Source organism: Atractosteus spatula, chromosome 11 (assembly GCF_055471065.1).
Source record: "Atractosteus spatula isolate fAtrSpa1 chromosome 11, fAtrSpa1.hap1, whole genome shotgun sequence".
In the NCBI taxonomy this organism is placed as follows: domain Eukaryota; kingdom Metazoa; phylum Chordata; class Actinopteri; order Semionotiformes; family Lepisosteidae; genus Atractosteus; species Atractosteus spatula.
Window position 1 is genome coordinate 26,323,716 of NC_142716.1, and position 72,089 is coordinate 26,395,804.

General features: G+C 38.7%; 1 pseudogene; it reads right to left on the reverse strand.

Moving 5' to 3' along the window:
- Window positions 1-38,849: 38,849 nt before the first annotated feature.
- Window positions 38,850-43,440, reverse strand: LOC148823744 (deoxyribonuclease-2-beta-like; annotated as a pseudogene).
- Between the last annotated feature and the right edge of the window lie 28,649 nt (window positions 43,441-72,089).

The following is a 72,089-nucleotide window of genomic DNA, read 5'->3' on the forward strand; positions in this document are numbered from 1 at the left end:
ATGCTAAAGCCTTCCTCCCTTGCTCACTGTAGAGAGTCCCTGGTGTCCAAACCCTCTCCTGGGTGCTGTGGTACAAATTGGTTATTCCTGTTTCTTCTGTTTCTGTGTGCTCTGTCACTGGGGTTATTAAAGCCTCCCTACCTTTCTTGGGGGAGGTGGGGGTTGATAATTTTGGGTGTAAGCAGAGCTAACTTCTTGGGGCTCATTGATCAAATGGCTATATACAGATGGCCAAGTGTAACATTGCTCTAGAACATTCTAGATTTTCTAGAATTGTTATGTTCTAGACCCACCTCCTCAGTCTGAGGCTCAGCTAGGCCAGTTTTGACATTCCATGTGTCTTCTCTGAACTGTGTGGTAATTAACAAGCATCTTTGATCATTAGGAAGCCCCAGAACAAAGAAAGACACATATTACCACCCTCATCGAAGTCACTGGTCATTCTATGCAAACTTCAAGTCAACATTGTCCTTGATACCTGCTGTTGCCCCCACAGCCATTTTATTTCACTCTGTGACAGATGAAATAATTTCTGCCATCAGCTCTGCTTGTTTTTTCTGGCGTTTTGGCTGTGGTTCTGTGAAGTACGATAGCTATGTTCTGTGTTTCAGGGCTGCTACACCATGCTGTATGCACTGCGGGGAGAGCAGCAGCTGTCGGAGAGACCCGTCGGCACTAAACTGCCGTTAATCCCAGGGTCTAAACCTCAATTTTGCAGGACTGCTCTTTCGGAGAAAGTAAGTGTAACCTAAAATGAAAAGCATGAATACATTTATTCTCATTTAATTCTAAACATTTAAATTGTAAAAAATGACATGTTTATTCATGGTTTTCTTTCTTTTTAGGGGTAAACCAACATGTAAAATGTTATAATATGAAATGATACCTGGGACACATTAACACATTTCTGTGTGTGTTAGTATAATGTGGTTGCTGTAATGATTAAACTGTAAGCAAGCTGTCCTCCCTTGGCATCTTTGTGCATATAACATCAGAAGTAAGGTTATATATTTTTCTAGACGCAGTATATTGATCACATTATTGAAATTCAGCTGTACTGTATGCCTTAAAGCTTATTGTGCTTATTGTCTTTTTGAAATTCAGTCATTTTTAGTTGGCTACAATGACTGAGAAATTGGAATTTGATGTTGAAGAACGTAGGAAAAATGGTAACAGTGATTCTGGAGTAGTCTTCCAAGAAACTGGCGACAGCCTTCAGAGGGGGGAGAAAAAAAACATTCTCATTTTTATGTTCAGAAACATAGGGGGATACATATCTGTGTTTACCTATACATATCATGTTTTAATAAAATACTTACCTTCTATTTCAGCTGCACCAGCCATCTCCTGACTTCACTCTGACTGATCCCCGCGGTTTCCTTTTGGATTCGAAGTACAACAGCCTCCATGACCCCCACCTGCGCACCTATTACCATCGCAAGGGCATGCAGGAGTCTCTGCAGAACAGAGGCTTAATCAATGAGCAGAAGAAAGTAAGGCTGTTTGGAGTTTGTGCAAAGAATGAGGCTTTTTTGGTATGGTGAAGGAGTGAGGTGTTGTCAAAAAAAAAAAACATAGACCAGGTTCTAGCTCATTTAGCTGTAATAGTTTCCAGTAGTGTGATTTAACTCATGTCTGCACTACAGCATAGATGTATTCGGTGTGCAGGCCTATGGTTGTAATCAAAGCATGTAATAATAGATGTAATCAAAGCAGGCCTATGGTTTGTGCTAAAGTCCTTATGCTCAATAAGTACTTGACTGTGCTCTAGATTTGTAAAATAAAAATAAAAACATTTTCTTTAACCTCCTAGACAGTACTTGAAACATGTTTTGTCTGTTTTCAGGTCCTCTGCTCTTTGAAAGAATACAATCAATATCATAACTACCTAAGCAATGTGAAGTTGCAGTATGACAAAAATTATGCGACTAAACAGGTAAGTGTGATGTTTTTAAACAACCATCCATCTGATTCTGACTCTTCATCATAGACTTCTGCCTTTATCCAGCCCTCAATCAGTAACGTTTCTGGATGAAGGCTTCCATAAGATCTCTCCATTATGCACCTTTGAATATATTGCTGTCATCATGTCTTCTTCAAGGAGGTCTCTACCTTGACTGTGTTTGTATTCTAAGGATCAATTTCAGTTTTTTCTTTCAGTTTCTTCTCTAATTGCTATAAAGCTCATTTCTGTTTTAGTGTTTTGACGCTGATGATGTTGTTGCTTATGTTTGTCACTGCTCTAGCCTATTTTAGCTTCTTCTTGTTAGTTCAACCATACTGTACATCTTTTCATGCTACTTTGTGTTGTTTATAGCCCATATAGTCCTTTCTGCATGCAGGATATGGGTTTCATATCATAAGAATAGTTACGAATGAGAGGAAGCTCCTTAGCCTGTTTGGTAATTACTTGCTAATTGGTCTGTGAGTCTCATCCAGCTGTTTCTTGAAAGAAGTCAGCGTTCAACAAGCAGACTTGTCTGTGAGGATTTTGAATATTTGAAACAGGTCTCCTTGTAGTCGTCTCTGTTCAAGATAACAGAGTTAAAAAAAAGAGAGTTTTTTTTATTCATTGAGGCTGGGCAATATATCTGGATGTCTTTCTTTGTGGTAAACCACTAATTGTACCACCCCAATCGGAGCATTCAGTGCTTATCTGTACTGCTCTGTAGAGTTTAATCCCTTTTCAGTGCAAACAAACATATTTTTCCAAACACGTTAATACAGGCAGCTTTTGTGTGTAGTCCAAAACAGAATTTATAAGTCTTCTTTGCCAGACAAGGCTGAAAAACGACTTGAACTTCCATCCATCCCTTTCCATCCACGTCATCTAATCTAACTGCCTCATCTAAGGGCTGCAGGGAGCCGGGGCCTATCCCAGAAAGCAACGGGCTTAAGGCGATATACACCCTTGACCAGAATTTAGTCCATTGCACGGCACACACAGACACAAATTCACACTAGAACCAATTTTCCTAGAAACCTTTTTTTCTACCAGTATAGTATGGCTTTGGACTGTGGGAGCAAACCAGAGCAAACCGTGAAAAACCCATGTGAATATGGGGAGACCATACAAACTCCACACAGATAACAACACCTCAGGCCCAGAATAGAGCCCCTGGCCCCAGTGTTGCGAGATAACAAGGTTAACCACTGTATCCAAGATGTACATCTTAAATCGAAATGTTTAGATCAACAAACTACAGTAGCTCAGCCTTCACTCTTATACATATACAAACACATTCTATCGGTGTGAGTTCAAATGAAAAATCTAATGGAAAAAGTCAGTGTTGGTTTTGAAGTGCACACTCGGCTATAATAGTGCTTAGGAGAACTCTGCAATGAAGGGAGTGTGGCGCTCTAGTAAAAGGCTGTGCTGGCTTTCAGAAAACAATAGTGAAGAAGTTCTTGGAGCTCCAGGAGCAGAACAAGATTCCCAGGGATATCAGCTTCACCGATGTGAGGGAATGGCTCCTGGAGGAAGGATCCAAGAATATTTCAGACCAGATTATGGCTAACAGAGACAGGTAATAACATACGGAAGCTCCTCACTCTTTAACAGCAAGTTCCTGCCTTTTAGATTCCCTGATTTGTTATATTTGTATCACTTTTTTTTTTGTTTCGCTGTAAATATTACTGTTATGTGGAAACATTGGATGTCAAGAATACAACTGTAAGTAAAGGTTTGCCTTAAGTGAATTAATTGTGCAAGCAAGTGGAAGTCTTGACTGAGTCAAAGTTTTCCAAAAGATGAACATTTGCTCTACGGAAATACCACATTCACAAATTCCTCTGCTGCTGTCTGACATTTTGACCTTGCCTTGTGGATTAAGCTTTCTTTGCTGTTGTTGTTTATGAAGGCACCAGGCAGGAGCTCCGAAAACCGAGGAGATATGCAGTGGTGAAATACAGCGTATGAAAGGTCTGCAGTACACCGGACAGGATGAGGTATGAGAATACAGTTTGATTTATTTTGACCAAGGGCTGCTCCTGGTCATCACCTGGATGGGAGATCTTTAATAGCTGGTTTCCTTCTGCATCTTAAACTGATTAGAGACATTTATATCTACTCTGGCAAGTGACCTTGTGACACCTCTGTAAATACAGCTTGATTGGGGAGCAAGCAAAAGAAAACAGGATCTCTAGCATAACTATTTTAAAAGATGTTGTCTTTCTGACAAGTAATTAAGCATTAATGTTGCAAAATGCTAATTAAAAAAATTCTCTCACCTTATTCTGTATATGCCTCTTCCAGCCGAACAGATTTCTGCAGAGTAGATACCCTTAGTAAATCATGTTACTTTATTGTCACACTTAGACTTCAGACACTTTTCATATGCTTTTATGAATCTTACATTTCACACTGTAGCTTAACTCACTTTTAAAACACATAGTTTATTCACCCCTTTCATTGATTTATCAGCTTTCAAATCACCAGCATTATCTATATACAGTATTTAGCCTCATCGGTTTTCTACATCAGCTTAATCATGTTTCTTAATCATGTTTTTTTTTTCACATTCTCACTGTACATTACTGTATGGTATGTTATTTTCCCAGTTATTTTGTCTTTGGGCTTCCCAGACCACATTCAGCTGCTGAATGCTCCTAATATGCTGACAAATACCCAAAGGCCTCATTTGCTAGATTGTAAAAAGGGGAGAGATTCAGCTCCACATGATCTAACAGAATCCTCAATATTTAATGTACCACCTATAAGCAGGTGACATATATAAATATAAAAGTCTGGTAGCGTAGCTGTTTTGTGCTTAACACAATCTAGCTTTCTGCTGTTTCTCATCGGCTTTGCCTTTTCACTGACGGCTCTACAGATGTGGAAAATCAGAGAGAGAGCTTTTCAGATGAGGATAGAGGAAGATGCCCGGAGGGAGGTGCGACAGGCCCAGCAGAAGAAAGAGATCAGAGCTAGAAGGCACAAAAAGGTACTGGAGTAATGGATGTTTGGATTCATCCTCTTAAGGTGTACTTTTCTTTATGCAAATTCCGGACTTGACACTGAGCTTGCAGCTATATTTTGTTGTATTTCCAAGATGACCACCTATAGGTTGAAATTAATAACCTAAACTAATACTTTTTGGATCCTCAGTGTCCACAATGAGCGTGGTATGTTGGCACCTCTTATATTGTGCATCTTCTCTAGGGTGGTCATGCCAAGATATGCTACAGAGGTGCCAAAGCACCATATTCTGGTAGTGTTTGGTGCCTCCAATTCATGGTTATAGCACTGCATCTCCAAAGCCCATGGTTTATCTCCAGCCTTGGGCACCTGCCTGTGTGGCATTTATTCTGCGTGTAGTGGGTTTTAATTCCAAGTACCATCCCAGAGACATGCTGCTTTGCATAATTGGCTGTTCTAACGTATCCCTCAGGGGTATCTCCAAGAGGGTGGTTGATGATCTCTCCTCTTCATTACCTAAGCATTAGAGGAGAGATGTTGCTGCTTCAGCCTCTTATACCCAGCCTGCAAGGTTCTGAACTACCCACAGAGTCTTTCATCCAAGTAATGTCGGACCCAGCCTTTCTTCTTCTGAGCTCTGACCAGACCCAGCTTCCCAGCTTCAGGGTGCTGTAGATTGATATGAGATTGGAGTCTCCTGTAGTTTTTACTTGAGCTGGAATTTCGGTGGTGCCCAACAGCTTCTGTCTGATACTAAATTAAAATGTGACCTTATGGACGGGAAGTTTTCTACTAGCAACATGTTGGGTTGCAAGCTAGTTCATTTGTCATTAAATACTAGAGTAATGGAAAAACATGTGCTTTTTAATACAAGATGTTCAACAATGAGATGGACCTTTTCATCTTTTGTTGAGAAGCTTTCCTTTTTCTTTAAAGAATAGCCACTTGTGAAAGGTTTTCTGTCATTCCCAGGCATTTGAACTCTATGAAAGGAAGGTTGCTCTCCAGCAGCAAAAGCTAAATGAGAGTTTACAGGAAAGGAAGGATTTTGAGAGAGAAATGCAAGACAGTATTAAAAGGCAATATTTTAATGAAATACTTCAGTCTGGAAAACAGGGTAAGCTTCTAGATCCAATAATTTGCAGTGGTACAACTGTGATTTAGTTCACAATTTAATGTGTTTTAGTTTGTTGGCCAGAAGGAATGATGCAGGTTGACAACATCTTCAGGTTTACTACTGATTACAGAACTGTAGAATTTGTTTAATAAACACCTACAATTACAAAATTCCAAAGCTTTTCAATCATATGGCTGTTTGAAAAGAATAATATGTATGTACTGAGATCAAAACTTTTTAAAGGGAAACACGCAATAAGTTGCAGGCATCATAAAATAATACATTAAGAAGGAATCCTTCATTATCTTCAGATTGTTTAATTTCCAGCCACAACATGTAAATACATTATATTCAACATTTCTGTAATCCATATTTTGTATTTTGTGATAAAAACATTTACAGTATCTATTGATCTAAACTATCTGAAAGGACTGTTCAACTAAAATGATGTTTTCTTTGTGGCACAGCTTCAACTGAGATCATTAGCAAGGAGAATAGAGATGTTACCATTGCTAATGAGAAGAGTTCTAAAATCACCAAAGGTCAGTATTTTAATTTGTTTCTAGAAAAAATAAAGGTTTTGAAAAAAGTTATGTTTTGACAAATTTTCCAATGCAGCTGCAGAGAAATTCAGTGGGTGCTGATATACTGAAAGATATTGTGAAAGACAATGGAACATATAATCCCAAAAATCCGTTTAATTCAATTCAGTTTTATTTGTATAGCTTATTCAGATAAAAACATGTCAATTGTTTTGTGTCATTTAATCAATATTAAATGATTAATGCACAAGTGTTGGGTTTTGAAAGCTTGGTAACATCTACTGTTAAGGTTGAAGAAGGTTCCAATTAAGTCTGGGGATCTCTGGGCAGCCATTGTGCCACAGTCTGGTGCAGTAAAATTGTTGTGAGCTAAGGTGTGAAAATGATTGAAATTATATGGGTAAACAGAGAAATAAATCCTAATCGGCATCCTATTTTTTCTATGAATAAATCCATGTTTTCTGCCTTTTTTGGATGTTAATTGGATTGATCACTTTTTTATGCATGTCATGAGAATTCTAATGCGACAATAATTCTTTTCTCTTGGGTCAGTTCATATTTCACCTGACTCCACTGAAGAGGTGACTACTGATTCCAAATGGTTTCATGAAGTCCCTCTGATCAGTCAGCTGTCTGATGGGTAAGTCCTACATTCTGCAGTTGTGGTATGTTAAGCATCAGTGCGTACATAAAGTTTTTATTTTAATCATTTTAGTATGGTGATATGTAAATGTTTAAAGAGCAACTGTTTTCTGTTTTGAGCTCACTTCTCCAGCTGAGTTTGTGAAATTGCTTTTTCTCTCTTTGCGAATGCGTGAATCAGTCTGTTAACAGTACAGTACATGTGCACATCTTTGTGTTAGCTCATGTGCATTTTTTCCAAATCCTAGATATAGTTTACCATAAACTGGCTTTGTAGTAATGACTAGAACATTGACATTGAATATTGATATTGACGATGACTAGAGCAGCAGTCAAAATACACTAACTGAACCTTCGCAAAAATAAACTGTTGTATTGTACTTATGTATAACTCTGATCATACTGCATTACAACAATAATATATTAGTCATATTAAAACAAATTTCTATCATAATAACTAACAATATGTTGTGGCACCGGTATAAAATGTGAAGTTTTGCTGAAGTATTGACAGTGGGAGAAATGTCTGGTCGTGTTTGAATGGATGTTATGTTTCAATCAACAACCACCAGAGGGCAGTAACAACTAAGTAACACTAAGTCATGAAATGTGTTGAAAACGCATTTTGGGCTTTGTCCTGAATGATGCAGCAGCAACATACAGTTGTATGCAAAAGTTTGGGCACCTCTGGTCAAACGGCATGTTTCACAGAATCTCTAAATTCTCTAAGGTCTAATCTCTACGAAGTTAACACAATGTCTGCAGGGTACAAACATAAACATGACATATTTCTGCACATTTCAATGCAGAATTACTATTTATTTTCTGAATTTAACTGTATTTGTCATGTGTCAATTATGAAGTACCCAGTATGAAACTGGTTAGATACATTGCGCCTGACCAAGTAGTTGTTGTTGAAAACACAATGATGTAAATTAGCAGTGATCTTGCTTCACATAGGAACACAATTGTACCATACTTGCTAAAGTGTTATGGAACAGTTGCAGTTTGAAGTTTAAGATTTATCATTTCCAATGTGCTATTTTGTTGTGGTGATTTTTATTTTATAAGCCTCTCATATTAAAGTGAAAAACCTAAGCAAGTTTTAGACATTCAGTAGGTAAATTGAAAAAGTACGAACATAATCATGGTTAGGAGGCCATCTTTTTTACACAGAAATGTGCTTTAAAATAGATTAATTGTTCTGCCACTAGAAAAGATGCCTATATATTGTTAATTAGTCACCATTTTTTAAGATTGCAAAATATAGTTAGCATTTTGTCCATGTAGTAGCAATGTCACACTAATTAATTTTTATGATAATGTTTTTTAGTGAAAGAAAGGTGATTGAGAACAGTTTATATGGACAGGTAAGGTACACTGCTTGTCTGAATGTAATGGATGCATTTTATTTTTCCAGATAGCTCCTTGAGGTTAAAATGCACAGTGTCATAACTAAAGAAGAAATGTAAAGAAATATGTTAATGTGTTCCTTCAGTACAGTAAATCCTGAAATTTAGTCCACCTAGCTGTTGCTTAGTGGTTCCTTCCCTGACATGTTCAGCTCAGCTCCCACTAGGTTTTGATTGTGGCTGCCCTGGCGTCAGAGCCACATAGCCACTCCCCAGAGCAGAGATATTCCACTATGCCAAAGGTCTGCGCCTCTTTGCCAGAGAATATTAAGCTGTCCAGGTTCCAAGGGGGTGACTTCACTTTCTACCATAGACTCGATGCCAAAAGAACCCTTTGACACTGCCTCCTCTGGAATGAAACAGGGGTCTGCACATTTAATTATTTATAAATTAAGGGATCCACTTAAAATATGCAATACTGACCATTCTATTTCTTTGGTTAGACTGGTATTCTGTTGTTCTTGCTTCATTTATATATTAGAAATACTGTACTGTATATATTTTTCTATACATACAACAGTATATCTATAATAGATTTTTACTATACTGTATAGACAACAGTATATTTGTATTAGTTGCATCTGTGCTGGCATTCAAAATTTGGTTGCAAATTTCTAAATGTTAACATGGGAAACAATGAACCCTGACAAGTAAGTAAAAGTAGGTCTTATATTGATAGGTGTACTGTATATTGAACATTTTAGTGCTCTGTGGTTACTTTTGTACCATTGCTTTAAAACAGATAACAACAGAAGAACTTAATGGCATGGCGGAGAATATAGTGGTGTGGGTGGCAGCATCCATTATCAGAGTGCTGCTCCCCGCCATCTCCCTTTACAACGAAGAGAGGAGCAGGAGCGTGTCTCACTGCTCCTTTGAGTCCCCGGTTTACTTCAGCAGTAGTGAGGAGACACTACAGGCCACCCTGAGTTCTCATTCTCTGCTTGGTACTGAGTCGGGGTCCACATGGCAGTCCCAGAGTAGGAGCAGTAGCTTCATGTCAACGAGATGCAGGATCTCCACTCCCTTCCCTTCACCCCTCTCGTCCTCGGGTAGTTCAGGAGAAGAAACGGGGAAAAATACACCCTGCAGATTAAAATCCAGAACACCCTCGAAGGAGATTGTGGTTGCTGATGGAGGAGAAGATGCTGGAAAGCCCCTCTCGGAACCTTTGAAGGACCTTTTTGGAATCACTAAGTCTAGTATAATTACAAAAGCAGAACGTATAGTACAGGATGTCCTTAGCAGAGCCTTCATTGAAGCACAGCTTCCTGCTCAGCTGATGGAACCCCAGTGTTGTGCGTTAGGTGTCTTGATTACCCACTACAGATCCAATAACCTTGCCACTGAACTTGTGGATGGTGTTATTGGACGTGTCAAGTCTGCCTTGTCAGAAAATAAGCAAAGAATTCCCACCCCAAAGACTGTGCGTGTTAATCTAGAAGCACAGACAGAATCTGTAGCCTCAGAGGTTGCCAGTGAGATTATACAAGTTGTCTCTGGAAGACTCCAGCCTTTTTTCACGAGCGCTGTTGAGTCAGGGTCAACCTGTAGACTCCTGGGTGGCCATGGTGGTGACCTACATGCCTTAGGACAATCCCAGAGACTCCACTCAGAAGAATATGATGAGGCGGAGTTAGCGGTTACGGCAACAGAAATAATCAGTACTGTCTTACAAGAAGTCAAGAGTGAATTCTGCAAAGCAAATACTGAAAATGAGATGAGTGACGTGAAGGAAACATATTCAGGCGATAACCAGTCAATGAGTGACTTTGTGTCAGCAATTCTGAAAAATTTAGAAACGATTTCACCCTCCTCCAGCTTATCTGTGGAGAAGAACTACCTTCTTCAGAGTCCTGATGCCCAGCAGAATGAGAGAGATGAGGCAAAAGTGACTAAGAAAAGAACAAATGGCAGTAGGCCCCCATCTGTCAAATTAAAGTCTCACGCCTCGGAATCAAGTGTGGGAATGAAAAGAGCAAACAGTGATATTGCTTTTGGGATCTCTAAAGCCAAAATCATTGAAATTGCTGATCAGATAGTATCTCAGATCATTGAAAAAACAAAGCGGGATTTCACCCCTGTGGGTAACAATTTACATGAGAGTAACTCAAAAGAGTCATTATTGCTCCCAGAAGCTGCAGAAATCTCCATTTTGGAAAAAATAAGTCCAAAATCTCAGATTCCCAACAATAGGGTCACTGTTATTGCCAAGGACATTGTAAATTCTGTTTTTGAAAATGTTTCGTTTGCACTGAATTGTATTGAAACAAATACATATCTGCAAGAATCCAATAAAAATGTTGCTGCTGCTCCGCAAACTTCTAGAGGCAGCACAGAAACAGGATCCATTGATGATACTTTTGACTTTAGTTCAGTTGCAAAAGGCATTGTAAGGACTATATTTGGAAAGCTCAAATCTTTACTCACCCAGACTGAAGAAGATGTATCTAGTTCCAGTTCTCCTGCTCAAAGCAATGCAAAGAGCTCAAGTGTCAGCTCTTCACCAAAAAATTCAGTGTTTTCTGATTCTGTGTCAGATATTTCAGATTTGTGCACCTATACAGTAGAAACTGCTGGAGCCATTTGTGAAGCAATGAAAAAAGAGTTAGACCAGGAGATTTATTGCACAACAGTGGCAAAGAAGGCTTCAGATGAAAGCCTTCTGGCTAGAGAGGTTGTTACTTCAGTTTTGGAGTACCTTGAAGAGCAATATATTTTTGACACCATTAAAAGCCCTTCACCATATCCTAAAGACTGGGAGAGAGATGCTTCTACATTTATAAGAGAGGAGAGTAATCCAGATCAATCAAAATCCCAGATATGTCCTGTTGAAGAAATCATATTATCTGATATTGATAAGGCAACAGGACAAGTCCCTAATCAAATTACAATGGAGATTTGTAGATATCCTCCAAAGATGGTGTCATCTGAGAACATTTCTTCAAAACAGCAAATTGGGCAAATGGACATGAACTTGGTTGAGGACAATTTAAGTGTTTCCTCTTCTGGAGAGAGCATCATATCAGATGCAGAAAGTGAAGGATCAGAGAAGATGCCGAGGACCTCCAGCTCTGTATTCCATAGTACAGCAACAAGGATAATAAGTGAAATTATTGAAAAAGCAGCTGCAAAATGTATATCTTCTGGACTTGCCCATCTCCCAGAGCAACCAAACAGTACAGCTGATGATGTATGTAAAACACCAGATGCAACAAAACATGCTCAAGAAGCAATGTCCTCAGACTCTTTTTCTCATATGCAAACCACTGAACTGGCTTCGGAGATTGTTGTTGATGTTTTAGAAAAACTACATTACGCTACATGCTTTGAGAAGATTTCTTTCTCAACAGACTACAAAAATAAATTCGAAAGTTGTGATACAGCCCTGTTACCAGGAACATCAGGAATTAAAACTGAGACTAGAACAGCTGAGCACCTTAGGACAATGACTGTGGAACTCTTCAAAACTGTGAAGAACAAACTGAAACACTTTTGGAATCAGAAGAGCCTGTCTTTGTTCAAAGCAAGGAAAGTTTTATCTGCTAAAGAGCAGAGATCAGCAGATTCACTTGAGATGTTTCCTTCTTCAGTCCAAGTTTCACACCTGAGCTTTAGTGAACCACACTTGACTAAGAAAAGCATGTCAGTATCAAACTCAGCACCCCGTAAGCATCTTAGTGAAGATTCAGAACCTTTAGGTGTGTTAATGAACGTTGATTTCTCAAGGCAAAGCAGGACTAATCAGGAAAATCAGGCAAATTTAATCATCTGTGCCAAGGATGTTGGCAGTCAGATATTGCAAACAATCAGGAGTGAAATAAATAGGGGTGATGACAAAGGATGTTGCTCAGGAGCAAGAGCAAAACCCTCAGAAGAAACCCTTCAAGCAAGTGAACTGGTGGATTCTGTTTTATCTACATTTGAAAATCTTAAAGTTTCAGATGTGGTCTTAAAGCCAGATTATGAAACAATGCACCTCTCTGGTGAACAATATGGGAAAGACAGGATGTCTAGTGCAGAAGACACTGTCCATAAAGAGTACACTAAAAGTAACCGTAGAGAATATTCTGCTCAACGTTTCCCACCCGTAAATGTGCCTGGGATGGTGATTGATTCTTATACAGATGACACAGAAGTCATGAGTCGGGACAGTCCCTATAGAGCCCTGACTGATGCTTCATCAAAGCTTCAGCATCAACCTACACCTACAGCAGAACAAGAAAATGAATTGACATGTAAAAGCAATCGAGTTCCCCGGTCCCGGGTTTGGAAGAAACCCTCTACTTCAAATGACATGGGACTGGGTGAACAAGAGTTCATGGAACTTCCTTGCAGAAGCAATGTGATAGAAGATTCATTTACAGATCAAAACAGCTTAAATACCGCAGAACAAAAGAGAGGCTCAGAGAAAACAACACTTGACAATGTTGAAGAAGGAGACCAGCCAAGCCCTCTCATTTCACCAAAGCTTGACTTCTCAGCAGAACACATAGCCCGTGCAGAGCCTGCAGTGTCTGACATTGAAATTGTTGCCATGAGTATTGTCGACATTATTATGGGCGAACTTGGTGTAACGGAGGCCTCAGATACAAAAAGCAAGTCTAGAGCAAGCCAAAAGAAATCAGAGTGTGCTGCTGGTCTCGTCACTGAGAATATAGCATTTCAAACCCACTCCAATAATGTTAACTTGAACATTGAAAAGCTTTCAGCTGAAGAGGCATCCTGTGCATCTCAAGTACCAGGAGCCACAGCAAAGCACAATCTCCCCCCACTACAGACAAGGGTTTCAGAAGAGCCTAAGGACCACGTCAGGACCTCCACAGAGAGTTCTACAATGAGTCCTATTGAAAGGAAAGTGGAACAACTTGTCTCGAGTGGATCTCTGCGTGTATTTTCAGAAGAACTTGTCAAAAATGTTTTCCATTTAATTTTGAAATCGGGAATTGCAGTACAATTGGGCACAGCTCACAAATCTAATTCAGATCCAACTTTAAAGAGCCGTCTAGTTGTTCAGGATTTATCCCATCCAAAGTCCTCAGAGCTTTCTATGCAGTTGTTGTATTCATTTACTGAGAAATCAGTGAAAAAGCTGTTGAAGCAGTGCCTCAGTTTTCCCGATTCTCCAACTTTTGACGAAAATGAGAAAGATGTTTCACTTTTTCAAGATTGTGATACAAATCCGGAATTTAAGTCTTCCCAAAGGATTTCAGAGAAAGTGTCTCTGACTGCCAAGGATCACAAACCACAGAAAAGTACTGAACCATCAGTGCCCAGTTCACAGATGTACCATGATGCAATTAATCAGCTTTCCAGCTTGCTTGTAAAGTCTGTCATGGATGTTTTGTCTGCTGTGTGTGATTTATCAATGAAGCCTGAAGACAGTGAAAATCAAGGTAAGAAGGAAATCAAATCAAATCATTTAATAGTGTATTAACCTTTTAGTTGCTATGAAGTACAAGTTAAAAAATGTAGTGACTGCACTTTAACTTGTTTCTTGAATATACTGCGTTTCTATACTGTAAATTGGAACAATTACAGAAATGGACACTTAAAAATTGTGTTTATACACATAAGATTATTAAAATATAGCTCCCAATATTTTATATGTGTTATTTCAAAGATATGTGTAATATTGAGCAATTTCTCATAGAAAGATGTGAAAACAGAACTGAAACTATGAACGATAGAAAAAAATACAAATGTATTGATTGCTACAGTATATTGTAAGATGTTAACACAATATAAGTTGGGGGTAATTCTTGTGTTGTATTGTAAATATACAGTACCTTGATTTTTTATCTCTTGTATCTTTTAAAAGTTTTTGATGTATTTAGACTAAGATAGTGTAGGCCATGACTATGAATGAGAGAATGAGTGAATATAGCCATATATTCAGTAGCCATATATACAGTATCTGTGAATATGGCTGCTTGTTTGTATGTAGTTACCTGAGCTCCAAGATGTAATAGTTTTACAGGAACATGAAGCTTTATACTCAAATATTTTGTGATGCCTGTCATTCGTTACTTCTCAATATAATTTAGTTTTTGTTTCAATTCTACATACTTTCTGATATTTTGTTTTACTATCATTAAATGAAAAGCTCTTTGTTACCATAGGTAATATACCAGCAGCCAGGGTGACATCAGAAATTGAGAAGAGTTCTTCTGAGGAACTGAAAAGAGACTCCCACCTTGAAAACAGTTCTGAAATCAAACCACTCAGTGTCCCTGTAGAACCGTTGAATATTGAACCGGTTTCCTCAGTTGGGCTCCAGGAAAGTTCTATGGCTAAATCAACAGAATCACTTAATATGACTTTAGTGTGTACTGAGACTGTGGAAAACATCATAACACAGCTGCTATTACAGATATACCCTACTTTGATAAAAGAGGAAACTTCTACAGAAATCCCAGGGAAGATGTCTGTGTCTTTGCTGAGTCAGATAGCTGTGGACCTCTTTGACAGTGTGTTGCAGGACTTGTCCGAAAACCAGGAGATAACAGTTGTGAAACAGGATAATGATGTGTTTCATGAACCACACAAGATTCAGCAGGTTGCCAGCTCTGTTCACAATGAATTGCTGTGTCAAACTGGATCCCAAGAAGTTCTACAGAAAGCTGTAGCCTCCAGAAATGAGACAGTGGTCAAAACCATAATCAGCTCTATGGTGACCAACATTTCCAAGCTGACACATTCAGCTTCCCAATGTTCATCCCTTTCACCAGAAACCAGTATTAGCAGAGAAGCAAGTGAGATCGTTGATGAGGTGATGGGTGATATTAGAATCACTAGTGAGCACAACAAAGAGGCAACACCCAGTGCTCAGTCTTCTGAAGTTTCTCTTGTTTCTTCTGAAATAGTACATGGAGTCACAAATAATCTGCTAAAGGAAATTCAGCTAAACTGTTCCAGCCCTGAGTCCAGTACTCCTCAAGCTGCCATTGATATGGAAACCCGGAGCACTGAGCAGCTCATGTGTACCAAAACGGACCAGTTAGAACCTTCACCTGTTATTGGTCGAACAGTCAGAAGTAAAAAACTGCAGTCTTCTATGACAAAGTCTCCAAAAGGCTTTTCTCCAACAGTCCCAAGTGGTTTTGAAAACAGTTTCCAGCCAGAAGACACTATGGATAAGCCCTGCTCATCACGTTCCCTAGGAGAAGCTGTTGGTGTGACACCTTGTTCTAATAAGAAAAAAGATTGCTTAGCTTCTGAGACCCCAGAGAAGCCTGGAGATTATCTGGTTCAAAGAGTCCAGGATCTAGAAGGAGTACAGCAGTGTAAGGCTTCAGAGAAGACAGTTAAGAAGACTAAGAAGAGCTCCTCGAGGCCAGACTGTATGAAAACACAACCTCTGGAGTCCTCTTCGCATGATGTGAAGGTTGATGAGGTGATGAGTGATATTAGAATCACTAGTGAGCACAACAAAGAGGCAACACCCAGTGCTCAGTCTTCTGAAATTTCTCTTGTTTCTTCTGAAATAGTACATGGAGTCACAGATAATCTGCTAAAGGAAATTCAACTAAACTGTTCCAGCCCTGAGTCCAGTACTCCTCAAGCTGCCATTGATATGGAAACCCGGAGCACTGAGCAGCTCATGTGCACCAAAACGAACCAGTTAGAACCTTCACCTGTTATTGGTCGAATAGATGTATTGAAAGATATCATTGCAAAACTGCTTTTGAAAATTCGCCCTGGATTCCCCAAACCAGAAGATTATTCAGGGGAAGTGGAAGAGCTGTCTGAGTCTCAGGTCAGGGACCTGGCACTGAAACTCACCAAAGATGCGCTGAAGGAATTGTCAAAGGTTTCCACTCTAACCATCAGTGAACCAAAGGCTGAAGGACATTTTCCATCACAGCAAGCCATCAAGAAAACTGTTAGCTCTGTTTACAGCAAACTGATGGAATCCAATGGCAACAAGAAAGTGTTACAAGTAGGAATTGCCTCAGAGAATCCAGAAATTATAAAGGAAATGGCCTGTCGTGTGGCTAAAGAAACAATTGCAATTCCAGGTTTAAGAAGTGGGCGTTCAATTCCATCTTCACAATCTCTCATTTCTCAGAAAACCAGTGAGTCCACACAGGACAAAATTGTTGATACAAACGTAACTACAGTCAGAAGTAAAAAACTACAGTCTTCTATGACAAAGTCTCCAAAAGGCTCTTCTCCAACAGTCCCAAGTGGTTTTGAAAACAGTTTCCAGCCAGAAGACACTATGGATAAGCCCTGCTCATCAAGTTCCCTAGGAAAAGCTGTTGGTGTGACACCTTCTTCTAATAAGAAAAAAGATTGCTTAGCTTCTGAGACCCCAGAGAAGCCTGGAGATTATCTGGTTCAAAGAGTCCAGGATCTGGAAGGAGTACAGCAGTGTAAGGCTTCAGGGAAGACAGTTAAGAAGACTAAGAAGAGCTCCTCGAGGCCAGACTGTATGAAAACACAACCTCTGGAGTCCTCTTTGCATGATGTGAAGGTTGATGAGCTGATGAGTGATATTAGAATCCCTAGTGAGCACAACAAAGAGGCAACACCCAGTGCTCAGTCTTCTGAAGTTTCTCTTGTTTCTTCCGAAATAGTACATGGAGTCACAGATAATCTGCTAAAGGAAATTCAGCTAAACTGTTCCAGCCCTGAGTCCAGTACTCCTCAAGGTGCCATTGATATGGAAACCCGGAGCACTGAGCAGCTCATGTGTACCAAAACGGACCAGTTAGAACCTTCACCTGTTATTGGTCGAACAGTCAGAAGTAAAAAAGTACAGTCTTCTATGAAAAAGTCTCCAAAGGGCTTTTCTCCAACAGTCCAAAGTGTTTTTGAAAACAGTTTCCAGCCAGAAGACACTATGGATAAGCCCTGCTCATCGCGTTCCCTAGGAGAAGCTGTTGGTGTGACACCTTGTTCTAATAAGAAAAAAGGTTGCTCTGCTTCTGAGACCCCAGAGAAGCCTGGAGATTATTTGGCTCAAAGAGTCCAGGATCAAGAAGTAGTACAGCAGTGTAAGGCTTCAGGGAACAAAGTTAAGAAGACTAGGAAGAGCTCCTCGAGGCCAGACAGTATGAAAACACGACTTCTGGAGTCCTCTTCGCATGATGTGGTTGATGAGGTATGACCAACAGTTCCAAACCTGTAAAAATTTCTCTTATCAAAGTAGGATGGACCTGTTCTGTACCTAATTAGCAGACATTTGTGTAGAAAGTACTGGAAGATGGAACTCATTTTGTAAATATGATTATAGTTATGTTGTGCATTTTCCTTTACAATGCAATAAAACTACAAATCCAGATTTGTTTTCCCTAATATTGTATAACATCTCAGAAATATCCCTATTGTCAGTCCATAGCGTACGTACAGTACCAAACTCACCTGTCTGTGGATTTCAGCTTCATCACTTTCTTATTAAATTAGTACAAAAGCAATCAGGTGAGTTATTGCTACTATAGAGAGACTTGCTCACAGTATTGTCTACATTTCCAAACTGATGTCTGCATCATAAAAAAAATTGAGATGCATTATTTTCTATACATGCAATTGTAAACATTCACATTGCTTTATTATTTTATATTTCATTGTTTGCCTTTATTCTAGTGTTAACGTCAGTGCTAAAATCATATACACACCCCATAATCCTTATCTTTTTTTCCGTAAGAGAAGTGTTACTTGTTTTGATTTACTTCTAAAACTGAAACAACAATCACTGAACTGTAACTTTTTGTTTTTTTGTGACAGGAGTTGCCTGGACACTCATCTTGGTATGTGTACAATCCCAGCCTTAATAAGGACAAAAATGTCAGTCCAGCCCAAAGCAAGAGTGGTCTGCACATTGACATAGCAAAACATTACATGACCCCAAGGCAACTGACCAAAACGTCTGAGAGCGAAGGGCTTCTCTCGCTCAGCAACATCCCCTTTGCAGTTAATAAGCCGGATGAAGATGTGAATGTGAGCCAGAAAGTCAAGAAACATCCTTTGAAAAAGTTTGGCTCCATGATAAAGCATAAGATCATGGGTAATAGGTCAAAAGACTTCAGAATTCAGAATGAAACAAATCCATCTTTGGAAAACTTAAGAGCCCAGGGAACATCCAGTGGACGCGGGAGCTGTGAAAGCTTTGGACCTTTTAAAGTGCCTGATGAGTACAACAAGCCTCAAAAACACAAGGTATGGATTAGTTACCCAAACTTTAATTATTAATTAATTTGGGCATTATTGTATTTTTAATATTAGCACTACAGAAATTATTGGAATAGAATGCTCATTTGTACATCAAATAATATTCTTAAGACATTTCTATTAATTGCAATCAACAAGAATAGCAACTGCTATGGTGGCCAATGCTGAATATTCTGTATGAATAATGACTACAAATTTATCAAGATCAATACAGTACGTAACAGTTCAATTATAATACCTGTGGAAGAAATATTCCTTAATTGTTTTCTTTGTGTGCTCATAGTTCTTCAAAAAAGAAGTTTTTAGTTTGGACAGATTCAGTAGGAACAAGCCTCAGAACACTCCAGATGGTGAGTATTTAGTTTGTGACTGTGATTTTATTTTGTGTAGCACATTAGTGACCAGTGTGGTTCAGAATTAGACATTGGATGGAATTTATGTAGAATGGGGGAATTCATCCTAAATTTAGAATCCTTTAAAAACAAACTGATTTTTACACAAATTGGCCTTAGTCTTCTGCAAACATCACTTTTTATTGACACTGCTACCTCCATGGGAATGGTGAGGCAGAACTCTAAACTCCACTCTGATCAAGTGGTTAACTGTGCAGCTCTACTCTTACCTGATCTCTCTTCTTCTAAATAGTCCATTGTCCAGTGCATCGATCTTTGGCAGTCCTCTTCAACAGTACTCTGTTTTCTCCATTTTCAGTGCCCTCCCTCATTCCCTTCTACAGTATCTCTCGGTATAGTAAATATGACTAAATGTGACTTATATGACAAGATATAAGCTAATACGTCTTACTTCTTTTACAAGTAAAGTTATGAAAACCACTTTAGAACTAAACAACAGGATCGCTCATATGAAAATAAGACCCTAGCAGTAGTCAATATGGTTTTAGAAAAGGTCATTCTTCCTTTACCAACTTGTTAAAATTCTTCAAACAAGTCACAGCAGTAAACACACAGAACATACAAAATGATATGATTAGATTTTAAAGATGTTTTTGATAGTGTTCTTCTTAAATTAAAGGCAATAGGCATTTAGGGAAATTCATGTATTGAACTGGTTAAGGGACAGGTAATAGTACAGATCAGGGGTGAATAGTCCAATAGAAGATGAGAGGAATTAGAGTTATGAATGTGATTGAAATGACTGAAAAACAGTTGTCTAATAGCCAAATTACCACACACCTTTAATCAAATAGCTTCTTATTGAATAAACCTGACATTAAGATGCCGCTGGGAAGAACTGTATCCAAAGTCTATCTGACCCGCTGCCATGGAATAAAGAAACTCGAACAGTGACATGTCAAACCACTCTGTGTTTCCAGGGATCCCTGTAATTCCAAACTCCAGGAAGATGCCAAAAAAACCATCTTTGCTGTCGAAGATGTCGACCGCTTTATCCAGAGCCTTCCTGTAAGAATCAAAAAAGGAGTTCTATTGATGGGAACCTCATTTGCCTAGCTGATCTACTGTTTCTGAAATAAAAATAATTGCATTCATGTTTTTGTATAATGTTGTGTTATTCAAATAGGTGAGCACACTACCACATCCATGACCAGACACTTTTCAACTAAATCACAAAATGGTTTGTTAGTTTTAATGTTGTCTGTAAATATCTTATTGGTGTACTACACCATTAAAAAAATAAAACAGTCTTAGCCTTCATAATTCTATTCATAGTTATAGCAAGTAACTATTCAAACTATTCAAAATCCTCAAAGCTACTGACCTACAGTAGTGCACTTCATAAGATTGAGTAGTGAAACACGAACTAGGGGAAACTATTTGAATTTTTTTTAAATATAAGAGGTTTAAATAATCTACCAAACAGGGAAATGCATATTTTTATTCAAAGGGTTTGGGGCCTGGAACAAACTACCCAACTATGATGTGGACGCCGATATCCTGATGTCCTTGAAGAAAGGGTTAGACGAGTTACGTGAATGACTTAGCCACTGAATTAGCTACTGAAAAACCAAGCAAGCCAGATGAACTATCAACGTTCTACTGTGCAACAACAAGTGCACCTAATGAACTTTTGTGTGATTGGCAAGTTGCAATGCCTCACTGCACAAGCTGTATTGCTGGTCAGAGGGCTTAAAACAAATTGACAACTTTTTGTGAAAGTACATAAGCTATAACTATAATATTCTCATTCCAGAAAATGTTGCGTTTCTTTTTTCCATCTATACTGTATATATAGAACTAGGAACTTATGTACTCTGCGTCTTTGGTTTCCCTTCGGACCGCTTAGGGGAGCGAACGGTAAACGGACCGCGGTGAGCAACAAGTTTTTTTTTTTGCTTTTCTTTTAAATTTTTTTAAATTTTTATTTATGCTTAACAAAAGAACAAACATTACAATACAAACAAGAGTACATATAACAATTCAAAACAAAAATATCGTCAGGGGTACATACTACTACATCAATTCAAGTTATGAAAAAAGATTAAACAAATTAAATAAAAATAATGTCCGCACCGCTTTCATATTTTTGCATTTCGAAATAGTCTCCAAATACCCCTTTACTTCCATTTTAAAATACTCAAACACAGGGTACCTCCCAGACCACTTCATTTTATGTATGTGATAACGTGCCAGTATAATAATTAAATTTATTACAAACGAAATTTTTCTATTGTTTTCATTGGGGCTGAAACTTAACATAATATCTTTTTCAACAAAACAAATATCAATATTGGTCTCTTTTTTAATATAATTCTGCAACTTAGTCCAGAACATTTTTACCCTGGGACATAACCAAAACAAATGCTGAATAGTTTCAGGGCTATTGTCACAAAAAACACATTTGTCATCTATATTAATTTTAAATCGTTGGGTAAGAAGAGTTTTAACTGGGTAAATTTGATTAATTATTTTGTATGAAACCTCCTTAATTTTACTGGTTATACAATATTTATTGGGCATCATCCAAATTTTTCTCCAATCAATGCGTTTTCCAAATGCAGAATTCCAATATATTGAAGTCGCAAGTAAATTATCATTTTTTAACAGGGATCTCAAAAATTGGTTATTACATCCACAATTCGCAATATCCTTTCCTTGTAGTCTAATATGAGCTGTAAATTCTTCCAATGTTTCTAAAGGACTACTATTACAACTCCTTAAAAGAGTTCATATTTCCCCAGAAATCGCATTAATTACAGTAAAATACTGATCCAAAGTAATAGAAATATTGTATCTATTAACAAACTCGGTGTAACTATATATTTTACCATCAGCCTTGATTAATTGTTTAATCCAAATTATATCATTCTTGACCCAGTTTTCAAAAAATAAGGTTTTATTTCTAATTTTTATATATTTGTTGTTCCAGATAGTAAATCTATGTGGGGAAAAGTTGTTTATACATAAGTGACCACGTCAGAAGTACTTGTTTATGAAAACTGGCAAGTTTCAAGGGGATTTTTCCAATGTCAAAGTTACACTTTAGTAAAAACTCTAGACCCCCTACTTCTTGAAATATCAGATTGGAGATTATATGCCATATACTTTGCTTATTTTCTAAATAGTTTTGTATCCATTTAATCTTAAAAATAGCATTAGATGTCCTAAAGTCTAAAGCATTTAAGCCCCCTTCTGCCTGTGGACAACAAATCATTTCTCTTTTAAGATAATGGGGTTTATTCCTCCAGATAAATTTGAAAAGTTTGGAGTCAATTTTCCTAATAGTTGCAGGTGGTACGTCCAGAACCAGTGAAGCATAAACTAATCTAGATAAACCCTCAGATTTAGACAAAAGTATTCGAACATTTAAGGAAAGGTCTCTTAACAACCATAAGTCAAGTTTTTTTTCAAATGAATGCATAATTGGAGAAAAGTTTAGATCATTTCTAATTTTTGGATTTTTGGAAATCTTCATACCTAGATATTTAACTACATCTTTTACAGGAATATTACATATAGATGAAACATCACAGTTCCCAAGAGCCATCAGTTCACATTTTTTTAAATTAAGAGAAAGACCAGAAACAGAGGAAAAAACATTTATACACTTAATTGCCTTCTCAATCTCTGCATGGTTTCTTAAAAATAGCGTTGTGTCATCAGCTAATTGGGAACACTTAATCTCTCTATCCTGTATTTGAATACCCTGAAACACATCTTGTTTTATATGAATAGCCATAACTTGTGTGACCAGCAGGAATAAGAATGGGCTTATGGGACATCCTTGTCGAATTCCCCTACCAATTCTAAATCTATGAGAAGTTCCATGAGCCAATTTAACAGAGCTGTTACCTTGATTGTACAAAGTTCTAATTACCTTTTGAAAATACTCACCAAAGCCAAAAAAATTGAGAGTTTCAAAAATAAAAGAATGTTCAATTGTGTCAAAAGCCTTATAAAAGTCCACAAATAGAACAAAGCTATCCTGACTAATAAGTTCACCATAGTCTACAAGGTCCAACACCAAACGAATATTATTACATATATGTCTTCCTTTCATGAAACCCGACTGTGACTCATCAATAATTGAGTCAAGGCCTGTTTTCAGTCTCTCTGCAAAAACAGAAGCAGGAATCTTTCCATCATTATTAATCAAAGTGATAGGCCGCCAATTATCTATCAACAAATGATCTTTATCTGGTTTTGGAGTTATGGTTATTAAGCCCTGAGTCATCGAGGTTGGTAAGACTCCCTTGTCAATTGACTCCTTAAACACCAGAAGAAGAAATTCAGCCAAATCATCTCGAAAGGTCTTATAAAATCCAGTGGTAAGGCCATCATTACCAGGAGATTTGTTAACCTTGAGCTTATTAATAACTTTCTTAATTTCAAAGATGGATATCTCTTTATCACAGATGGCTTTAAACCCTTCGTCTATAGTTTTAAAGTCTTCTTTTAATGAGTTCAGAAAATCACACATTTTTTCTGTAGAACATGCCTTACTAGTATATAACTTACCATACAAATCTGATACATATCTTGAAATTTCTACAGGATTTTGAGTTTCACAGCCATCTATGTTAAGTTTACTAAGAGATGTATAATCTCCATTCTTTTTTTCCAAATTATAGAAGTATTTTGAGTTTTTTTCGCCTTCCTCCAACCATCGTCTCCTGGATCTAACAAAAGCTCCTTTTGCTTTTTCTATGTATAGTTCATCCAGTTCAGCTTGCAGTCCAATTAATTTACAAACATCTGTTTGATCAGTATTGCTGTCATCAGTAAGATCACAAATTGCCTTAATAACTTCCTCTTCCTTTATTTTATTAGAGCGGACAGCTTCTTTACTTCTTTTTATAGCAATCAATCTTATCTTATACTTCATAAATTCCCAGTTTTGGCTATATGAATTTGTTAATTGAGCTCGCCTCCAATATGTTTGTATAATTTCCTTCATTTCCATTTTAAAGCTGTCATTTTCCAAAATCATATTATTGAGTTTCCAATAAGTCTTAGGGACTTTAGAATCCTCATTGTTACTCAAGTTAACAGAAAGATAAATTGCTTTATGGTCAGATAGTACTGATGGTTCAATAGAAACCTTGTTAATCTGTCCTTCTAATGCATTTGAACTTAACCAAAAATCTATTCTTGATTGTTTAGATCTGTCCTTGTTACACCACGTGAACTCCTTTAGTCCTGGATGTTTACATCTCCATATATCACTAATTCCTAAGCCTTGACATAACCTGTGCAACTCCATATCAGGAGGGGGAGATCTAGCAGGTACAGGGTATCTATCCAACTTAACATCAAAGACTGTGTTAAAATCACCCCCTAAAATAATTTCAATATCCTGGAACTTGTCCTTCACCTTATTCACTTCTTCTTCAACTTCAAGAAACAAGTCTCTGCTATATTGTTCATTATTAAAAGCATATATATTCCCCAGCAAAAACATTTTCCCATTAAGAGCCACTACAAGAATTATCCATCTGCCCAAATGATGAACTCTACTACTAATAAATTTACCTTTAAATTTACCCTTTAATATTGCAACCCCCGCAGATTGATTACTACCAAATGATAACCAGACATCACTCCCCCATTGACTCTTCCAAAAATTCAAATCCGAAGAACAAGCGTGCGTCTCTTGTAAAAAATAAAAATCTGCATTAAACCTCTTGCAGTACAAAAAAAATAGCCTTTCGTTTTGTCAAATCACGAAAACCCCTGACGCCCTGCCCCCTGGTACAATGACCATCTGCGATCCATGAAGGCAGCCTCTCGCAAACTTGAGCGTAGGTGGCGTCTTTCCGGCCTACATGTACATTATCAGGTTTGGAGAGGTTACTTATCTGAATATAAGGTTACTATAGAGTCTGCTAGATCCACCTACTTCTCTCACATCATTGAAAATCACCAAAACAATCCCAGACATCTTTTCTCCACCATCAACACACTGCTCAAGCCAAACTGCCCCACCACATTACCTGCCTCATCACAACTTTGCAACACATTCTTACATTTCTTTAGTTCTAAGATTGACAACAGTATGTGTGCATTTGTTTTAACCACTTCCTTCACTGCTTTCATATCTGATCTTAAGTCTCTCACCTCCTCCAACGCGAAGTCCACTGACTTTTGTAAGGCAGCAACTGTCATCGTGTTCTTTCGAATCAATGCCTCCAGATGATCTGCTCTCTCATTAATCTTCCTGGAGAGAAGCACCACGATGTTATTCTGCATTTCCAGCAGAGACGGCTCGTCTTTCATCCTCTTCATGAGGGGCTTTTCCGGAGTGTCGGGCTCAATGTCTCTGTCGGAGTCGAGCAGCTGTTCCAGCTGCGGCTCTCCGGAGCTCCTCTCGCTGTCGAGGGCGGACGAGTGCTCGGCCTCGGGGGCGCCCCGGCTCCGCCGCTCGCCCCTGCTGCAGGGTGCACCTGCCCTCCTGAAGGCCGCGGCATTTTCTAAACGTCCTTCTCTTTTCGCTTTTTTCCACCAGTGCTTTTTTCAGAGATCGAATCCATCCTAAAATAACGGGGTTTTTTTCCAGTAGTGCAATTCAGAGGAAAGAAAAAAAAATCGTATCCAAGTTTTAACTTTTTGGGTTAGAAATAAAATTAAAACTCTCCAAAAATTGACATAAAGTTAGTCAAAAATCATAGACATCCAAATCAAAGCAAATTTTCTCCTTTCACCAACAGTTTAAGGGAAAAAGACTCCAAATTTTTCAGCGCTTAACAAAACACGTGCGAACTGGTCGCCATCTTGCCGACCTCCCCGCGGTGAGCAACAAGTCCTGAAACGATTAGCCAGCATCTTGGTACTGTCTGCATGAGAGAGTAATTTTAATATAATTTGTGTTCCTGAAGATCGATTTAGATTATTCGAGAAATACAAACTACGATCATAACATTTATATTTATAGCACATACTCCAAATATGGCGTCTCGCTCTCCATCGTCTTCCCCCGACTCTGCTACGGGTTCAGGTACCGACCCGGCTCGGCCGGACACAGGAGAGCTGCTCGGTGGTTCAGATTCGGACTCAGACGGGTCTCGGGGAGGAAGGTTGCGGTGCTGGTGACCTGGGGTATCGCCTGGAAGAGACAGAGCTCGAAGCCGAGTTTGAAGCGGCAGCTGAGCGGCTCCGTGGACTGGTGCAGACAGCGAGCAGAGAACAGCTGCTTTACCTGTACGCCAGGTATAAACAGGTAAAGCAACCCCAAACCTTTGGCAACTCTTTAATAAACTGCAGCAAAGGCGTGTTTGATGTGTTTTCGGGCTCAGGATCAATTAGTTTGAAACCTTCCAAATGTGCACTCAGCATGTGCATAATCAGTTTCTGTCATATAGTTGGTGACAATGGGGGATAACCTTCGTGTTTATAAAGTACTGAGTACGTTTGGATGTAGAAACCACTAGCAATATTTTCTAGTTTCCCAAGGGATCGTTTTAACTGACGAACGTTGAATAGAAGTGTACAAAACGACTTTTCTGAAGTCGCGATTTGTGCGCAACAACGGGTTGGCTTGTTGCTTTTCTTGAAGTCTGTGACGGGGGAAAGTTCCCACTTTACATCTTCAAGACAACAACTGGCAAGAAGCAATTTCCTCATGACATCTTGAAGTTGTCAGTCAAAGACTTATTAGGACCAAGATCTGATCGGCAGAAGACTCGGATGATACCTGTTTAAATTCGCAATTTTAATGTGAGGAATATGAAAGTGCTTTAAAAATCGTTAACAAGCTCTCGCGTGACATCAGATATATAAAAGTGCAGAAATAAATACTTTACACAGCCATTTTAAAAGATATTTGGGTGGACACCAATAATAGAGTTTTCACTGGCATGATAAAAACATGCGACACAGGGATACGTACTATGATTGTAAGCTACTAAATGTGTATGAATCAGATGGGAAAGCAGCTCTGGTCTGGAGAATTTGGAACTAGCAGTAACAAGATGTGAATCCAGTCTGTGAATGCAAATTCATATTTGAACGTTAATCCTTATTTGAGCCAAATACGCCTATCTGAGACATGCTGACCTATTTAAATGGAATAAAATGAGCAACTATAAAGGCAATGACATCACACACTGTGTTTCCAAGGACACATTCTCATTTTGAGCATAATCTCAAAATGTTCTATTTCCGTGCTGCTGATGGCAGCAAGCTCTTGTGACGTACAGGAGAATAGAAGTTCAGGACTTGCTCTGCTTCATGAGATCGACATCGCTTAATAAATTCTTTAACCAGTTTTGTCTTAAATAATTATTGTTATATTTTATCACTTCAGTGCTTATTTTTTGTTTCTCTTAATTCCTGAAATTTGTAGAAAGTGCTTAAAATAAGATTTTTTAAAAAAAGTTTTCACCTTCTTACTGCCATTTTTAAATTCAGTCCTGTATTTCCTGCAGAATGACCTCAAACATTGTTTTCATAATCTTGATACAGTACAATGTTTGCCGCTTGGACTAAAATTTGTTAAGCACTTTATGATGATGCTTTCTAGCAATAGAAACTGTAAATTAATTGTATGTGATAAAACTTTTTTTCAGATTTCAAATTCTGTCTGGTTTGACTTTTCAGGTCAAAGTTGGAACATGTAACACAGCAAAACCAGGCTTCTTTGACTTTGAAGGACAAAGGAAATGGTAAGTTTGAATGAACTACAGTTAAACTGGTTTAATTGGAAACTGTCTTCTTAGATAATTGTTTGTAGAACTACGTTGTGATTATAAGCATAATCCATCTACAGTACCTCCTTGTAGTACTACATTGCACCTGTGACATTATTTCTCCTGGTAGTCCCCAAACATTTTGTATTACTGACAAACCTACTGGCCACGTATACTGAGTTATATACATTATTTATATGCAAAATTTAGAAATAAGCAGTTGGCATAAATGAACAGGGTAATACAATATATATCTATATATATCATATCAAGCACATTTAAAAAATAAATGGAATCATTTTCCACACAGTGAGCATATTGCCACTGTGAATTTAAAATAGGAATACAGTTAAATTCCAGTGGATTTGCTGTTTGAAACAACCATTGTTATCCTCTGTTCACATGATGACTAGCTAATCATATTCTTAAAGTTTGCTTCTTCTCATTGATACCTTTTCAGTTGTTGAATATGTATTCCTTTTAGTAAGCGATAGCTAAAGTATTGTGCACAAACTCATTTTAAGTTACACGAGGCAAGAGACAAATCTGTGCGAGTCCACAAAACCCACACTAAATATAGGTTTCAGTGTTGTCCAGAAAAAAAGAAAGGTAAATGTGCGAACTTTTACAGTGATTGTAAGAAACCCAACAGACCAGGGACTGTAAGTAGGATTTCAGTTGTTAAAGGCTAAGTAACATCTGTCAGTCAATTTATGGGATAGACTGTGACTAGATTACGTACCCGAGAAGATGAGTTCTAGCATTGACAGTCTCCTTGCCGAACTGTATTAAAAATAGAAAACAAAACATTTGCCCTACTGAAAAGCGGTTAAGAGTGTGGTTTCTACCAGCTGGGCTCTGTAAGGCTGCTGATGGTTTACACATTGTGCTGTGATGTTGCAGGCAGGCCTGGAAGCAGCTCGGGGACATGAGCAAAGAACAGGCCATGCAGGAGTATGTAGCGTGTGTGCATTCGCTGGACCCAGAAGGAGGCCAGAAGGTAGGGACTTCTGACTCAATATTGCTTAAACCTGCTATTTGTTTGGTGTCAGCTTTTGGGCGCCAGGATGACGTCATGCATTGAGAGGGTGAACTGTCTCTGGGACAAGCTGTCAGATTTGTTCTAGAGATAAACCTGTTCCTGGGATTCCTACAGTACAAGAGACAATTTCACATGATTCATCAGTAAACTACTAGCTACTAGCAACCTAATGAATACGGTCACTTGAGCAGCCCACTTGTGTCTGTAACCTCTCTTGCGTTTTTCTGTTCTTGGTAGTTTGTATACTGAAGTAATTCTGGCAGTAATTTGTAACATTAACCTTTCTCAACACAGCAACAACGATAGTGACAATCATCTTACCTAAAACAAACGTGAATATTAATGATAAGAAACTAAGGCCCACTTTAAAAATCACAAATATGCTCCTTAAGAAAATCACAGAATCGGGTTCCAGATAGCAGCATGTTTTGCTTACTCAAAGAGCAAAAGGTCTGTTTTCTACCAAATGTTACCAAAAACATCCCTGCCCATTTGCAGCTGACAGGACTTGGCTGTTTCCCCATATATACTGTATGCCATATATATCTAGTGAGTATAATATGAAGAGGGGTGGATCAGGGATTTAGTGTTCACTGTTGTCCCTTTTGTGCTACATTTAAGAAAATAAAATAATTTTTCAGTATGCATTGTCTTACCTTTATGACTACTGAGAATAAGTACTCTGGAACACAATCAAAAGAAAATTAAAATCTATATAAAGGGCCAGCATGGCTGTGGAGTGGATAGCGCTTCTGCCATGTAGCACTGGGGCCCTGGGTTCAATTCCAGACCTGGGGTGCTGTCTGCTTGGAGTTTGTATGTTCTCCCCATGTTTGCGTGGGTTTCCCCCCACAGTCCAAAGACACGCTGGTAGTTTAATTGGCTTCTGGGACAGTTGGCCTTGGTGTGAGGTTGTGTGTGTCTATCTGTGTGTGTCCTGTGATAGACTGCTGTCCCCTCCAGCGTGTATACTGTACCACCTTGCGCTCACTGCATGCCAGGATAAGCTGCAGCTCCCCTGCAACCCTGTACTGGAACAAGCAGTTAGAAAATGGTGGGATTTATAGTTTAAAGTGTGAAGTGTATGGAGATAGAACAGTTATATTTCAGAATAAACAAGTATTCCATGTCTATGTGGAACAATTATTTGTTCATATTTTGGGTATCAATTTTGAGGTGACTAAAGGATTTACAAAACAGTAGTGCCTGGACTTTAATGAAGAGGATATGGCATTAAGGAATTAGAATTGTTTGAATTCAGCATTAGCTCCTGTGTAGATTTAACAGCCCAGGTCATAGAGGCCACACAGAGTGGCCTCGATGTGTCAGCGTCTCTTATGATCATTGGTGCTATTAGTTGCAGTTCATGCTTGGCAAATTTGACATCTTGCCCAGAGTGGTGAGTGCAGTATTGCAAGATTTTCTCTCTTCACAATTCTCATGACTATGCATTGAAGGACAATAATAATAGTATAATGTTAATTTATGAGTATTTTTAAATAACCCTCAAAGCTCCTTACAATAGTACACATAATACACAAAAAAATAATGGCACATATCAATATTATAGCATTAATTTTTCAGCCATGGAGCTAATATCAGTCTTGTCACAGTTTGCTTTCAGAAATGTTCTATATCTTAATTTCAGACAGACACCTGTAAAGTACACAAACCAGAATAGTAGTAATCCAATTTGATTTTCAAATTAATCTGTCAGCATGATAGCAGTGAAACCCAAGCCCATAATGGTAACAACTTTGCCCAAGAGCAGTGTATAAATATTAAATAGTTAAGTTTCCAGTAAGAATCTCCATGTAATACCTCCGGTTAGTGCAATAACATCACTTTTAACTAGGATTGATGAATTTGTTTCTGGTTGTGGTATTGATAAATAAGAGCTAAACCAAGGAAGGGATGTGCCAGATATCCCAAGATAAGTTTCCATGTGATCCAGCGTGGGACTGTGATTGATACCAGCAGCATTTAAGTTGAATAAAAAGCACATTAAGTGATCCAGAAGCCACTGGAAAATCATTAACTGACTTAACAATGGTAGTTTCTGTACTGTGTATCCAAACTCCAACTGAAGAGGTTCAAAGAGCTCATTAGATACAAGACGCAATTAGAATTGAGTCGCATTGTCCATTTCAGAGTTTTTGTGAGAAAAGGCAACTTGAGCACATAGTGGTAGTTAAGTGCTTGAGGTCCTAGGTCAGTTTTTTTGCAACAGGTGTCTGTTTCAGTCTATGAATTGAAGACCCTAATGTCTTAATTTCACAGTAACATTCTAGAGCTTAAGGATAGAGACAAAAATGTACAGACAAACCTCGAGTTACATAATAGTTCAGTTCCAGAAACCCTTACGTAACTAGAAATTTACATAAGTCGAAATGCCCATTAATCACACCCCATGGGCTATGCATACATGTGTACAGTACTGTACAGTACATCAATATGTCAGTGAACATATGATGTTATTTCAGTCAGTTTCTTTCATATGAAGCACACATAGAAAATTAAGTTCAATAATTATTAATGTAGTGTTCTATAAATAGAAAACATATCTAAACAAAAAAATAAATTCCAGTACTGAATAGTACATCGTTATGTCAATGAACATGTTATAGAGATTTTCTGTCATTTTTTTGATGCATACAGAAAGTTAAGCTCTATAATTTATAATGTAATGTGATATCAATAAAAAAATTGAAAAAACCTGTTTGCCCGGATCCTGGTCACTGGTGACCACGGCTGTCCCCCCAGATGACACTTTTTATTTTTAAGATAAACGCAAGATAAACAACATTTTTTTTAACTGCTCCACAAATTTTCTCACATGCACGTATTCTCCAATATCATCACAACAAAACCATAAAGTTTGTTTCCACAGATATGACACTGTTATGCAATAAACCAATAAATTAATGAACTAGCAGAATCCCAATAAAAACACCCGGCTAGCACAGCATGTCAATATCATACATTTTTACCAACAAAACAGCAAAAGCAAAAACCAGCGTATATATACAGTATATATATTCCATGTTTTTACCTTATTCTGAAGCATGATATATATCCAAAATAACCCAGACTAGTTTATCTCCAGTTTAACTCTTGAAGGTTATTGACTTCGTAGTAAATGTTTGAAGAACGACCGCTAGAACTAAGGCGATCTGATTGGTAAAAACCACTGTCATTCATTGTATTTTCAGCCATTCAGAGCCCTTAGGGGGTAAGGCTTCCTCTAGAAGCCTCCAGCTGCATTCTGCCTGCCTTTTAGCTGTCAATCATTGACTCAGAAGGGGTAATCAATCAGTTTCTTATCAGTGCTCCTTTTTTTCACAGCAGAAGGCAACTCTGAGGTTTTTTTCCATTGCATAACAGCAGATAAAGGCTCTCTAGCAGTGTCTAATGGTTTTTATAGCAATTGCAATGGTTATTATTCTTATTTTCAATATTTTTATGATTTTTTATTATAGGCGTGAAATTTCATTCCAGGTTCAGTCTTCACAAAACATGATGTAGAATTTTTTCTAATTGATCAATTTTTCCCAGATTTGTATCCAAGCTAGTAGTCACCTAGAACAAGGTTTTCAAATCATTCCCAGGCCCTTGACATGCATATAGTTGAAAAATCTGACCTCTGAAGACCAAAAAAACATTTTCGCCTGCTGTTTTTTGGGGGTTTTTTTCATATGTTTGTCTGCTGAGTGGACACATTAAGAAATATAAGAAATTTGACTGTTCACACTCAAAGCCAAGGGGGTTACCTTCAATTTAAGACCTGAACCAGGCTCCTGCTATGTTCTGCTGCAGAGATATAACAAATGTTTAAGGAGGAGGAAATTGGCTAAATGTGTCAATGTTAATAACAGGTTAAACAAAAATTGGAAGTGTCAAACATTTTTCTCCTACATTTTTATGTGAGAAAAACAAAACAAAGAGTTTGTTACCTGTCAAGGTAGGTGGGGTGTTCACTACCTCATTATTTTTAAAGCAACTTAAAACGTAAGTGTACAAATGCATAAATTAAGATTCAAACAATCAAAAGACAGTACAACAATCAAACAGGAAACTGGAACTATTTCTGATCAAATAATCTGTTCTCTGATAATAAAATTGTTGTGAAAAAGTAATGTTACATTGATAGTTCAGGTGGGTAGCTGCGTCAGCATGAGTAGGCTGCAAAGGAACAAGTAATAGGTTTATTCCATGCTGAAAAAAAGAAGAAAGAGAACACAACGTGGAGCCTTCTTCAGGTGTGACTCCAGTATTTAATTATTCACCAGTTAAATGAATCTTCAATTCCAACTCGGCTCTTACCTCCCAATAATCTAATTATTTGCTTAGCCACAACGGTTTAATGTCCTTCCCCAAATCTCTGGGTGCTTCAGAGATAAAAGCCATGTCCCAGTTCTCGACCTGCGCCCTAAGCCATTTCTACAAGTCCGCACTTCTGTGATGTAGCGCAAGTGTGGACTTCAAGTGCGCCAGTATTAAAGGGCGCACTAGTACAAAAAGGTAAAAAGCACCCTCGCGTGATGTCACTGTTTTGTCACACGGCTCAGGAGGGTCGAAATCCAAGTCGGCTGTTAATTTTTTCGTTGTCCGCTTGCAGTTTGATTAAATTGAATTTTATCTCGTCAATTCCTGTACAAATGTAGTGACACTGTGTTCATTCATGTTGAAAACTTAACCTCGATTCATAACAGGCGAAGTAAACTAAGGAATCACTGGCAATATCGCTGCTTATTCCAAGCTGTGTACCATTAAATACATTTCATATCGTCTGTCCCAGTACAAAAATGACAGTACGAGGAACATAACGCTTTCATTCAACTAAATAAGGTAAACTTGGCTATACCTCAAAGCTTGTACTATTAAATACGAAATAAATACTCTGTGTACAAAATACAAAGCAGGTAAATGAATAAATATACATCAGTCGAAATGGGGGTGATGAAATAAAAGCTTTATGTCAAAACTTTGTACGTAGAATACATACAGTTTGAATCTAAAGTAGCCTAATGAAGTTTGTTTTTTCAAAAAAATTGTAGCGCTCCGGTGTTCACGTGGGTATGCGCCCTCTCCTCTGCCGCCTCAGGTCGAACCCCCACCATCGGGGACTGGAACCCGGGCCTCCGGCGTCACTCAACAGGGACCCAGCCAGCTGAACTAAAGGGAAATCTCCCATCAGCCCGGCGGCTGCGGTCCCTGCTATTCACAGGGAAGGGCGGTGACGTCACCGCGCTGGTAAGCCGGCTCTCACAACCAATGGTGGCCGTATGCGTTACAATATTATGAGTTCTAAAACTTAAAAAAAGTTCCATTTTGCTAATACGTGAATATTGTATTCTCCATGGCAACTTCTCTCCGCCTTGATACGTTAGAATGTGGAACGTCACCATTCCGCGAGCAATTGGGGGTAATTCCCTTCAGCGGAGTCCACTCCAATGCGGACTTCAGAGAAGTCTGCATTGGCGGTGCTGGTGAGCACCCTTGTGACAAATTTAGAAATGAAACACCCTAAGCCCTTGCATATTGGGATACGGCCAAAGCAACCTGAGATCTGCTGGATCATGGCATCCAGAACTATAGCTGGACACACATGCTTTAAGCTGATTCTCTTTTTTCAGCTTTTATTTATTCTAAATTGTAATGTTTAATACACGCAATGAAAGAATGTGTCCATCTACTGTTTATTACAATTTACACCTCTTTGCTGTTGCATGTATACTGGGGAATTAGTAAAGGCAGAAAAACCACTCACCAGTCCACAGACTCCCCCTGCTCGTTCCTGCAGGACACGGCTGCACCAGCAGTGAGCCCACTGTGTACAAATATCATCAGCGGCCAGATCAGCAGCATCCAAACGGCATCCTAATGGAAACAAGGGCTCAAGAAATCTGGTTTGTCCTTCTCAATTGCCTACAATCAAACCATCGAATTTTACAGAAAAATGCAATAATAAATCAGTACCAAACTGTTTTCCTTCATTATAAAGTGCCCATCATTTTTTCAAACCTAGAAGCTTAACTTTCAAGACAAATTTGCATGTAGTAACAAATGTATTCATGTTGAGTCAAACCTTTCCAGCTTGTATTGTATCTCATGCTTAAGGCTGGCACACAAGACAAAGTAATATTTGGTGAAGAAAGACATTTCAGTTCACACTTCACTTCATTCACAGCATTTATGGTCTATTTAAGTCTATTTATGGTCTATAAGTTACAGTGCAGTTCTTTCTTGGATTAATGTGTAATTTATTGTAGTGCAATATGGATGTAGTGCTATGCGATCAGTCATTAAATGGACATTCAGCATTTTCTATTATGCTTTCATTCCCAACAAACAAAGGTAAAAGTGTATGTGAATTCTTGAGAGATTTCCAATAAAGCCATCCCATAGTCATTTTCTAATTTTTAAGTCCAGAACTACCGGTATATCCAGTATTAGATACGTGAAAGGACACTGTAAATCAGACTATGACCTAGAGCAGAATTTCTCAGTTAGGTACTTTGATTATTTTGACATCATTAAAGCAGTTTAAAATAATATCATCACAAAGTGCTATTGTTACATTTGTGAAACGCAATAACATATCAATGAGTGTTCATTTTATAACAGTCTTGATGTTCTTTCACCACAACAGGGTTTTAATTCAATAAAAATAAACATTCTGTGTCCTAACTCCCGACATACGAGGACATATGAGCATGGACAGTGATTTTGCCCGATCAGTGCAACTCACATAGGCTTAAAAAGACCTGCTGAGCGATTGCTGTATCCAGTTGTTCTTTCTTTACATCTGTGCTACTATTCATTTCAGGAACCAAAGAATTTGAATAGGACAGTGAGAGCACATTTCACCTCTATTTAAGGAAGCTCTCAAATACAACAGTGTGGTGGGTCAGCAGTGTTGATGCACTAGTTTCAGCTGAGGGGGTTCAGGCCTCAATCATGTGTACATAGACCCACGTGGGGGTGAATTAGCAAATTAGTTAAGGGTGAGAGGCACATTCTCACATGGTGTCAATTAGCCTAGGTTTGGTACAGTTTATAAATAGTTCTATGGGAGGATTTTGTTGTTGTTGGTGGTGGTGGGGCAGCTTGTGACTTAACTTTTTTCTGCAGTATTTCCTTTCTGTTGTGGCTTGTCCATATGCTGGGGCCTAATGAGGTCTGAAGAGGCTGGCTTGTCTCAAACCGCTATTTCAGTCTTCCTTTATTAGCTTGTATTCATATTGTTTTTTAATACAGAGAACAATGACTTCATTGTATATTAGAAATGGGCATATTGGAAAGCTAAAGATAAAATGTAGGAGTCCTTATATTAAAAGAGCATTACAATAATTGACATTGGAAACAGTCTAAGGAAGAGAAACCAGAATAACTCCCACATTGAAAGGTACAGTATTGTGTTGTAAACTGAGAGGTTAAAACAACTTTATCACTTTTGGCTGGAGGATTGAAGATGTGGAGACTTGAGTATTCAAAATCCTGAAAAGAACTGAGAATGTGGACTCGTTGCTACAAAGAATCTTTTATCAATAGTTACTATCAACCAAACAGAAAAGATGGGCAGAATATCTTTCTCTCGCTTGTAACCTTTTAACATTCCTGGGCTAGAACTTTATCAAAATTGGAAGTTTAAAACCGCACATTGAGGAAGCAGCTGTGATCAAGGTATAAGTCCCTTCACCCAGTTTTGCATAAGGGGAGTTTTTTCTGGGTTTACACTTTGTCAGACCAATATTTGAAATCTGATCCTACTTGCAATTTTGTTTATACAGACCCACAAAATTAAGCTCAGTAATTAATTGCTTACACTTATATTGCACTTTACAGGTAATGGGGACTCCCCTCCGCCACCACCAATGTGCAGCATCCACCTGGATGATCTTAGCAATCATCTCCAAACAGTGCAAAGCGGTTTTCACTTTCTTCAAATATCAGTGATGCATTAAAATTGGACTGAACACTATACTTCCAAGAACAGAAGTTAGTGTTTTGAGTGTTTTTCTTTGTGTGTAATAGTGATTCTATTTATCTAAGCAGGTATAGTGGGCTCAAGAATTATTGGCACCCTTGATAAAGTTGAACAAAACAAGCTGTATAAAATACACAGCACAGATAATGAGTCTATCTTATGCCCAGACAATGGGAATTATTTCAAAACAAATGTTGAAAATGAGTAATACATGTTTTTTCCAGAAACATTAATGTCAAAATTATTAGATCCCCCACTTTTCTTTAAGAAAACTGAACAAAATAAAATCTGAAATGAATTTATGGTTTTTTAAATATAACTCAGTCAAAAGGAACATTTTCTGGACTTGCTGTTTCACCAGGGTATAAAAAGAGGTAAACACTCATAATAAAAACTTTGGCCATCCACCACCATGGGGAAAGGCAAAGAAGTGACAAATTAAGAGACAAATTAGTATTGATCTTCACAAATGGTAAAGAATCCAAGGGTCACAGCTGGAGAACTGCAGAGTCTGGTTGCATCTTGGAGTCCTTGAGTCTCCAAATCAATAATTAGATGGTACATCCATGCCAAAAAGCTGTTTGGAAGGGTTGCCAGAAGGAATTGATAACAAGAAACAAACTGAAGTGTCTGGAGTTTGCTAAATGCCATTGGGACTTTGACTAGAACCCGGTGCTATGGTCAGGTGAGACCAAAATTGAAGTGTGTGGCCACTCACACCACCAGTATGTTTGGCGTTGGAGAGGGATGCATACTCACACAAAAAAAAGTATATTCACTGTGAAATATGGGGGTGGAACATTGATGTTGTGGGGTGGTTGTGATGCCACTGGGGCCCTTGTTAAGGACAAAGGTATCATGATCTCTACTAAATATCAGGATATTCTGGGCAAAAATCTGGCTGCCTATGCCAAAAAGCTACAGCATAATTTGGTCTCTGGTGGACCTCCCAGCATGACAATGATCCTAAACACACCATTTAAAAATCAACTAAGAAATGTTTGAGAGAAAATAAAATCAGTGTTTTTCACTAGTTTACCCAGTATCTGTGCTGTTTATTTTATATGGGGTTTTTTGTTCTTCATTAAGGGTGACAATAATTTGTGAGCGCACTGTAAGGTGGTAGAAGAAAACGGGAAGAAAAACAGTGCCAACAGGAAAAATAAGACATTTGAGGAACACAGCACAAGATGCTAGTAGAAACGTTTTTTTAGAAGAAATCATGTTGTGCACATTTTTTCCCTAGGCAAATATGACCCAGCTCCACCAACAATGGAAGTCAGGAATATCTGCGTACCTCAGCAAATAATATGCTGTTATCTTAACTTATTGATTATAGATTAGATGCACACAACAAAAGAGTGCTGGTAGACCAGGAATTCCACTAATCTTAATATATTCGGAGCTGCGAGCACCATCATTTATTGGCTATAGATGGGATTCGCACAACAGAAGACAAAAGCACAAAATGAGGAAAGATTTCACAGAACTGCTGGTGGTAACCCAACCAAACCTATAAAGAAAAAACATTTGCGCAACTTAATTCTGATTGACATTTACAACCAGTGTCCTCTTATTTTAAATGAAGAGCTTTGCCACTACACTTCACAGGAAAAAAAGCTGCTTTCTGATAATAGATGAATGGATTGATAATTGCAGTCGTTGGGTGTTTCTTCTTTTGTGTTAGCCATCAACCCATGTTTAAACCTATACATTTTAGTTGTTCTGGAAAGAAGCACATTTGCATTTGAGCAACTTTTTTTCTTGCTTTTCAGCAAACATTAGCTTCAAAATATCAAGCGGCATTTGCTAAACCTGAGCGCAATTAACACTGCTCTGCATCTGCAACAGATAGATACAGAAAGAGTCAGCGTAACTGAATTGCAACAACAGGGTCAAACATTCCCCCTCTTACAGTTTAAACATGTCTCTGCACCTAACAAACCAGGACACAGCCCCCCTGAAAGCGTGGTAGATAACAGGGTTTTGTGAGCAAATAAGTCCTCCACTTTTCCACTGCTGGCAGTCCTCTCTGTTTAGATCTCCAGTGCAGATCCACTGGTCTCCATACTCCTGGGATACACACCACTTGGCATGATCAAAGTGAGACCAGAACTCCACAGGTCCCGGCAGTTTAATTCTTTTGATATTTAAAACGTGTTCAGGAAGGGAGCAGTTCGAAGGCAGTTCATGCTCTTTTCGTTTGCCAGGTTTCCATCAACAGAGTAGTCTTTAAAACTTGAGCAGCCCAACCAGTGTAGATGTCTGTAAAAGACAACCCTCAAGTATGTCAACAAAGTAGAAATATAAGGCATTTAACAGCATCTACAATGGCTCTCCAGACAGGGCTCTTTCTTGGTTTAAAGAGAAAGGAAACACTCTGTGAAAAGTAAAAAAAAAGCTCTTACCGGTCTGGAATTTAATTTTACTGCCATTTTCACATTGTATAATGAAACATTTCCCCTTACTAAACGGTTTTCAGTGCTTTGTTTTCCAATTGAGTTCTTTCAGAACTTTTTATGTTTTGATAACAATCACAACAGAACAACATAAAAGAGCTACTGGTAGTGATTGGAAAGCCCTTGTAGCAAGACAGTTTTAGAAGCGCAACATGTGTTTCTGCCCTACAGATGTGAACTACAATGTGCAGTTTGTATGTTCTCCCCGTGTTTGCAGGGGTTTCCTCTGGGTGCTCCAGTTTTTGGTCCCACAGTCCAAAAACAACAGACTAGTTGGGTTAATTGGCTTTTGGGAAAATGGACTCTTGGGTAAGTGCTGTGTGTTTTTGTCTCTGTGTGCACTGTGATGTCCTGGCATCCTGTCCAGTGTATATCCTGCCTTTTCCCCTTTGCTTGCTGGGATAGGCTCTGGCTCCCCAGTGACTTTATAGTGGATAAAGTGGTTAGAAGACTGATGGATGATTCACTGTAGGTGGAGTGGATTTTTCATCTCAAAACTATGCGAACTCTGTTAAATGATTATTTTGGACCTAGGTCTTGTTTTCTTGGGATGTATTCTGCTTCTAGCAATATTACACACTTTGCAGTTTATTGCTGGTGATATACTATCGAATATGATGTTTTATGTTATTGCAAGATTATGAAAACAGACACATATACTGTATGGTTTAAATATTTTTCCATTCTGATCTTATTATTGCATCTAATCTGAAATTGATATTTAACTAAGCTTAGTTAAAAATGATCAAACTAAGATTGTTTTTTGCCAAATCTGAAAAGTTTGTTTCAGTTTATGTATTATATTGGTGGCTAATATACCATTATATAAACTCATTGTACCATGTAATGGATAGCTTTGAATAAAGTCAAGACCAAATTGTTTTCCCTTTTCGCTGTCTGCATTTTATTTTTAATGTTTGTCTGGGATGAAGAAATGTAATTTGTCTCGTTCTTCTTTTGTCATTTTCATGTTTGGCTCTTAACAATGTGCGGCCTTTTGCAAACCTGTACATGCAACCACTGGCCAAAATATAAGCAAAGCCCGTCATCATGCTGTAAAGAGTAAAAACTATGACCAGGAAGTTGCATGTACAGTATCTCACTGGTTCTGAAATATCTGTAGCATCTTGCAGTCGCATTGCTTTACAGGATTTGCAATCTTTACAATAACAATTGCAGCAGAGGTTGTGATGACAGTAAGGTGTGCAGGACTGAGCTATGTTTTTAATAGGAGCAAAATCTGGGCAATTTTCTGGCCTGTGAAAGGTGATGGAAGTCTCTGTCATGCTTCTCAAGACAGCCAAGCCACACTTTTAATGTGAGAGCACAGGAATTCAAAGGGAATTTAGCTAGCTTGTTTTTAGGACTTAAAAGTGCATTTACTTGGGTTGCCTCCACACTTCCATAAAGAAGAGAATACGTGCTAAAAATGAATATGCATTTGGCAGTGGCCTGGAAACAGACGACTGCAAGGACGGAAGACTGTAATACATCGCTAAGACAACACATTAAATCTGAGTAAGTTCAAAGGGGCCACTTGTCCACACTGGTGAATTGCAAATCACTGGAACGTAAGCATAACTACCATGGAGTATTTCAACATCTTTAAATGTGAATGTATTTCTGGACGTTTCGAGAGTCGGAGTCGACTGTTTTTATCCGACTCTTCTCCTCAGTGCAGAATGAAAATCAGTGCTGTCCAGGAAGGTTTCTGAACTTTAACCAGCTCCAGAATCAATGGGAAACCTACGTGACCAAACAAATGCTCAATTCCAGGAAAAAGATTCCAAATGCATATCCTGGTACAGAACCTTTGATAAGGACAGCTGATATGTCAGATTGTAGTTGGTGTTTCATCACAGATCTTTTTGTACAGTCTGCGTGGTTTTAAAAGAAAACCACTCTCACCATCCACAAAGAAGCGAGACTTGGCAAGGCTGAGGAAGGTTTCTCCCCGAGCTGACAGCAGTTTCCCCATCCTCCTTCCCTGCACCCAGGGCTTTACAGAGCCCTCGCAAATGCAGCTCATTCTGGGCAGTTCGTGGCGAAAGACTTCAGGCAAGGAGCAGTTGTACACGCGGGGGTTATAATACAACAGCTGCTCGGCTGAGGAAAAAGAAAGGAAAACAACTTTATTGTTGGCTAAATCGCATCCTCTCACTTGCAATGCAAACACCTTATGTTGTTACAACAGTAACCATTATACCCGGGCCGGAACACCCACAGCCCACAGAGGTGCTGGAGGGCTTCGGTTTTATTTTTTCATACCTTCATGTCACTGAACTGTGAGGAAAAATAAACTGTTCATTTTTGTATGATTAAAATCAATAAATACAAAACTGAGGAAGGTAACACTACAAACCATCTTCTGTGGAATAAGGAGACAAAGAAGCTAGAAGGGGAAATTGTGTTCTCCATTGAGAAGAGAGACATTAAGTTTTCTGATGCAGAAGCAGTTAATTTGGATTTCCCCAGCTTCTTAACACTGCCTGCTATATCTGAAGACCCGCCACACTCAATAATTCCATTGTAGTGCTGGGCTACAGCACAAGTCTGCAGTCCTATGAAGCAAGGACTACACATTCAATTTACCCCACACATTCCATTCTATGGCTCGGCTCACGGTTAAAAAACAAAAACAAAAATCCGGCCCAACAAATATTGAATCTGGTAAATGGCCTCGCATTGTCGTCTCTTTCAATTTGAACTGAGCAATACAAATAAAAATAAAATGGTATTTTGCTATTAGCATAATGCTAGCTTCCCTATGTTGCGCACCTATCTGAGGGAATTGTGTAGATTTGTAAGTGATACAGAGCGTGGTCCGGCCGTTCAGTTTCCCCGAGGACGGCCAGCTGTACCCCCTTTCTGGGAATGGAGGGAAGTGGGGGACACTGTGACTGAGCCAGAAACCCTGAGTCTGGTCAAAGTGTAGGACTCCTGTGTGGACACACAAAGAGATATTACAACACACCGAGATAACAGATCACATTCTATTCATTCATACTTACAATGAACAGCAGTTATCGATTTATGAAGAGTCAGTAGATGATGGATTGCAAGTTATTACTGTTAACACAGTACTTTGAAAAGGTCAATAATAATAATAATAATAATTCCTTACACTTTTATAGTGCTTTTCTGGACACTCCACTCAAAGCTCTTTCCAGGTATTGGGGACTCTCGTCCACCACCACCACCAATGTGAAGCCAAAGTGTACACAGAACACTCACCCCACACCAGCTATTTAGTGGGGAGGAGAGTGGAATAATGAAGCCAATTCAAAGATGGGGATTCTTAGGAGGCCATGACTGGTAAGGGCCAATGGGAAATTTGCCCAGGATGCTGGGGTAACACCTATACTCTTTTCGAGAAACGCCCTGGGATTTTCAATGACCACAGAGAGTCAGGACCTCGGTTTTATGTCTCATCCGAAGGACAGTGCCTTTTTAAAGTATAGTGTCCCCGTCACTATACTGGGGCATTAGGACTCACATAGACTGCAGGGTGAGCACCCCCTGCTGGCCCCACTTACACCTCTTCCAGCAGCAACCTTAGTTTTCCCAGGAGGTCTCCCATCCAGATACTGACCAGGCTCACAGCTGCTGAGCTTTAGTGGGCTGCCAGTTGTGAGGTACATTGTGTTTAATTTAGTAGTGGCAATGATAAAGATGATACTGATGTTTGTATCCCTGGAAGCAATGGGCACAAGGAAGGTGACACCCTGGACAAGAAGCCACTTAATCGCAGGGCAGATACAGACACTGAAGCGCACACTAGAGTTAATCTTTTCTCAGAAGCCAATGAGCCAACCAGTATATTTTTGGACTGGGGGAGGAAACCGGAGCACCCAGAGGAAACCCTGGGAGAAAAGACTTCACAGATGGCATCCTGAGTCCAAAATCAAGCCCAGGGCCCCAGTGCTGTAAGGTAGCAATGCTAACCACTGTACTACTGTGCTGCCTGGTAAGTAGTAGTAGTAGTAGTAATAGTAATAATAATAATAATAATTTTATACCCACCCAAATTAGAATTGGCCATTTTATCTTTACATTTCTGCTCACGCCCATGACCTTTGACCCCAGGTTTGTCCAACCTCTCTTACACAGTCATACACCTATTGACCCTACACAGTGATGTACAGGACTTTTCCAGCCCATCAAAGAACGTGTATTCCCAGTGCTGAGCCACTTATACTCCACTACTTTCGAAATTCTAGTTGCCATAACACGGTCTTTTATAATTAATAATTATAAGTCTTTAGCAGACATTAAATCTAATAAACAATAAATCCGTGTTAATTTTATACTGATTTTATTATAGAATTTTTATTATAGTTTAATATAGAAAAATTGATTATGATTTGAAAGAATATTCGTAATATAGTGATACAAATGCATCACTTTCTATGCCATGCTGTGCTGTTCTCTGAAATGCTAAGATACACTTCCAAACAAAAATAACTAGTATCTAATTATCAGGGTCCTTACTAGTGTTATCTCGCTAACTTGCTAAAATATCCTGTAGAATTCTTTAAAACATCTTTCTCACAATGATTTCATTATCCTAAAAAAAACAACAATACCTCTTTATCAAAAGAGTAGCAAGAAGAAAGTGATCAGGCAACTTTTTTAAGTTATTTAAAAGTGAGATGATTTGATGAGTTTTACCAAGAATACTTTATAAAAAGTTCTTCTGATTGCTTTCTTACTACATAAATAGAAGCATATTACCAGGAATATATAGATACAGACTTGCAAACACTTACTGTATATGTGCAAGTAGTTCAGGTGGATAGCTGCGTCAGCATGTGTAGTCTTCAAAGGAGCAAGTAATAGGTTTATTCCATGCTGAAAAGAGAAGAGAGAAACACGTTTCGGCTGTGAAGCCTTCTTCAGGTGTGCTAAAGAAGAAGGCACACCTGCACACCTGAAGAAGGCTTCACAGCTGAAACGTTGTGTTTTCTCTCTTCTCTTTTCGTCATGGAATAAACCTATTACTTGTCACTTATATAGATAGATAGATACTTTATTGATCCCGTGAGGGAAATTGCAGTGCAACAGCAGCTTAACACACACAACACAGCCACAGTGTAACGAATTATATAATAATAGTACAATACATACAATACAATACAAGAGTTACTCACAGTCCGGACGCACAAGAACAAACTAGAACAGAACAGTACACAGAAAATCGTATCACACTCATATCACACATATGAATATAAATATAGATGTAACTATAGATATAAATATAAATGTATTGCACAGGTCCCTGGCATATATTGCACAAAAAGTGGTTGTAAACGGGAAAAAGAAAGAGAACAGATGTAGCAGTAGATGTGTAGATGTGTTTAGTCCAGAAACAGGTCACTGTCGATCTTGCCTCTGCCAAGACGCAAGGTGGATGCGTTGTACAGTCTTATGGCAGACGGCAAGAATGACCTCCTGTAGCGCTCCCTGTCGCACCGTGGATGAATCAGTCTATTGCTGAACGTGCTCTTCATTCCTGCAAGCCTGTCATAGAGGGGATGGGAGAAGTTGTCCATGATGGCCACTAGTTTGGACATCATTCTCCTCTCAGCCACTACCTCCAAGGAGTCCAGGTCAAACCCAATGGCAGAGCTTGCTCTCCTGATGAGCTTGTTCAGCCTTTTGGAATCTACTGCTCTAATCCCAGAGCCCCAGCACACCACTGCGTAGAAAATGGCACTCGCTACCACCGACTGATAGAACATGTGTAGCATCTTACTACACACATTGAAGGACCTGAGCCTCCTCAAGAAGTAGAGTCGGCTCTGTCCCTTCTTATAGATGGCCTCGATGTTCTTAGACCATTCCAGTCTATCGTCGATGTGCACTCCCAGGTACTTGTACGAGTCCACCATCTCCACGCCACTCCCATGGATGTAGACAGGAGTAGGTTTGACCTTTTTCCTCCTGAAATCTACTACCAGTTCCTTTGTCCTTTGAGTAGGCCCTTTGCAGCATGTAGATGATTGCATCCTCCACACCAACACTGGGCTGGTAGGCAAACTGTAGGGTGTCCAGTGATGAGCTGACCAGGGGTCTCAGGTGGGATAAGACCAGCCTCTCCAGTGTCTTCATGATGTGAGAAGTCAGTGCAACTGGTCTGTAGTCGTTGAGGACAGAGGGGCGCCCTTTCTTTGGTACCGGGACCAGGCATGATGTCTTCCAGATCACCGGGACTCTTTCCAAGCGCAGGCTCAGGTTGAACAGTCGCTGGAGCACTCCGCTCAGCTGATCAGCACAGGCCCTCAGAACTCTGGGGCAGATGTTATCTGGTCCTGTGGCCTTACCCTCGTGCAGCCTCTTCAGCTCCTTCTTCACCTGGTCAGCTGTGATGGTCAGCCTGGCCTGGGGGATGGTGCTCATAGTGCTTTCAGTGCTGCAGGTGTTAATGGTGGAGGTGTTGGAGAGTGGCAGCTGTGGGGGATGGGTGGGTGAGTAGCCGTCGGGGGTTGTGGCTGTAGGCGGCCATGTTTGTGGGGGGATGGAGGAGGTACTGGGCAGTCGCAGCTGTGAAGGGTTAGGGAGCGTGTGGCTGTGGGGGGATGGGTGTTGCGCCACAGAGGACTCAGAATTAAACCTGTTAAAGAACTGGTTCAACTCGTTGGCCATCTCCAGGTTCCCTTCTGTTGCACCCCCAGCCTGTTTGAAGCCAGTGATCTCTCTCATGCTGCTCCATACATCTCTCACCCTATTTCTTTGCAGCTTGTCCTCTATCTTCTTCCTGTATGCATCCTTGCTCTCTCTTAACTTCTGCTTTAGCTCCCTCTGTACACGCTTGACCTCTTCCTCATCTCCCCTCCTAAAGGCTCTCTTCTTGTCATTCAGAAGAGCCTTCAGGTCGCTGGTGATCATATGTGCATGTGTGTTTATTTGCTTGGACCTCATGATACTTCTGTAATGAAAGGACAGTGTTAACCTTAGAAACAAAGGCACACTCCTTATAAAAGAACTCTGAAAGCAATCAAATCCAGTTAAAAGATGTTATTGTTATTCTGCTATTATACAGTGTATTGTAATTATGTGTTTCAAGAAAATTAGTTTGAAGGCTTACCAAACCACACGACAAGGTTATGATCTAGTGTTGCTTACTGTAGTAAACTATGATAAGAACAGTAGATTAACTAGGGAAGCATCTGGGAACTTATTTTAACTTGATTTATCATGTTAAATGCAGGATTAGAGCACAAAATATTCTCATGGATTTGCCTTCACAAAAGTCAAACTATTCAATACCATTCAACATTCCTCATTCACACCCGATCATAACTATCATAACTTTCTGTAAGTAAGGATTCCATTGTACCAGTACATGTACAGTGGTGTGAAAAAGTGTTTGCCCCCTTCCTGATTTCTTTTTTTTTTGCATGTTTGTCACACTGAAATGTTTCAGATCATCAAACAAATTGAAATATTAGACAAAGATAACACAAGTAAACACAAAATGCAGTTTTTAAATGAAGGTTTTTATTATTAAGGGAAAAAAAAATCCAAACCTACATGGCCCTGTGTGAAAAAGTGATGGCCCCCCCTGTTAAAACATAAATCAACTGTGGTTTATCACATCTTTGGAAAGCTGAGTTCAATTTCTCTAGCCACACCCAGGCCTGATTACTGCCACACCTGTTCTCAATCAAGAAATTACTTAAATAGGACCTGCCTGACAAGGTGAAGTAGACCAAAAGATCCTCAAAAGCTAGACATCATGCTGCGATCCAAATAAATTCAGGAACAAATGAGAAACAGAGTAATTGAGATTTATCAGTCTGGAAAAGGTTATAAAGCCATTTCTAAAGCTTTGGGACTCCAGCGAACCACAGTGAGAGCCATTATCCAGAAATGGCGAAAACATGGAACAGTGGTTAACCTTCCCAGGAGTGGCCAGCCGACCAAAATTACCCCAAGAGCGCAGCAATGACTCATCCAAGAGGTCACAAAAAACCCCACAACAACATCCAAAGAACTGCAGGCTTCACTTGCCTCAGTTAAGGTCAGTGTTCATGACTCCACCATAAGAAAGAGACTGGGCAAAAACGGCCTGCATGGCAGAGTTCCAAGATGAAAACCACTGCTGAGAAAAAAGAGCATAAAGGCTCGTCTCAGTTTTGCCAGAAAACATCTTGATGATCCCCAAGACTTTTGGGAAAATACTCTGTGGACTGACGAGACAAAAGTTGAACTTTTTGGAAGGTGTGTGTCCCAATACATCTGGCGTAAAAGTAACACAGCATTTCAGAAAAGGAACATCATACCAACAGTAAAATATGGTGGTGGTAGTGTGATGGTCTGGGGCTGTTTTGCTGCTTCAGGACCTGGAAGACTTGCTGTGGTAAATGAAACCATGAATTCTGCTGTCTACCAAAAAATCCTGAAGGAGAATGTCCGGCCATCTGTTCGTGACATCTGTTCGAACCAAGCGCACTTGGGTTCTGCAGCAGGACAATGATCCAAAACACACCAGCAAGTCCACCTCTGAATGGCTTAAGAAAAACAAAATGAAGACTTTGGAGTGGCCTAGTCAAAGTCCTGACCTGAATCCGATTGAGATGTTGTGGCATGACCTTAAAAAAGCGGTTAAGGCTCGACAACCCTCCAATGTGGCTGAATTACAACAATTCTGCAAAGATGAGTGGGCCAAAATTCCTCCACAGCACTGTAAAAGACTCATTGCCAGTTATCGCAAACGCTTGATTGCAGTTGTTGCTGCTAAGGGTGGCCCAACCAGTTATTAGGTTTAGGGGGCAATCACTTTTTCACACAGGGCCATGTAGGTTTGGATTTTTTTTTCCTTAATAATAAAAACCTTCATTTAAAAACTGCATTTTGTGTTTACTTGTGTTATCTTTGTCTAATATTTCAATTTGTTTGATGATCTGAAACATTTCAGTGTGACAATCATGCAAAAAAATAAGAAATCAGGAAGGGGGCAAACACTTTTTCACACCACTGTACATGCAGTAAGGTTCAAGTTCTATGTCAATGTGCAAGAACAGATAAACTATTATCAAGGAAACAAGGCTTGATTAATACAGTGTAATACATTTAATACTGGTGTTAATTGAAGTCGCATACGTGCAGCTTTCAAGGGTGCCAGCCTGTAGAGGCAGCACCTGTATGGAGACTTTTCGGCAGCAGCGGGAGCAGTACGACGCATTACAGGGGAGGATTGGGAGGTTAGAGACACTCGTGAAGATGCAGAAGCCGGAGACAGTGTGTACCGGCAGTCAAACGCTTGAGCAGCTGTCTCCCGGTGAGTGGCTCCCCCCACTGCGCAGGTTGCAATGCCTGGCGGAAGCTCTGCCCCCCCCAGAGCACACACCGCCTCAGGACACTCCATCCCGGCTTCTCTGCTCACCACCGCCCAGGACCTGGCTGACGCTGTCCCCGCCGTCTGTCTCCCCTCAGGGAGCACCGTTTACACAGCGGAATTCACAGACGCCAGTGGAACGAACAATTCTCCCAGATATCCAACTGTTGCCCATCACTCAAGAGAAGGAGGGGGGGTTGTACTTGCAGTGCATCGGTATAGATGGGAAAGCCAGAGCCGACCGCTACGCCGCCCTCGTGTTTGGGGTGCTTATCATTCTCAGTGCATAACAAGGAAGATTAATAAACATAAACATAATCTCATGGTTAAATAGTCAAGTCTAGCCATGTGTGAGTCTAGTGTCACAGAGCTTCAACAGCAGATGACAGCTTGTGAGTTCGATTAAGAATGTATAAAAGCATTTCATTAATAACGCGTTTGCGTTTGTCTGGGTGCTGACAAAGTAAAAAATAATTACTTTTTGACAATGAAGAACTGTGTGTGTGTCTCTCTCTCTGCTGGCGTTTGTAATCGTTTTTATTTTTAAATACATTTTAGCAAAGTAATGTACCATAAAAGTATTGTGAGACATATTTGGGTTAACATGTTCAGTGTTCAGTGTGTGGTAATTTGTTTGGTGCGAGTGGAGTTTTATTTAATCTCTGACCCAGGGAAAAGTGTGGTGTGGACGGCTGAGGAGAGAATGCAGGCTCGCGCTGTGTCCGTTATTCTTTTTTTCTTTTTCTGGTTTGGTCGGATAGTTTTTGTTTTTGATTTATCAATAAAGTTTGATAATCGGCCAGTGAAAGCTCTGTTGTCCTTCACATGAATGCCTGAAACATTGTACCGAACCCAGGATTTTACAGTATTTTTTCTTTAAAATACCAATAACAGCAACATACAGTTTACATAATATATTGATGTTCCAAAATTAATATCGTTTATGACTTTTATGACCTTCGTTATGCTCTTCGTTAATGTCTAAGCCGGAACACATCATTATATCTCATTTTGTATGTCTTTTTAAAAAAAAATTGTTTGCCCAGCCTAACAGTATTGTTGTTATTGTTTTTATCCTGTAAAGCGCTTTGAGGAGCCACCTTTAAAGGCGCTATATACAATAAAGTTCATTATTATTACTATTGTTAATTTGCTGGACAGAGAGGTGAACATTATTACACAGAAGACAAAGATAGCGATTTACTTTCCATTGTGCATTGTGCTGCTGTAATACAGTTTTAAATAATTAAAAGTCTAAGCAGTATCAGCTTTATTTATGGGTTGTAATTTAAAAAAAATTTAATAAAGTCAAAAACCGCACTCAAAATGCAATTTATAGGTTTCTGGCAAGAGGAGACACCCAAATTTAATAATGTAACATGCCACTGTTTGTGCATGAATAAGGTTATACTGCTATTTCCTTAGATACTGTACGCGATTCCATGGGGTTTTTTTTTGAATCCCCGGCGGAACCGGGCATCCATAAGAATCAAGTAATAGGTTTATTCCATGCTGAAAAAAAGAAGAAAGAAAACACATTCCATAAGAATCAGCGCTTTTATATAGCGCCTTTAAAGGTGGCTTCTCAAAACGCTTTACAGGATAAAAACAACAATAACAACAACAACAATATTGTATTTCATTGCACTTTGACAGATCGTCCTTAAATCAATTGTTGATTTAGTTTGACAGTAACCCTAACACTAACCCTATTTTATTTTTTCAAAGAAATGTTTGTTAAAAATTAAAAGTCATGGGTCCGGCTGGATTCGAACACCCAACGTGTGATGTGTGAGTCAGGAACCTAACCCACAGCGCCACTGGCAAGGTCACATGAGGTGTGTTGAAAAAGCCCTACAGAAACATTATCAACAGACATCGTACAGCATGTACTATTCTTGTGTTGCGGTACATGAATATAATTATATCGTTATTAATTTCTTTAGATACGCGATTCCATATTATATTCCCTTTTAATCAAATTCTAAAAGTATGCTTGTTGACTCCGGTATCACGTTGGTTAAAGACTTCGATGCTTAAAATGTTTAGGGAGAAATGGAATACTGGTGTGTTTTTTTTCTTTAAAGTACCGAGACCAGCCATATACTGTATGTTTATGTTCCAAAATTAATATCGTTTATGGCCTTCACACGCGTTACAGTATGCTCCTATTCTTTTTTATGCTCAGCTACTAAGATTTCCCTTCAGTGGTAAAATTCCATATAAATATTCAATACTTAAACGGGCGCAGTAAAGACATTTAAATCTTTCTACGACCGACCAACGCACCACGAGTGCCCCTGTCGGTCAACCAATCACGTACCGCGGTATTCTGCGTCATCTCCCATCACGATGCGCGATGATGTAGCCAATTACCCCCAGTACGTGCCTGTGCCGCGCACTTTGAATGGCTGCATCTGTAAATCCAGGGTACATTGTCTATGATTTTTTTTGTCATAAAGAAATTACTATTGGATTTTAAAGTTTTTTTTTCCTTTCAATAGTTCGTTTTGAAACGATTCACCAGAATTTATTCTTGAGGAGAGTAATGTTTGTGAGATGCTTGCCTTGCCTCGCTTCTTTTAGTCAACTGTTGACTCTTTGTCAACTGCTGCAGTTCAATTCTACAGAGCTCTGCTGGTTTAAAATGCAGAATATGAGCTCTAATCGCATAAGATTATTCCAGTTTTGCCACAATGCTCATGTCAAACATGGGCGACCCCTAAAAACAAGAGCTATTTTCGCTTTGTAGGCCACTACATCACCTAGAAATGATCAAGGCTGCTTGACCCTTCTTCTCTTGCCACAGGTTCTGGTCATCTCCCAGAAGCACCAGTGCACCCACAGACTGGCAACAGACACTAGTATTGTTTAAGTGCCCTTTTTATTTTCTAGTGATCACAACAGTTAACACTGTCTGTCCAACACCCAGGACACATCGTACAGTGTCACAGTTCTAGAGCAGTATACAGTATGTAATACTCTTTTATGTGTTTTTGGAATCATACAGGTTTATTCTGTATAAGCTGCCAGACCACGATGAAGGAAGAGGTCTGCGATACCTCTACATGGATGACCATACCAATGGCTGGGTATATGGGAAGAAATTGGTAAATGACTCCAAGAGTGCAGTGGGGCAGACTTTGCAGCCTTTTTTGTCTTACATTCATAAAAAGGTAAGAAACCTTTATTTATAATCTGTGTCATCTCCCAGAAAGTGAGGTCAGGATATACATTGTCTTTTCGATCTGTTTATTTTCACAGGCTTCTCTTATAATTCAAAAGCCTTTTGTGCAATACAAATACAGACTTTGTATTGATATTTTTTATATTCCTTCCTAAAAGACTGTGGACTTTGGGTATCTTCTATACAACAATCAACCTCCAAAGTCATTTAAACCTGCTCCTTCATCTTTTGGACACAGCAAAGGTAAGTAACATTTTATAATGTACAGATGCAGCCATTCAAAGTGCACGTTACAGACACGTACCGCAGGTGGCGTCGCGCATTGTGACGCAAGATGACGCGCGGCACCGCAGTACGTGATTGGCTGACCGACAGGGGCCCTCGTGGTCCGTTGGTCTGTCGTAGAAAGACTTACAGTAAACGTCTTTGCTGTGCCCGTTGTAGATATTGAATTTTACCACTGAAGGGAAATCTTAGTAGCTGAGCATAAAAAAGAATAGGAGCATACTGTAACGCGTGTGAAGGCCATAAACGATATTAATTTTGGAACATAAACATACAGTATATGGCTGGTCTTGGTACTTTAAAGAAAAAATACACACCAGTTTTCCATTTCTCCCTAAACATTTTAAGCATCGAAGTCTTTAACTAAAGAGATACCGGAGTCAACAAGCATACTTTTAGAATTTGATTAAAAGGGAATATAATATGGAATATAATATATATATAATATTCGTGTACTGCGACAGGGCTGTGTAGGGCTGTTTCGCCTCTCTCTTCATGAGACTTCCCTTGTAGCCTACTGGTCTACGTGCCTGATTACCAACTCATGGGTTGTGTGTTCAAATCCAGCTGGTGCTGGACTTTTCTTTTAACAAACATTTCTTCGAAAAAATAGAATAGCGATATTATGGACAATCAATTGACTTTTATATTTCAAAATATCACAACATGATCGATTCTAAGTCATTTTTGATAACAATGAATAGTCACCTTCTTCCCTTCTGACAACGGTCCCTGCTTCTGCTTCCTGCTTCTATTGTGTGTGTGTGTAATAGAGTAAATTTTTATAGAGAAATGGAGGCTGGACAGTATGCGATACAATATAAACATTTATATTGATTTAAATCGTGTTTTCATTTAAATCGCAAACGCGTGTTTAATTATATGTGTTTTTTTAATCATAATCAGGCTAATGCAACATAAATTGATACAGTATCTCTGTCTTCTAGGTATCTTAATAAACTTTCAGCATAGCTTTCTACCCGTTTAGATTTATATTTCTTGGGATTTTGGGATCAAACGTGGAAGGATTAGATTGTAATCGTTTTTATTTTTCAAATACGTTTTAGAAAAGTGTAATCTATACCTGCCCAGACTGTACGCCTTCCTAAACCCCGCCTTTCACTAGTGTCCTGCTCTTCCCCGCGCACCCCAGCCGGGCGCTCTTCGGCCTGTGCCCGGGACGAATGTATATTTTAATATCTACACCCGGCGCGGCACCGAGGGAGCGTCTGCATTTATAACTTAGTTTTTAAAATTAGTCAAGCAATATGAAGCATCTCCTTTTACTTTTAAGTCCCTTAAATACATTGAGCACAGCTTTCTCACCACTTAAGATTACTTTTTGATACTATCCTTACACAAAGCAGAAACTTTCCGATGACATACGGTACAAGTGGAAAGATTACAGATTTTAATCGTCTTTAATTTTGTTACGTTATACGTTTTAGGAACGTTTCATCTAAACAAACACCACAAAACTATTCTCGATTGTATTTCTGAATGTTATGTTACACCTACAGTAGTTCACTGCTTTAAATACATCGAATTAAGAATGTTAGGTGTAGCACTTTAGATCTTTTTTTCTGAACCAGGGAAAATCTGATCATGTTTCTCTATAACAATAATAAAAAACTTTATTTTACATATCACCTTTAAAAGTGGCATCTCAAAGCAATACAGTAGATCGAAAAACAGTTAAAAGGGACCAAAGTAAATACCAGACAAACGCAAATGCGTTTTTAATAAAATGCTTTTATTCATTCAGCAGAGAGTGAGAGGGACATCCAGCAGAGAGAGACACACACACCGGTTTCCATTGACAAAAAGTAATTGTTTTTTTTACATTTTTTGTTTGTGGACAGACTGTCCACAAATGTGAGACTGTCTTTCTCAGACTTACATTCCCGAATGTCCCCCGCCCCGGTCAACAATCCTAGGAAGGCTAGGTGCCTTTTGCCGAAGTCGGGAGACATTGGAGGCTTGCCACACCCGGACTGTTAAACCAACGCATTAGCACGTCAAAGCCCATTGAGGACCCGGGCGCAATAATTGTTTTGTCCCTTGATTTACTGATCTGCATTAATTATGGAAATCGAGTTCCTGCTCTGTGCAGACGACCTGGTCCCGCTGTCGCCCACAGAACAGAGGCTGCGCCAGAACCTGGCACTGCTGGAGCAGCACTGTCAGACCTGGGCGCCGACAGTCAATCTGGACAAGACCAGAGTTATGGTTTTCCAGAAAAAAAGCCAGACCTCAGGGAAACAGGTACAAATTCACACTTAACAACACATTAACACCTAACAACGGGAGCAGGGACGAATTAGGCCAGTACCCACTATTGTTAAACATACAGAAAAGGATATTAAAGTATTGAATATTAGTATTGGCTTTAGTATTAGCCATACAGAACATTAAAGTGCCCCTTTTCCATTCAGCGGGTGCCTGAGCCGCTGTGTCCTATCTTCTAACAGTCGCCGCTGTGAATGTCTGTAGAGTGTATCTTATTTTTAGTACTATATTTTTGTATTATATTCCCTATTAATCAAACTCTAAGAGTATGTATCGGCTTGTCCCCTCCTCCCGCCCCTCTCTGTGTACAGTAGAGCCTCCTGTCCAGCCAGCACATGTCCACAGACATTCACAACAGCGACATATCATAAAACGTTTGCACATATAGTTAAATTATTAGTTGTTTTTCAGGAAGTTAAAAAAAACACTTGAACTACTTATCATGTCTCTCGAAATAAAAAAACTAATAATAATGTAACATGCCACTGTTTGTTCATGAACAAAGTTAGACTGAGATTTCCTTAGATACGCGATTAAAAAATAAATAAATAAAAATTTGAATCCCCGGCGGAACACATTCCATAAGAATCAGCGCTTTTACAGTATATATCGCCTTTAAAGGTGGCTTCTCAAAACGCTTTACAGGATAAAAACAACAAGAACAGCAGCAACAACAATATTGTATTTCATTGCACTTTGAAAACCAAGTAATAACTTAACTATATGTGCAAACGTTTCATATGTTGCTGTTGTGAATGCCTGTGGAGTGTATCTTATTTGCCTTGCGTCCTGGTTATCTCGCGCGCCCTCCCCCCCTCTCTCCCTCAATTCAATTCAATTCAAGGTGTTTTATTAGCATGGCAGATGGGTTCAATCAGTGTTGGGTATTTACTTTGCTTTGAGATTCCACTTTTAAAGGTGATATATAAATTTTTGACTAAAATAAATTGATATCTTTGTCTTCTAAGCTCTCTGTGTACAGTAGAGCCTCCTGTCCAGCCAGCACATGTCCACAGACATTCACAACAGCGACATATCATAAAACGTTTGCACATATAGTGTGCAAAAATGCACTTTATTTACTAAAAATAAGATACACTCTACAGACATTCACAACGGCGACTGTCAGAAGGTAGGACACAGCGGCTCAGGCACCCGCTGAATGGAAAAGGGGCACTTTAATGTTCTGTATGGCTAATACTAAAGCCAATACTAATATTCAATACTTTAATATCCTTTTCTGTATGTTTAACAATAGTGGGTACTGGCCTAATTCGTCCCTGCTCCCGTTGTTAGGTGTTAATGTGTTGTTAAGTGTGAATTTGTACCTGTTTCCCTGAGGTCTGGCTTTTTTTCTGGAAAACCATAACTCTGGTCTTGTCCAGATTGACTGTCGGCGCCCAGGTCTGACAGTGCTGCTCCAGCAGTGCCAGGTTCTGGCGCAGCCTCTGTTCTGTGGGCGACAGCGGGACCAGGTCGTCTGCACAGAGCAGGAACTCGATTTCCATAATTAATGCAGATCAGTAAATCAAGGGACAAAACAATTATTGCGCCCGGGTCCTCAATGGGCTTTGACGTGCTAATGCGTTGGTTTAACAGTCCGGGTGTGGCAAGCCTCTAATGTCTCCCGACTTCGGCAAAAGGCACCTAGCCTTCCTAGGATTGTTGACCGGGGCGGGGGACATTCGGGGATGTAAGTCTGAGAAAGACAGTCTCACGTTTGTGGACAGTCTGTCCACAAACAAAACATGTAAAAAAAACAATTACTTTTTGTCAATGGAAACCGGTGTGTGTGTCTCTCTCTGCTGGATGTCCCTCTCACTCTCTGCTGAATGAATAAAAGCATTTTATTAAAAACGCGTTTGCATTTGTCTGGTATTTACTTTGGTCCCTTTTAACTGTTTTTCGATCTACTGTATTGCTTTGAGATGCCACTTTTAAAGGTGATATGTAAAATAAAGTTTTTTATTATTGTTATATAGAAACATGATCAGATTTTCCCTGGTTCAGAAAAAAAGATCTAAAGTGCTACACCTAACATTCTTAATTCGATGTATTTAAAGCAGTGAACTACTGTAGGTGTAACATAACATTCAGAAATACAATCGAGAATAGTTTTGTGGTGTTTGTTTAGATGAAACGTTCCTAAAACATATAACGTAACAAAATTAAAGATGATTAAAATCTGTAATCTTTCCACTTGTACCGTATGTCATCGGAAAGTTTCTGCTTTGTGTAAGGATAGTATCAAAAAGTAATCTTAAGTGGTGAGAAAGCTGTGCTCAATGTATTTAAGGGACTTAAAAGTAAAAGGAGATGCTTCATATTGCTTGACTAATTTTAAAAACTAAGTTATAAATGCAGACGCTCCCTCGGTGCCGCGCCGGGTGTAAATATTAAAATATACATTCGTCCCGGGCACAGGCCGAAGAGCGCCCGGCTGGGGTGCGCGGGGAAGAGCAGGACACTAGTGAAAGGCGGAGTTTAGGAAGGCGTACAGTCTGGGCAGGTATAGATTACACTTTTCTAAAACGTATTTGAAAAATAAAAACGATTACAATCTAATCCTTCCACGTTTGATCCCAAAATCCCAAGAAATATAAATCTAAACGGGTAGAAAGCTATGCTGAAAGTTTATTAAGATACCTAGAAGACAGAGATACTGTATCAATTTATGTTGCATTAGCCTGATTATGATTAAAAAAACACATATAATTAAACACGCGTTTGCGATTTAAATGAAAACACGATTTAAATCGATATAAATGTTTATATTGTATCGCATACTGTCCAGCCTCCATTTCTCTATAAAAATTTACTCTATTACACACACACACACACACACACACACACACACACACACACACACACACACACACACACACACACACACACACTAGAAGCAGGGACCGTTGTCAGAAGGGAAGAAGGTGACTATTCATTGTTATCAAAAATGACTTAGAATCGATCATGTTGTGATATTTTGAAATATAAAAGTCAATTGATTGTCCATAATATCGCTATTCTATTTTTTCGAAGAAATGTTTGTTAAAAGAAAAGTCCAGCACCAGCTGGATTTGAACACACAACCCGTGAGTTGGTAAGCGGGCATGTAGACCAGTAGGCTACAAGGGAAGTCGCATGAAGAGAGAGGCGAAACAGCCCTACACAGCCCTGTTGCAGTACACGAATATAATCATATCGTTATTAAATTCTTTAGATACGCAATTCCATATTATATTAGCAGAAAATCTTAAAAGTACCACTTTTTCACACGCTATTTCACATGCTAGTTAAATACTTCGATGCTTGAAATGTTTAGGGAGAAATGGAATACCGGTGTGTATTTTTCCTTTAAAGTACCGATTCCTGGAATCTGACTGGCTGACACCCTTCTGAAGTGGTTCCATAAAATCTGGTATACGGAAAAGAAAGCATTGATAAAAAAAGCCTGGATTCTCATGTATCTCATACAAGTATCTTTTAATACAGTCTTTGCTGTGCTCTTGAGGATCCTTGTGATATTTTGAGCTCTAGTTGAATGATAAGTGTCGCATTTTAAATCATTTTCGTAGTTAGAAATTATGAAACGCCCTGTTAAAAGCAAGGGAGTTTTTATGCCCGTTGAAGTAAAACAAAATGCCTGACAAAGTATGGCTTGGACAGATTCCAAGTGCTTGTACAAATGTGCTAAAGAAATTATACTTTGAGTATACAGCTTGTCCAAAGTCATTAATTATTAATACTATTAGTAATATCTTCGGTAAAGGCTTTGATGCATAAATATTTCTGATAAAGGTAGGATGTGTACTTTTGTCCAACTGAGCAATCTTGCTTTCATAAAATATACCAACATTTTAATGATTGATGATTTACATGCTGTAATACACAGTTCAAAATTAAAAGCTCAAATGCTGTACATGAGAGTATAAGCTCCCCCTGGCGGTTTTACAAGGTGATGCCGGATAGTTTCCAGCATGACGTCAAATGACGTCGATTAACCGCGTGATACTGTGTGATACCACGTGAAACCGCGTGATACCGCAACACGCCCACCGGGGTATGCCGCGAAATACCCCACCCATTTTGAGTGGCTGCATCTGTACAAGACAGAAGGACACAGAAAATGGGGGGGAAAAAAACATCATAGACAGCACAACAAACAATATAATTGTATCTGTAATACTTGCGGGGTTTGCTTGCTTATTCCTATGATTAAAGCCAAGTGCAATGTTTGCTACATATGCAGGATGTGAATTGTTCATTTTATATATATCTAAAATAAAATATTTTAAAATTTACACTATTTCAGGGTAGAACATTTACATGTGTGATTCTGCAGATTTTGTCCAAATCATTGATTCAGTAGAAAACATTTATTTTATGATTTACTGTGTATGGTCAAGACATGATGGCACGTCCGAAGTATATACTGTGTCTGAAGAATACCAACACCAGCTTTCTGTGTTTTCTGGTTTTAAAACTTGAATCATAAAGCTTTAAAGTATATATTTCCATCTTGTTTTCGTTCATTATTTTTTTTCCCATTTACATTTCTTTGACTGAGGCATCACATAAGCTAAGAACAAATCTGTTGCCATCAGAGCTTTTTCTCCTGGTGAAAATCGCTGAGTTTAAAAACACTTCTGTAAGTCAATATAATACTGATGTTTATAATAAAAGATTCATCTGCTGGGTAAAACAAAACTAAAGATGCTTGTTTTGGGCTCTAGGTTTCTATTGAATTGAATTTACAGTAGCCCATTTCTAAATGAATACAGTAAATTAAATTGTTGAGATTAAGAAATAAATCTACATACTTCATGGCCAATTGTCAGTTCAAGAGAACTGAAAATAATTAATAGGATTAAGAATAGTCCTATTTTGGACTATTGTTTTCAATTCTCTTAATCTGACCTTTGGCCATGAAGTATGTTCAGTTAAATTGGGTTGGACAAAAAAGCCAAAAGTCAGATTAAGAGAATTGAAAACTAGCCCAAAATAGAAGTTTTTTTGTTTAGTTTGATCAATTATACAGTTCTTGTTTGATTCTTGAACTGAATTGATTAATTGACTTCGTCAGCTGGAAGCAGGCTTGATAATGGACTCTGTTCAAAAGGAGCAGACTTGTCCTTTAAAAACATTGAAGACAGACAGGAGTGTGGCTGGTTCACAGCACCCCGGAGCTTCCAGATGTGAAAAATCATTCTACATCATTCTGGCCCTCCAGTGGGCATGAAAATGCACAGACCTTCTTCTGCGGGACTTACACATACAGATGCAGCCATTCAAAGTGCGCGTTACAGACACGTACCGCAGGTGGCGTCGCTCAGTGTGACGCAAGATGACGCGTGGCACCGCAGTACGTGATTGGTTGACCAACAGGGGCACTCGTGGTCCGTTGGTCTGTCGTAGAAAGACTTACAGTACAGTAAACGTCTTTGCTGTGCCCGTTGTAGATATTGAATTTTACCACTGAAGGGAAATCTTAGTAGCTGAGCATAAAAAGAATAGGAGCATACTGTAACGCGTGTGAAGGCCATAAACGATATTAATTTTGGAACATAAACATACAGTATATAGCTGGTCTTGGTACTTTAAAGAAAAAAATACACACCAGTATTCCATTTCTCCCTAACGATTTTAAGCATCGAAGTATTTAACTAGCATGTGAAATAGCGTGTGAAAAAGTGGTAGTTTTAAGCTTTTCTGCTAATATAATATGGAATCGCGTATCTAAAGAATTTAATAACGGTATCCGTGTGCTGCGACAGGGCTGTGTAGGGCTGTTTCGCCTGCCTGTTCATGTGAGCTGTCTTGTAGCCGACTGGTCTAGGTGCGTGACTACCAGCTGGCAGGTTGTGTGTTCGAATCCAGCTGGTGCTAGACTTTTCTTTTAACAAACATTTCTTCGAAAAAATAGAATAGCGATATTATGGACAATCAATTGACTTTTATATTTCAAAATATCGCAACATGATCGATATTTGCGATATTTTGAACATATCTTCCCTTCTAACAGTGGTTCCTGCTTCTATTGTGTGTGTGTGTGCAACAGAGTAAATTTTTATAGAGAAATGGAGGCTGGACAGTATGCGTTACAATATAAACATTTATATTGATTTAAATCGTGTTCTGATTTAAATCGCAAACGCGTGTTTAATTATATGTGTTTTTTAATCATAATCAGGCTAATGCAACATAAATTGATACAGTATCTTTGTCTTCTAAGTATCTTAATAAACTTTCAGCATAGCTTTCTACCCGTCAAGATTTATATTTCTTGGGATTTTGGGATCAAATGTGGAAGGATTAGATTATAATCGTTTTTATTTGTCAAATACGTGATTGTATTTCTGAATGTTATGTGACACCTACAGTAGTTCACTGCTTTAAATACATCGAATTAAGAAAGTTATGTGTAGCACTTTAGAACTTTTTTCTGAACCAGGGAAAATCTGATCATGTTTCTCTATAACAATAATAAAAAACTTTATTTTACATATCGCCTTTAAAAGTGGCATCTCAAAGCAATACAGTAGATCGAAAAACAGTTAAAAGGGACCAAATTAAATACCAGACAATCGCAAACGTGTTTTCAATAAAATTATTTTATTCATTCAGCAGTTTGTGAGAGGGACATCCAGCAGGGAGAGACACACACACCGGTTTTCATTGACAAAATTGTTTTTTTTCAATTCCTCTTGTCTAACAGGAATGTTTTGTTTGTGGACAGACTGTTAGACAAAAGGAAAAGACCGCCTCCTCCTACGAAGCATTAATCGCGTATCTAAGGAAAATTGCAGTATACCTTTGTTCATGCACATCATTATACAGTACAGTATCTCAATTTGTATTTCGATAAAAAAAAATCGTTTGCCCAGCCACTACTGTTGTTATTGTTTTTATCCTGTAAAGCGTTTCCTTTTTCTGCGTTTTCCATTTTCTTTTTCTGATCACTCGCTTTCTGGATACACATCTCACCTGTCCTGTTCTTTGTTTTCCTGGTTTGCTGATTATGCCTGCTGCGGTCCACTCCTACCCTCACACCTAAAGAATACTATTTTAAATTTCTTGGCGCAGTTCATTAACCCTTGTATGTGCTGTCTGCGCCGAAAATGCAATTAAAAAAAAGTCAAAAAACGCGCTCAAAATACAATTTATAGCTTAATAAGATACACTCCACAGGCAAAATTAAAGACAAAATTAAAGACGATTAAAATCTGTAATCTTTCCACTTGTACTGTGAGTCATCGGACAGTTTCTGCTTTGTGTAAGGATGGTGAGAAAGCTGTGCTCAATGTATTTAAGGGACTTAAAAGTTAAAGGAGATGCTTCATATTGCTTGACTAATTTTAAAAACCAAGTTATAAATGCAGACGCTCCCTCGATGCCGCGCCGGGTGTAAATATCAAAGTATACATTCCCAACAAGAATTGTACCCATCTGTCATGCAAATAAAACACCTTGAATTGAATTGAATTGAGGGAGAGAGGGGGGTAGTGGGACAGAGATACTGTAGACAGACTCAAGGCAAATAAGATACTTATGGGTACGCAGGCATTCACGACAGCAACATACGAAACGTTTGCACGTACTGTATAGTTAAGTTATTACTTGGTTTTCAAAATGCAACGAAATACAATATTGTTGTTGCTGCTGTTCTGGTTGTTTTTATCCCGTAAAGCGTTTTGAGAAGCCACCTTTAAAGGCGATATATACTGTAAAACCGCTGATTCTTATGGAATGTGTTCCGCAGGAGATTCAAATTTTTATTTATTTATTTTTTAATCGCGTATCTTAGGAAATCTCAGTATAACTTTGTTCATGAACAGTGGCATGTTACATTATCATTCGTTTTTTAACAAGGCTCGCCAGCTAATGTGAATTGAAACCTGTCTTGCTAGCTTTTAAAGTCGTGCATGTGTAAACTGTACTAGAGGGCATGCAAGTTACTCTGCCCCTTTCAGCTGCAGGGAGTCCCTCTGCTGCAACACACAGCAGACAGAACGGGAGACTATTGCCTTTCATATCTGACACCAGTGAAGTAAAAGGGGTGTCTAAAGGGGTGATTTCAGACCACATTTTAGTTACTTTATTTTGTTTACTTTTAACATTTCTGTAATTTACAGTAGATGTCACAATAGAAGCCCGAAGCCTATTATACTCAGTCTAGCCTTGGATCCTCTGAGTCCCATGACTCAGTCTTGTCTGCTTTCCTAGAATAAAACCAGTTAAGTCTTGTGTACTATGCAATTTATATTTTCCGATTCCATGCATTCCCTTAATGTTTAGAGTTTACTATATTCTCCAGACTCAAACACATAAGTACTAATAGCTCTGTCCCTTTAGGAGACTCTTTGCAGTACTGTGTCCCACTACCCCCATGAATTCTTTAGGTTGGGTCTAATATTTTCCAGTAATATACAGAATGGGATACAAAATGCTGTCAGGCAGGTAACAGAAAAGAGAAAAATATAAATATTTCCATTTTACAGATGTTCACACATTTATAACATTTTGGCTCAATAAAAAGCTTACCCAATAATTAAATGTGATAAAGTATAGTTTGGATGTTTATACATTCATGTTAATCGTATTCTTGATTTATTTCATGTTTCATTTGCTAACTTAGAGCATATTGTGCAATGAAGAATAAAATAGCTGCATGACAAGTGACTTCCTTCTCTCAGTGGAAATTAAAAGGTAGCCTGATAAATTATAATAAGACAGTAAGAAAGGTTCCAATCAGGAGGAGACAATTCTTTCCATTTTTTTGTTTGATTGCTGGTAGCAAACTGATCTGAGGTTCTACTCCAGCTCTTTCTCTTTTTATCATACAGTAAATCTTATTTTCTTGCTTTCTGAAACACAATATAACAAAAAATAACCTCACAAACTCAAAGAAAAAATCCTTGCTCCCCCCCCTTCCCTTGGCAGTACTTCCTCCCATGCTTTTAACTAAGGGCATCTAAAATACTGTCAAACAGCTACAATGGTATCTCTGTACAAGGCTTTGACTGTGTCAATCACAGCACCTACCATTCCCTTACCAGCAACAACATGGATTCTAACACTCAGACATTAAAAAAAGTCAGGCCAAGAGAGAAAATACCGAGCTTTACAACATGCGGTACCAGTAACATTTTACCCACAGTAGACTCACCAACCAGATGTGTTTCAGTTTCTGTGATAAGCCTAGATTAATCATATCCTCTCCTCTAGTAGGAGCACCAAGTGTAAACATGTAACGCCCCTATTAAAAATAATGGCAAAACAGAAGTTCACTCTTTCTAGAACATACCTTCCTATGGACACTCCTAAAATGTATAAAATAGTGTCCACAGCATCTCATAATAGAGGCAAATGGGGAACTTTAAACTCATTTCATACAATGCCATCCATGAGGGGTTAAATACACCCTGAGAGAAATTAATTTCTGGATAATTCAACGGCTGTGATTTCTGGAATATGTATTATCCCAAATATTTTCAAAAGAAATTGAATCATTTCAATGAATCTGTGCCATTCAAGTACCTGCTCCAGACAGTAACCACTGCTAAGGGTTTATATGAAGCTTGCATTAAAAGACTTTAAAAAAATGTCATGTTCCCATAAAAAAGTCATGCCTTGGAGTATAGACCCCCAAAGGAATGCCATAGACTCAAACTGCAAAATAAACACATACAGAAAGAAAGTATTTGTATTGTGATTGCAAATCCTGGTATGAGTGATTGGTATGACTTTCCTCATTACAAATCTCTTATTAGAATTTAAATTTCTCTGTAACTCCAGGTCAGAACAGAGAAAATGTAACTGCCTTAAGGAGTTTACGCTTATGAAAAATAGAAGGATAAGCATGATACGTATGTCTTCTGTCATTTTCTAAGTCATGTTACTGAGCACCAAATCTTATTGAGAATATGAATCCATTTAAGGTTTATACCATTAAAGTAAAGGTTTATTCCATGCTGAAAATGTTTGTACCAGACTTTTTTGAGCCCTGTTTAATTGTGTCTGAAGTCTGATGTTGTAAATTTTATTGTTAAAAAGATCCATGAAAATGTCACTACTAAAGTTAGCTGGTACTGTTGGTATTGTAAGTGACAAGTAGAGCTCATATTTTAGATTTTGTGTAGTTGCTAGCTTTGAACTGTGTGTTGGATGCACATGAATTGAAGGAATGGGCAAACATAGCTGATGTGGATCCACAGAGCCAGCATATTAAGATGTTTATAATTAGAGGCAATTTGTTTAAATAACTAGGTATGGATACTGATGTGCAAGAGAGGTGGAAAGGCTGTTTCCTTAAGCCAGCCCTATAAAATGTTTTATTCTCAGTGAGATGCTGCCATTTCATAGTGGGTTTCTAACACTGTGTATAGTTCCATCCACACAGTGCCTTTACTTCCATCCATTTCTAATCTCTTTATCCAGTACAGAGGATTTGGAGCCTATCCCAGTAAGCGACGGACACAAGGCAGAATACACCCTGGACATAGCGCCAGTCCATCACAGGACAGACAGACACAAACACACACACCAGGGCCAGTTTAAATCTAACCTCAGAACCTTTCTTTTCAGAAGACTTAGTGTCTGTATCTGCTTCATTTTCTAATTTTGGTAGCACCTCTAACTGCTTGTCTTTCTTATATGCATTTACTTTGTAATCTGTGGTCCTTTTATCTGTTTTTACATCTACTGTATTGCTTTGAGATGCCACCTTTAATGGTGATATATCAAATAAAGTTTTTTATTATTGTTATAGGGAAACATGATCAGATTTAAAAAGATCTAAAGTATACTAGTTTGTCACTCTTCTCATTCCCTTTGCTAAATGACTTTTCATACTAATCTGATCAATCTAACTGCCAGTTTTCTGTGCTTTCTCTATCCTGCTAGATTTGCAATTATTCTGAAAATTTTCATCTTGAAATAACTCATTTCTAAATACCTTTTTCACTGTTAACATCTTGCAGCAACTCTGCGACAAAATATACACTCTGACAGTTCATCCTGCTACCAACATTAAATAAAACAAATCTTAAGATTTCTATATTTATGTCTTTATTTAGTGGTTTCATTAGTGACAAAGGCTAAACTTTCTTGGAAAAATGTCTTTTATGTGTTGCGGAAAAAACTGACTCGCTTTAACAAAATATGTTTACAAATCCTTTCACCTGGCATTTTCGTAGTTAGAAATTATGGAACGCTCTGTTAAAAGCAAGGGAGTTTTTATGTCCATTGCAGTTCTTTTGCAACATGAATATAATTATATCGTTATTAATTTCTTGAGATACGCGATTCCATATTATATTCCCTTTTAATCAAATTCTAAAAGTATGCTTGTTGACTCCGGTATCGCGTTAGTTAAAGACTTCGATGCTTAAAATGTTTAGGGAGAAATGGAATACTTGTGTGTATGTTTTCTTTAAAGTACCGAGACCAGCCATATACTGTATGTTTAAGTTCCAAAATTAATATCGTTTATGGACTTCACACGTGTTGCAGTATGCTCCTATTCTTTTTATGCTCAGGCACTAAGATCTCCCTTCTGCTTTGTGTAAGGATGGTATCAAAAGCAATCTTAAGTGGTGAGAAAGCTGTGCTCAATGTATTTAAGGGACTTAAACGTAAAAGGAGATGCTTCATATTGCTTGACTAATTTTAAAAACTAAGTTATAAATGCAGACGCTCCCTCGGTGCGCTGCTCTGGTGCGCCGGCTCTTACACAGTGCCTGTCTGCCGTAAGCATTACAATATACATACCCAACATTGCTTGTACCCATCTGTCATGCAAATAAAACACCTTGAATTGAATTGAATTGAGGGGAGAGGGGGGGAATACTAAAGACAATACTGGCTCAATACCAATACGGGCTTTGACGTGCTAATGCGTTGGTTTAACAGTCCAGGTGTGGCAGGCTTCCAATGTCAACTCGACTCGATTGGAAGACAATGAACGTATTTTAGCCCTAAATGAATTAATAGCAAACATGGTTTACATAAAATACATTTTTCCAAGAAAGTTTATAATAATACGATCTATAGTTGAAATCTGAGCCTACTTTAAAAATAAAGGAAAAGCATTTTCAGAGAGCAATCACGCTGTGTTTATGTAGAAAAAGCGATTAGGTTTATGAGCAATCTAATTACCTATTCGCTTAAAACGCTATATAAAATAAAGTTTATTTAGAGATGAATGATCAGTGTCGCAGTTTAAATAATGGGAGTCAGGAAACTAACACACAGCTCCACCGGATTAAATTTGCCTGTGGAGTGTATCTTATTAAGCTATAAATTGTATTTTGAGCGCGTTTTTTGACTTTTTTTTAATTGCATTTTCGGCGCAGACAGCACATACAAGGGTTAATGAACTGCGCCAAGAAATTTAAAATAGTATTCTTTAGGTGTGAGGGTAGGAGTGGACCGCAGCAGGCATAATCAGCAAACCAGGAAAACAAAGAACAGGACAGGTGAGATGTGTATCCAGAAAGCATGTGATCAGAAAAAGGAAATGGAAAACGCAGAAAAAGGAAACGCTTTACAGGATAAAAACAATAACAACAGTAGTGGCTGGGCAAACGATTTTTTTTTATCGAAATACAAATTGAGATACTGTACTGTATAATGATGTGCATGAACAAAGGTATACTGCAATTTTCCTTAGATACGCGATTAATGCTTCGTAGGAGGAGGCGGTCTTTTCCTCTTGTCTAACAGTCTGTCCACAAACAAAACATTCCTGTTAGACAAGAGGAATTGAAAAAAAACAATTTTGTCAATGAAAACCGGTGTGTGTGTCTCTCCCTGCTGGATGTCCCTCTCACAAACTGCTGAATGAATAAAATAATTTTATTGAAAACGCGTTTGCGATTGTCTGGTATTTAATTTGGTCCCTTTTAACTGTTTTTCGATCTACTGTATTGCTTTGAGATGCCACTTTTAAAGGCGATATGTAAAATAAAGTTTTTTATTATTTTAATAGAGAAACATGATCAGATTTTCCCTGGTTCAGAAAAAAGTTCTAAAGTGCTACACATAACTTTCTTAATTTGATGTATTTAAAGCAGTGAACTACTGTAGGTGTCACATAACATTCAGAAATACAATCACGTATTTGACAAATAAAAACGATTATAATCTAATCCTTCCACATTTGATCCCAAAATCCCAAGAAATATAAATCTTGACGGGTAGAAAGCTATGCTGAAAGTTTATTAAGATACTTAGAAGACAAAGATACTGTATCAATTTATGTTGCATTAGCCTGATTATAATTAAAAACACATATAATTAAACACGCGTTTGCGATTTATATCAGAACACGATTTAAATTAATATAAATGTTTATATTGTAACGCATACTGTCCAGCCTCCATTTCTCTATAAAAATTTACTCTGTTGCACACACACACACAATAGAAGCAGGAACCGCTGTCAGAAGGGAAGATATGTTCAAAATATCGCAAATATCGATCATGTTGCGATATTTTGAAATATAAAAGTCAATTGATTGTCCATAATATCGCTATTCTATTTTTTCGAAGAAATGTTTGTTAAAAGAAAAGTCTAGCACCAGCTGGAAGTCACGCACCTAGACCAGTCGGCTACAAGACAGCTTGCATGAACAGGCAGGCGAAACAGCCCTACACAGCCCTGTCGCAGCACACGAATACCGTTATTAAATTCTTTAGATACGCGATTCCATATTATATTAGCAGAAAAGCTTAAAACTACCACTTTTTCACACGCTATTTCACATGCTAGTTAAATACTTCGATGCTTAAAATCGTTAGGGAGAAATGGAATACCGGTATGTATTTTTCCTTTAAAGTGCCGATTCCTGGAATCTGACTGGCTGACACCCCTCTGAAGTGGTTCCATAAAATCTGGTATACGGAAAAGAAAGCGTTGATAAATACAAGTGTCTTTTAATACACTCTTTGCTGTGCTCTTGAGGATCCTTGTGATATTTTAAGCTCTAGTTGAATGATAGGTGTCGCATTTTAAATCATTTTCGTAGTTAGAAATTATGAAACGCCCTGTTAAAAGCAAGGAAGTTTTTATGCCCGTTGAAGTAAAACAAAATGCCTGACAAAGTATGGCTTGGACAGATTCCAAGTGCTTGTACAAATGTGCTAAAGAAATTATACTTTGAGTATACAGCTTGTCCAAAGTCATCCATTATTAATACTATTAGTAATATCTTCAGTAAAGGCTTTGATGCATAAATATTTCTGATAAAGGTAGGTTGTGTACTTTTGTCCAACTGAGCAATCTTGCTTTCATAAAATATACCAACATTTTAATGACTGATGATTAACATGCTGTAATACACAGTTCAAAATTAAAGGCTCAAATGCTGTACATGAGAGGTTAAGCTCCCCCTGGCGGTTTTACAAGGTGACGCCGGATAGTTAACCACGTGACACCACGTTAACTGCGTCATACCGCGTGATACTGCGACACGCCCACCGAGGTATGCCGCGAAATACCTCACTCATTTTGAATGGCTGCATCTGTACAGCACCTTCAAGGACATAGGTAGGCGTTCACATGTACATACAGCTGTGTGAACCTTTTCTTGAACAACTTTGATTGCTGAGCTTTAGTATGTCCATGGCATTGACATCGCAGCTGTCTATCACTTTCTGAAAGCCTTTGGTACAATTTTTCCAGATTTTAAGATTCAAGTATGGGTTATTTGCAGTTTTTGTTCTGGTTTGGTGCACCTTTTCTTTTCCTATTTTAAATTTACCTGTGGGGCAAAAACAAGTCTATTCTGTTATTTTCTGTTGGTGGTTCAATTACATTTGCACGCTTAATATAACCCTGAGAATAGGTGGACACTAATAGACTTACACCTCATTGTGTATACAGATGAAAATAAATACAGAAATAGCCTTAGACTTTCTAATTGATTCTAAATGATGTGTATTGTGGCTGCTGAAAATGTATGTCAACATTTTAGAACTTGGAGGATAGTTTAACAAATGAAAATAAATAAAGGTAACTCTCCAAACTAATGGAAAAAGAAAGGGGGCATTTGACCTGGATGTATGAAAATGCCATGCTTACTGTTGGTTATTTTTCATTCTTGTCTCCACAGCTGTGCAACTCCAGTATATCCATGTATACTCTTTTGACTATCACATCCCCCAAACCTTCCACAGAGACCTTCAGTGTGTGGCTCAGAGAACATGCTATCCCAGGAAAGAGCCTTGGTTTAAGCAGCTGCCCCTGACATCTTTAGCAGGGGAAACTTTCACCAGCTTTGCAAAATACTCTAGATTTAACGACGGTGAGCACCACTTCTTCCCTCTCGAATCTCAATTCCTTTTCATGAAGTTTCTGATAAATGCAAGTCGATCTGAAATTTCCCTTATGCAAATGGCACTACCACCCATACCAATGCCAGATATTGGTTTTAAGATTAAACAAAACGTATTTTTCTGTTCTACAACTTACTTCAGACATCCCCCTTCATTCGCATTTCTTTTCAAAAGCTGCTCAAACAATGTGTGAGATGGGGGGAAAACAACATTGCGAAGGCACAAAACCTGTCAGTGTTCAGAGAAAGAAAGCCAAGGCAGAGCTAGAGTCTGCAAAAAAAAAATCAGTAGTGATAGTAAAATCAGTCTATGGATCATGTTTTTTTTCCCAACTGATCGCTTCTTTAGAAACTATTCTCCAATTCAAAATACAGAAACAGTAGTGAACAACACAGTTGCCATGATCCATAAACAATCTCTGTGCTTCATTATTGCAGTTTGTTCCTGGAGAAGTGAAAATGTCACATCAGCTATTTTTCTCATTTTAGATATTTGGAATCAATAGTTAATTTTTTGCATGCCTCTACATTTTAAAATCACAAATGAATTATCACAGTTCCAGACCAGTACCAGCTTGGAATAGATGACGAAATGTACTTATTCCTTCAAAATATGTGCTATAACAGCCCCACAGTGATGCTAAGTGTCGGAGTTGGCATAAGTTGTACCAATGATGTTTCTTTCACTGACAACACTACAAGAGCACTGGTGCCCAGCTGGTCATAGAGGTTGCAGTTATCGGACGCGTTTGAGATCGCTTGGATATCCCAAAGTGCCCAACCTTGTTGTGTTGGTGTTGGTATTCAGTGAATTATGTATCACTGCTGAAACTCGGACAACAATGTCTGATTTACTCTGAACAAGCACTTATTGAGCCTCTCAGAATCTAAATTTATTTAATTTTTACAAAGTCTAACTCTATTGTATGTTGGCCGTTTCTAGCCAGCAAGACCCACTTTCTCACAAAGATTTTGTTGGAACAATATCCAGTTTATTTTTAGTCAAAGCCTTTCCCAATTGAAGATGTATTTATATAAAAAAGCAGGCTTCGTTTTGGTGAAACTTTCTCAATCTGCCACCTGGCAACTGAACTTTCCTACATGGTTCTGCGGTTACACTTTAGATTTAAGGTTTCATAGCATCGCTTTCTTTCAACAGAGATTTTATGGGATGTTAGTAAAGCATTCATTTATATTCAGTAGTAATTTAGGTTTAGGATTTGTGTCTGAGGTAGTTTGTAGGTGCTTTATTAACATTCTGTAAAGCCCAGTTCTTGAGCAAATTGATTAATAGAATATTTCAATCTTTTATTTATACAACAATCTAAAACAAATGTTTTTCTCTTGGTATGTTGATTTAAACACAAGAAAGGATAAAAATATAACTTGTGTAGCTTCTTTAGATACCATTTAATACCTAAGAACACGAGAGGTTACATTTGGCCCATTTAGCTAATTTCTTAGTAGTTGATTCAAGGATCTCATCGTGCTGTTTCTTGAAAGGAACCAGGACTTAAATAACACGTGCAGTTTGTTCCATTAATCTCAACTCGTTTTGAAAAGAAATTGATTAATTGATACAAGGATCTCATTCTGCTGTTACTTTAAAGGTTATTGGAAACGGTTGTCATATTTTATTGAAATACATTTAAAATAAAGGTTATGTAGAAAAGGAACAATCCAGTAAGTTTCAAACACCGCCCTTCAAAAGCAATATGTCACACTTCACACTTGATCTACTGTATATTGGTGGTGTTGATTTAAAAAAGAACGTTCTGGGTAGCAACCAGTACAGTACAGCATTCAGAGAGGGGGGGGAGAAATACACATTCACTTGTTCTTGGGTAGAAAGTGTGCCTGGGACAGATTCTAACATGGAACCTGTGACTCTGTTCCGTTTCACATCTCTACTCAGGTTTGCTGGTTAACTATTTAGGAGACGACTTCTTTGCCAAAAGCTGGGGGAAGCTTCATCGGCCTCTGCCGTCGAATTGCTCCGTGGCGCACAAGGTGTACAACGTGACGACGATGCAGCTGCCAGAGGCCAGGCCTTTCGGCATCATGGTGGACCACTCCAAGTGGTGTGTGATGAAGGGCGGGGGTCCGCACTGGACCTGCATCGCGGACACGAACCGAGAGATCAGTCAAACGAGAAGAGGAGGCGGGGCTGTGTGCACGAGCAGGCCTGGAGTGTGGAAGGCCTTCCTCACAGTAGTTGACACATTTGAGGACTGCCAGTAACACGTGGCTGGCAGA